Source organism: Anopheles arabiensis, chromosome 2 (assembly GCF_016920715.1).
Source record: "Anopheles arabiensis isolate DONGOLA chromosome 2, AaraD3, whole genome shotgun sequence".
Taxonomy (NCBI): domain Eukaryota; kingdom Metazoa; phylum Arthropoda; class Insecta; order Diptera; family Culicidae; genus Anopheles; species Anopheles arabiensis.
In genome coordinates, this window is record NC_053517.1 from 111,154,344 (window position 1) to 111,211,102 (window position 56,759).

The window sequence follows — 56,759 nt, forward strand, 5'->3', positions numbered from 1 at the left end:
AGTTTTCACTACTTTATGCGACAAATCTGTAGAATCGTATGACTAATTTTATCGGTTTCTGGTTTGTTCGTAGAGAGATAGATAGAGAGAAAGAGACAGAGTACACGAAAGAAGTAGGTTTCTTTAAAAGAGGAAGGATGCTGCGGCTCGAATGCGGGCATAAGGACGAAGTAGTAACTGCTACTAGAGTAGTGTTTGTAGTAGTAGTTGTAGTAGTTGTAGCAGTTAGTTTGTTTCCTATCTACTAAGAAGGACTTCCTTCCGTATTTGGCTATCAAAAAACGCGAACAACCGCTAGTTCTAGAAGTTGGATATCCACACAAACGTAACGATCCCAAACTTTTATTTAAAAATCGTCCGTGTTTTAACTCCAAAATGAGTGAAAGAGACGCTGACACGATTCTAATAAGATTCCAACAGTCTCCTCATCTATTCCAAAATCCATTTTCACTGAAGATGGGATCTCCAAGTGGCTTCAAAATCTAACTCCTCTGACGACTCCAAGAACACGATTCGTCCGATTTATGTATGGTTGAATGAATTAATTTAACTAATTATGAATTGGTAACGTGTTTCACTAACATCGCCTTCGGGACATGCGGCCCCCACGGACACACACTTGAGTAGTGTCAAGAGCGCAGAAAACGGGAATGAAGATCACTTCCGACGCATACTTTTTGTCTTTTTACGGGACATGCCACATAGGAAATATGGTAGTGGTGGAGGTTTCAAGCAAATTTCTCAAACTCTAGCTTGTTGTGACTATACTCTGCAGCTTTCGCGTGTACGTGTTCACTCCGAGATTGTTTTCCCCCTTACGCTCTCCCTCTCATGATCCTTTTCTTCCTGTGTGCCCCTTTCCTTCCCAAAGCTACTACTGAACCGGAACCGGATGATGGGGGAAAGTGTCCCACTCCTCCCTTTAATAGCAACACACAGTGTGCATTTTCCGTCCACCGGAGACGAACAGCTTCAACCTTCAAAGCTTCCCCCCCCCCACTCTATTCCCATCAGACCCAAACACACACACAATACACAGCCGGGACGTATACGGGAAAGCTGCTTCGCATCCATTATTATTTCATGGTTTTTACAACTGGGTTTGCGTTTATTCACTTCACGAATAGAGCAAAAACAAAGGTAACCATGCTTTGTCACGGAAACAACACACGCTGCTGCTTACTTGCTTGCTTGCTTGTAGTAGTAGTAGTTGTTGTAATAGTAATAGTGTACTGACTTTAGTTCCTTGTTGGGGACATACATTGCAGTTGGCTTTGATTTTCCCTAGCGCGGATCTCTTTCTTTCAGTGTGTCAAGAGTGGTGGACAACGTAATGTGTGTATGTTTGTGTTTTTGTATGTGTGTGTGTAAAGTGTTTGTGGGCGGGAAATGTTCCCACCCATTCTTCTCCTTTTCCTGTTTTCCGGTTTCACATCAACAACGGTGGTGGTGTGGGGTGTTGTTGTTGGTAATTTCTTTTGGTAAACTTGTTCAATTTTGACATGTTTGTTTTACTGCTCTTTTATTTGATTAAACGACGGCGACGACGACGACACGACTTGCTTGTTTTTGTTTTGTTTTGTTCTGTTTGATGTTGTTTTACAAGAGTAATAATTTCCATTTGATGTTCGTTTTCAACATGATTTTGCTTCTTTTTTTCCCTTCCAGGAAGGACTTCCTGCTTGAGTGGCAGAGTAGGAAGGACCTCCTCCGGTGCTCGAAATGGTCCGCAGCATATGTGCGATGGTGATGGTAATGTGTATGTGCGGACCATTTTGGCAATAGATGGTAATACTGACACACACACACATATTGCTGGAATTTTGTTTTTAAACGGCCCAATTTGGGACGTGGAAAATGTGTGTGTGTGTGTGGCGGAGGCTTCCCTTCCCTTTGCTACGTGCTAGCTTTTCTCGGTTTTTTTGCTGATGGTGCTTTGTAATGATGTAAGACGACAGGTTTTTGCTGCATTATTACATTCAACTTGATTAGATCTGCCTCGCTCTCTCTCTCTCTCTTTCCCTCCCCTCGGTATTCGCACTAATCCACAACGTACCCAGGGAAGGGGACTGAGCGGCCACAAACGTGTTTAGCTTGCAACAGCATAAAACAAAAACGATATACATCTATCTTGCCTGCTCTCTCTCTCTCTGTTTGTTTTAATTTGCAATTTGTAGCCCCAAATCACCTCGTTTTTCTTTACACGAAACAACACTGTCACTTGGCCACATTCGTACACAGTTTTAAAAAGTTTGTTAGCTACCTTTTTCCTCCTCAAACCCCTTCCTTCTTCTTCACCGCGTTTTAAACATTTGTGTTATATCTGGTTTCTCTTTTGCTCTTCGTCTTAAAAAGAGAGGAAATGGATGAGGGGGGGATTGGTATTGGTACACGAAAACACGAAAACACACAGCCACACTCTGCCAGCACAACACACCCAGTGGACATCATCCCTTACGATCCCATGCGATCTCTAGTCCTCCGTCCCATGGGTCCCATTGGTGTGCGAGCGTGTGGGGTGCAATCGTTACTGGAAGAAAGGACGACGATTCGGGGCCAACACGTGATTTGTGATTTGTGGACATTCATTGGCTTGGTTTTGTGTAGAGTGTGTAGACATTTATAGAAGAGCTTTGTGTTTGATCCATATATCGAGTGGGGAAGAAAGAGAAGGGAGAAGGGTTATATCCATCTCACACAAAATTCGGGAAACAGCAACAGCAACACAAGGGACACATTTGCTGTGAAGACACATTTAGATAAATATGTTTTGCATATTTGACCCCTCCCCCCAATCGCTTCTTTTCGGAGGGTGGGAGGAAGGGGGGGAATCATTCAACGGAACACACATACACAAACTTCCATCCAAAAAAGCGCCCCCGAGGACGCTCCGCAATGGTGCCTCCTTGTGCCTTAACCTTAAGAGTATTCAATGCGCAAATTGGCACGCAAGTGTGCCGCAACAGAGACAAACAGACATGATCGTACGCGATCGTTTCAGAATAATCCAAGTGCTACTTCCTTTCCCTCGCCCCCAATCCTTTGGTTGTATTCGAGGTTCCTCCCCCTCCTCCCATCGCTCATACACACACACACCGCACGCACGCACGCACATTCATTAATCGATAAAAGTTACCAAAGTAGTGAGTGGGGGGATTTGGAAAAAAACATCTCCACACACGCACACGCACACACATATACATCCACTTCAATGAGACTTAATCGTGGATAGGGGAGGGGAGGGGGGAGGGCGGGGAGAGATTGCTTGTTTGCTTCTTTTCTCAGGACCCAGGGAGGAAAACAGGGACTATAGCAATAGAACATACATTATAAACATGTAGTTTTTGAGTTGTTTGTTTTGTTTGTTTGCCACTCATCGTTTAGACTTTTACCTTCCTTTCGTCTGTACGTTAATGCCTCTTTTCTCTCTTCTTTCCTTTGTTCTGTTTAGCCTTCGATTGGTTTGCTTGGCATATTATTCGTCATCATTGGCCCCCGTTATGCTTTTGATAGAGATGTTGTTTTCTTTTCTCTCTCTCTCTCTCTTACCAGATTTCAGAAAAGCATCCAATTTCTGATAATATGCATGTGTGTGTGTGAGTGTGTGAGTGCGTGTATATTTTTGCCCACTTCCTGTTGCACTACGGAGGTAGTACAGTGCTTTTTAAAAAAAGACTCTAATCATTTCTTTCTCGCTGCCGTTTCGAGTGTGTGTGTGGGTTGTTAATAAGCACATAATGCGTTCGAGCAGAATGAGCGCTAAGGCAACAGCTCTGCTTTCTTCATTTCGTGCCCTTTTTCTCACCTTGTTACTTGCTATGGTTTGTTGTTATTGTTACACCAATCCTTTATTTCGTGCTCGTTAAAAAGCAACAAAATTATGCCAGTTCCTCGGGCGTTCCTTCTTCTTTGACATAACACACACATCCACACACGCACACACACACCCACATAGTTCCTGCGCGATGACACAAGGATGACGACGTACACATCACAAGCGACGAGAGTATCCGCGCGGCCGTCTGTCTGGCTGGCTGGTCTACTTTATGCCTACTACTTCTTCCGTTTCCGGACCTGCTGACGCTGAGTGCTGTGCTAACCCAAGAGTGAATTCACTCTCGTTCGCAAGAAACCGAACTAATGTACGTCTCCGTTCGGCCACGGAGCACAAACGGGAAAAGGCTTGCCTGCTTTCGTTACTCTCTATCTCTGCCTCGATCGATGACTGATGTGTTGTGTTGTGTGTTCTTTGCTACTTTCCAGTCCAACATTCATACCATCATCGTTTGGCTGTTGCTGCTGCTGCTGCTGACCTGCTGACTTGCTGTTACTGAGACACTGACGCGGTGGTGCCTGCTGCTCTTCTTGCACGATATTTTGCTATGTTTTGCGGAAGCTACTCTTTTTTTATCTGCGCTCGCTTCATCTTCTTCGCACAACACCAACTGTGGTGATGGTGGCGGTTCCCTTCCGCTGTCTCGTATTAATCAATAGTCAAAAGGAATTTCTATTATGCTTTAAGTGTGTGTGTTTGTGTCGGTAGTGTAATGTGTACCGTGTAATGTGTGTGTGTGTGGCGTGTTTCGTGTCTGCGTGTCTATGTTGGTTGTTTTGTTGTTGTTGTTGGTAGTGTGTATGCGTGTGTGTGGTTTTTTGTTTCGCTTTAATTTTAGTTTGGTTAATTATCGCCACCCTCCTGTGGTTCGTCACCGTCACCCTGGGTATCGGACGTCCACAGCGTCAGGTTGTCTCGCAGCAGCTGCATGATGAGTGTCGAGTCTTTATAGGAGTCCTCGTTCAGCGTGTCCAGCTCAGCAATCGCGTCATCGAATGCCTGTCGGTGGATGGGGTGTTGGGGACAGAGCATTCACAATCCACATCGAGGTCCACAGGTCCAGCGGCAAACAAGTGACAAAGCCATCCGTCCCGTCCAACCGTTTGGATATGCCGAGGAAGTTCCACCGAAAGAGATCCAGAGAGGCCGCGAGGGGATTTCGTGAAATGAAGATAAAGTTTACATTATTTTCCACACTCTAAATGGTTTCCTCCTTCTAGCAGGTTGACTGTTCCTCAAAGCAAGAACCATGATTCCGCTTTGCTGACTGTCAATCTGCTCGAAACCGGACACAGCAACCGGCTTCCGTTCTGAGCCACGTACGTTTCAATCGATCAAAATATATAAAATACACAACAATCACAGAGCTGCGCGCGCATACATGCGTGAGATGCGTAAATTGGTCGTGTCCCGCTATCGAATCTGTGGGTCTTTCCGGTAGGTTTGCGTATGATGAATTGCACAACAACGGTTATGATATTAACTGCATTAAGGGCACAGGCACAGGCAACAGAGAGTTAATTGGGGAGTTAGGGGATTACACGTTAGGATGGCTAAATTGTTTTCATCTGGGCCAGGAATAGTTTCTGGGATCTTGATGGATTGTACAAATCTTGCAAGCGCATTCGGTTAGTAGTTAGTGGGCAGCATCAGGCAGCCGATAGTTCCTATGTTAGTAACACATGTGACACCTCAGTAACTCGATTAGACCAAACAAATAGATTTTGTCAACCAAAAACTTAATCATTGAAGTTTCTGCACGATTTAAACTATGTTTAATTGGTTGAATGGCAGACAAAAAACAAGAGATAAAAGCGAGCTATGCAAAGTAAGTACTAAACAGTGAAATAAGTGTGTTAAATGGAAAGAACTTATAATAAAACACATAGAGGCACCTAACCCTAACACATATCCGATCATAAAACGAAGTGAAAAAAAAAGAACACACGACAAAATTATGATTAAAGTAAAAGGAAAATCCAATCATTAACCTGCTTCGCCAGATGGCAAGCCCGTGCTGGAGAGTTTATGATTTCATAGTAAAAGACGGAAAAGTTCAGCGCTAGACCTAACCGAATCGGGTGCGTGGGTTGCATTTTCGACTTTGCAATATCGAACGCTTCCTGATACGATTTCTGCGAATCCTCAACCACAGCTAAAGGAAAAAGAAGAAGAAGAAAAAAGGGAAAGAGAGACTGGAGGAGTCAGAATGGTGCAGACTGTTTTTTTTTTTGCGCCGAACAGGCGTACATGTGACCTGTGACCACTTTGCATACGTTCTCTTCTTTGCAAGGATTAGTTTTTCTTTGGGTTAATAATGTAGAGGAGTGTACACCACAGAGCACAGCTTGCACAGGGATGTAACGAAGAAATTGTGAAAAAAACGTTGAGCGCAAGGAGATCATGTAAAACTGGGAAACGGCACAGATAGATACTCTAAGCAACGATCACACACACACTCGGATTGCTATCGTCCTTTGTGTGTGCTTCAACATAAATGTTGTCAATAAACTACACGTTGTTAAAGATACATAAAGTCATAAAGGTAGAGCGTCTCGAAACGAGTGCCATTCTCGCTCGAGCGTGCATTTTCTTGGCAATTAAGACAAACAAAAGTTCAAACAACGGCATACCCCGATATCACCGCAAACAGACAGAAAGAGAGGGGAGGGACACGCAAACCATATCACCACAACATTACTGCGCAGCCACACAGACACACACACGCAACCACTAGCAGTAGAGTTTGCCAAAAGCGTGCATTTGCCTGTGTGTGTGAGTGAATGAGAGAGATTGTGTGTATATTATAATTATTTCGATTGAGCTGAAACAGTTGAAGACAACATGGCCCGAGAGTAACGTAAGCAGCCGCCGTCGCCCGGGGAGAGCGAGGAAACAACATTAATAATCGCAGCGTTCGGAATTGGAAGCATCATAATTGACCTGTTTAGCCAGCTGGCAGGCTTTGTCGGGCGAGTTTAGGATCTCGTAATAGAAGACGGAGAAATTGAGCGCAAGACCCAATCGGATAGGATGTGTTGGCTGCATTTTGCCTTTACTAATTTCAAAGGCATCCTGGTACGCGGCTTGGGAATCGTCAACTACGGCTGTTTGTGGCGATTGGTTTTGATAGTGCGCGACCACAGAGAGCAGCGCATCGCATTACCACGCGCAGGGCATTACGTAAACGTAACACGGCGGCGTACGTTGGAATGCGAGCGAAGGAAAACGATGCATTATGGAGAAGAGATAAAGATGTGCGAATATAATTAGTACGTGTTTCCACTGTGTATGATAACGCAAGGGTAGATAAAGAGAGAGAGAGGTTGGAGATTGGAAGGGTGATGCATTGTAAATATGGAAATGGAGGACTGGGAGAACGGGAGTTCTGGAGCTTGTGACTGTGAAACGTCGGAAGGCAATGCGGCAGAGCATGGGTACGTTTGTTGGTACACCACAGACGTCACAATACTGTAAGCACAGTGCCTCCCGCGTCGCACGTTCACGCACGAATTGGGCAAAACAGGATGGACTTACTGTGGCGGGTTTCGCCGGTGGCTACTTCAGCTAGGTATCTGTAGTAGTCTCCCTTCATTTTGAGGTAAAACACCTTGCTCTCTGGATTACTGGCTTTGGGAATTAAGAATTTGTCCAGCAGACCCTGTGTATGTGTAGAGAGAGAGAGAGAGAGATAGAGCGAGAGATGGAAAATTGAGTAAAATTAGCATTTCAGTATGATTACAGCATCACAGGACCGCCTCTTTTACGTACCAGCACTTCGTAGCAGATTTCCCTCAGTTCCTTCTCAACTCGTTCCCGGTACTCTCGTGCCAGTTGCTGTTTGCGGGCAGAGGATTCCGTTTTCTGTTCAATCGACGATATCACTCGCCATGATGATCTGTCGTGGGGACGAAAGAACAATAGAGCAGAAAACACATACCGTCAGTCAATTAAACTAGATCACACACGTGCCGTTGTGGTCGTTCCCAGTTTTTGCACACACACACACACACATACCTTCGGGCACCGACGACGTTCTTGTAAGCGACGGACAGTAGGTTCCTTTCCTCGTTTGACAGTTCCACTCCGGTTTCTGTTACTGATTTCATTGCCTGTGCCATATCATCGTATCTGGAAGAGTATTTGAAAGCAGACAGAAAGCAAATGTAGGACACATGGACACAGCAATGAGCGAGTTCCGTTTTGGTGGTGGAGTGATTATACACCCCCACCCCCCTCCACACACTTACCGTTCAGATTGTTCGGCTAGTTTTGCCTTCTGCACTAGCTCTTCCTTGTCGACGGTAGACATTTTGAGTGTTCTGGATTAGCTTTTCTTTCACTAGCTTAAAACGAGAGAAACTTCCTGCGAGGAGAAGGGGAAGAGATAAAAGGAAACGGAAGCCATTATTAGCGAGATTATGGACCATTAAAAGAGCTGAGGTAAGGAATATGGAGAAAAAAATATATAGCAACACACTCCTGCTGATCAACGTAAACACCACAAGGGCTCATAAAACTTTATACGGTCCTGGGGGGAAGTTGCTGTTTGTGCAACAAACACAATTAACCGCTTTTACGAGGGACACAACTTTTAGTTCATTATTAACCACAGCAGCAGAATAGATTCACTGATTTCGGCCTCCATCTGACTGGGAAATGACAAACAGCAGTAGCAAAGCCTGCTAGATCCCGATCCTTCGACGATTAGTTGTTCTATCGAACGCAATCAAACCCGGTGACTTTGCCACTGCCGAATGACACGCCACACCGCATAGCAACGCAAACACACACACAGACACACACTGTTCACACGCTGACCCACACACACACACACACACACACACTCTGTGTTAGGAGGACAAACAACCGTGTAGTACTGTGTGTACGGTGCGCTGCGGTGTGTTGCTGCAAGATGAATATTGTGCCGCAGTGGATTCAGGACACTGACCACACCAAGGCTGCCGCTCTGCCAACACAGACTGGGGAAAGTCGATCTGGGGGTGACGAGCGGCGAACGGGTGTATCGATTGGAAGAGCGCAGCGCAAAAAATCTCGCCTGCGCTCTCTTTCAACACGACCGAACCGTGCCAAGAGCTAAGTAGTCCACCACGACCACTAAGAGGGCTGGAGGTCCGTAGTGGTGATGGAGTGATGCAGTTGCGACGCACAGTTCGTGCTCTGTTGATCGATATTCTGCCACCACGCGTTCTCGAGTGTGCGAGTGTGTGTGTAAAAAAGGATTTGCCGTCCAGTTGGAAATAGTAGACCGGCGGCTCCAGAAAAGGGAACACATTTCAACCCAACACTCTCGCACACTCATGCAGACAGCTCGTACTTTTGCTGCAAAAATCGTTCGATACAGCTGCATTGGCAAGAGATATTTTTAAATAAATCGTCGAGTCGAGCAGCAATACGGGGAAGAGATGATTTACGAGCTGTCGGATGGTGCGGAAGAGCGAGAGGAGATGAGGTTTGGTTTTATCCGATTACTCAGCGCGTGGCCAGAAGCATCCGTAGGACCGTATTTGCATCAACACCAACCATATTTTCCAACGGCTCATGCGGAACAATTTGCGGTCCTCGATGACTAACACGCCAACACACAACCGGGGGGCGCCAACATTCCCGGGCCGACACTCTCATTTGCCCAAATCCAAGGTCCCTTGCACCACTACTAACACACACTCAGAGAGAAGAACGTATAAAACCCCAGTCGCACTGGCTGTTCGTACACACACACACAGATAGGGTCAGGCGTAGTACAGCCGCATTTGCAGTTTGGCGGCGACGGCCAGCGCATAAGTAAGAAACGTGATTCCTCTTCTCGGCGGCGGCGCTTCTTTGGTGATGATGACGTAATCCGACACGGGACAGATGCGTCAAACCCCGGAGGTCACGCAGGCCGGTGGTGAAGAAGAAGAACGGGAGAAAGAGAGAGAGAGAGAGACAGAGAAAGCACAAAAGGATCGTAATCGCACCAACACACACACAGAATATGAGAATTTGGCAAATTTCTGTTTGTGTGCGGACACACAGGAACCGCAAAATTGAATGTTTGATTAGGCGACCGGGGAAGATTAAAAACGTTGAAAATCTGCCTCTACCAACACATACACCATCATTTACAACACACACGCACACACACATACACTCTCGCTTGCACGCACTCGGAAGACGCACATACACTCGACGGAAGAAATCGACGTTGGCGTTGGACTATTTTGAAGAAAGCATCATCGGTGGTAATAGGACACACGTACGCACGCACACCCTCTGGGGAGTAGTGGACTGGATCGGATCGAATCGTACCCCTCGGCAGAGATTGCGTCATGCCCGACAATATGAGGAAAATGAAAATATCTAAAATAACTATTTTCCTCTTCCTTCTTGTGAAACACAAGAGCCAAAAGGAGTGGGGTAAGGGGGATGGCAATGTTGGACGTAAGCGCAAACATTCATCCAGCACAAACAGTGTTATTCACCTCACCTCCTCTTGGGAACGGATGAGTGTGTGTTGAACCCAAATCGGTACAGACCTTCTCTCTGTCCTCTCTCTCCGGTAAGTTCTGCCGACACTGGTAAGGGCCCCTTCTGAACCGTCTTCCGGTCGTTGCGACGTTCCTAATCTAACTAATCGAAAAAAAGACGGCGGTCGATTGCCTATCCCCACTAACACGCTCTTTTCAATCGGCCTGTTTCTTTCTTGCTCGCTCTCACTCTCTCTCTTTATCTCTCCAGTTGCCCTTTCTCGTGCATGACTCCCTTCTGGTGACACTGTTCCAAAACGGCATCGCGTCAGTCGCCACCATACAACAGTGAGTCATCCGTGCGTGTTTGCATGAGGCGTGTGTATGTGTGGTGGTGGTGGTGCTGCTGTGGTACACATTTGTGTAAGTGCGAGGTAGTGATGGTAGGTTGCCATTAACAACCATGCTGCTCCATCGCCTTACAGAGCGGGCGCGCGCGCGACTATCGTCAATTACGGGCCACCCCACCCTTCCAATTCGCTCCAGCCAGTGGATAATGCGAGAAACCGGCCCGAAAGGAGGTCCATGTTAAGCGCGCTTTATGCGCACACCCCAAAAGGCGTCACACCATTCAATGCCACACTCTGACTACTGACTCAACGGCACCCCGGGAATGATGGGGAGTGGAGGGCAGTTGATTCTCCATTTACCAATGCAACCCCTTCGTCGCTCGACAAATGAGGCCCTCGAGAAGCAGTTAAAAGTTTTAATGAGATCTCGATAACAACACCGTCGTCGCGCTTTTAGAAATCAACCACCCGACCCGGTTGGTGGCGGTCCGACCTCTGCCCACGCGCGCCCAGCTAGGCAAGGCGTTAGCATGCGGAAGCGGAACAGTAGCGTCCCCCTTCCCTGCCTCCCCTGGTATTGCCATTCGTTGTCGTCGCGTGCGGAACCGATTGGGAAAATCAATAAAAAATAATTTCATAAATACATAGCACCAGTGCCGCTGCGCGCAAACGGTGGCAACCGCTCGCCCATCCCACTCACTACTCCCACAATTATCATATATGTGCTGGACTTTTCGAGTTTGTGTGTGTGTGTGTGTGTGTGTGTGTGTGATATGAGATGGCCCTGAAAAAGGCACTAAAGGGCAGCCAGCTGCGCGTGAAAAACAATCCGGATCGGAAATCCGATTGCACCGGACCCAACCATTGGTTTGTGAGCGATGCACTAGACAGAGACGAGGCGAGATAGAGATAGAGAGAGAAAAGCCCAGCCAGTCTCGCTGGACGGGAATGCTGTGTGTCTGGAAAGATGAGATGCAATTATCATCATCATCATCATCGTGCCAGCGGATGTTTCACTTCATCCAGAGCGTTAGCGCAACAACACACGCGCCAACAGAATTTCTCGAAAGCCTCGGCCACAGCAATATGACTCCCGGGCAGCAGATATTGCATCCGAGCAGATATTGGTGAGTGTGCCTCCGGTCTTCTCTACACACCAATCGGTGGGGTCTCTCGCGAGATCCACCAGCATAGCTCCAGTTTGATGATTCGGCTGATGACGACGAGTGCTGCTTTTGTCTGCTCTTGTCTGCCGTTGCCGGTGTCGACGCATGCAACCCCATCCACACACACAATTTTTGTCTATGCTGCCGTTTCCTTTTCTCCCATCATCCTCCCTGTGTTTGGAGAGTTTCCGTTTCATCATTCCATTCCTTCTTCGCGCTTCGAATGGAATTGTCCCGTTAACGTGGTGGTATCTTCATCCGTAACCGCTTTCCGTGTGTGTGCGTTTGTTGCATTCCGTTCACATTCCGCAATTCGTTTTTTCGAAGCGAAGCTACTTTCCTTCAATCTGGGGAACGTTTGAGAAAAAAAAATGCACATATACACACACCATCGACCATGTGGCGGCTACCCCGAAAATAACGAAAATCGGATCATTGGAAATGAAAATTGCACCTCCCCAATGAAGCTGGTCCGGGTCCAACTCACACACACACAGAGATGCATTGTGTGGCGTTACTTTTATCGGGCATATAATAAAAAAAGAAAAGTTTTACCGGCGTCACCGACCAACGTCGTCAGGCCCTCTGAGGTGTGCCTCTACTAAAATCGCGTCTTCAATTTCTCCTACAGCTTGTCCCGCGGCCGAATGCGCCATCGTTTGATATCGCCATGATGGTGCGTGTATGCCGTTGGCACTGTTGGATGACATCCAGTGTGGAGCCCGGTTGGAGACTTTCTTCTTCTTCTTCCACTGTCTGATTCGAGTCGCCCTGCTCTTTGTCATTTTCGATCAACGCTTCTCTGCGCGCACCCACCGCTTTTCCATTAGACGTCGTTCGTTTTCCATCTGCAACAGCAACTAACGGCTACACTTCGGTCGCGTTCTGCTGCTTTCGTAGATTTCCCGGCAAAGGGAGCACGTAAAGAATGGCGCGTGATGGAAATAGATTGCTGCCTGTGTATTGATTCTACCGATTCCGCAGCCCAACAATGTTCGAGAAAACAACGGCATCTTCTGATGATTGATTCTGGCCAATGTTCTCCTCTCTCTTGCTCTCCCAGAGAGAGTTTTCTTTCTCTCTCTCTCTCTCACGCCCTTTCTCTTTCTCTTCCAAATGGATATTTTATGTTTTCTGCTGGGAATCATCTCCTCTTCAACTCAGCTGAGCCAGCAGCTCGATAAACCCCCAAACCATGTGTGTGTGTGAGTACTTGCGTGTGCTCTACAGCTCCAGATCTTATCTAGACCACAAAGCAGGCGCAGGCAGAGAGGTAGAGATGTCGATGTCGATGATGATGATGATGTTGGAAAAACGAGGTGAAAAATCGATACCGGGCGCAAGCTCACAGAATCGATTATACGCCCATAAACCGATCATGAGGACATCGCGCTAACGGGTCAAATTGACTGGTATGAAGCAACTTTTGTTAACAGATCAGGTAGATTCTTCTTCTAATTGTAATATGAGTTGCTAAAAGTATTGCAAATAGTATTTAGATCCAGGTATTAAGGCAGAGGCACACATTTGATTGTCTTTTCATCTGGACACATGGTGAAGTCTGATAAATGACGTATGACACAATTCTGAGCCTGGCAAACCTCTTGGTTCCACACAGTCTGCATACTCTCTCCCTCTCGCTCACTCTCATTCTCTCTCACATACACACACACCTCAGCACATCCACCAAATGCTTTATCTTCACCGAATTTCCCCAAATCGATTTTCTCCGATCTGAATTTAGCTTTCAAATTCATTTGCTTCCGTGTGACGTACTCGTCTTCTTTAATGCATACTATTCCCTAACCCAGCACACACACACACACACGCCACAGGCATAACTCTGTCCGTCCGTCCAAGCTTCTTGGAGCCGCCGAGACTATTTTGCACACGCGCACACACACAAACGCACACACACACATACAAACGTAGAGGTTTGTCCTCAGAACGTACGCAATTTCTAGCCCGAAAGGAATGGTTTGGCCTATTGCCCGGAGGAAGCTCCCGCGTAGAGCAGAAGGAGCACACCCGACTCACACACACACTGATAAAACGGAAAAGAGAGATCCACACGCACGCACGCACGCACGCACGGTGGTGAGAGTTTTCCACCGCTTTCTTCCTGCAGGTTCAAAGTCAATCAAAGTGGTGCTCTTGTTGCTAAGGAAGTGTTGCGCGGTAGTCAGTGTCGGAATTTTATTCCCTTTTTCCCAGAACACGCCGCCATCTTCGATCCGTTGCATCGCCGTTTTGCACGGCCCCAAGGCGCAGAAAAAGAAGACCATCTTCCGTCTATAAAAAAGTATGAACCAGGCAGCCAGGCAGACGTTTTTCCTCGCATGAAATTTATCACACCAACGGGGGAGGATGCGGCGACGGCGGCGGCGATCGTCACTGACGCCACTGATGGAGGATGGGCGGGGCAGAGGGGTAGGCGAAAATGCGAAACTCGTGTGTCTTTCGCTTGTTGGTGGAAGGGTGGTTGGAAAACAATAAGATGGGTAGAAGAGCGACGGGGCGGGGACAGCCGTCGAGCAAATTCTTTCCCGACGAGACATGGGGCTGTGTCTGCAGCGGGCAAATTGCACACGCAGAAAGCCTCTGCGTTCACGCCCTTCTCACAGACCGCCGTCTCTACCTCCTCCCCCCCCACACTGCTTTCTCCCTTTTCCCTGCACACCTTTCGGGACGGATGGGACACCCCGGGGGAAGGAAAACCTACACGTTTCTGCACGGGCGAGCCGCTGTTCTTCCACCAAAAACCGACACGGGGACACGGCGACGCGAGTACCAGCCTACTCTCCAACTACACACTATAGATACACACACCGCACACACAGTGGGCAGAAGGCAGCAGCAGAACGCACGCAGCGAGAAAACCGAACGCGTCGTGAAAAGCTCGCACGAACTCCGGGACTGACACACTGGCCCTGGGTTGCCGAGTTGGTTGGTCCCGAACCGGCCCCGCGTTCGTGCGTTCAAAAATACCGACACTGGGACGGTGTCGCTCTGGCCTCGCTCTCTCTCTTGCTTTCCCATATATTTTCATTATCTTGCTCTCTCTCTATCTATTTTATGTCTCTCTCTCTCTTTCTGGGGGGATGTTGAACATCATCAGCGCCTGCTGTTATGCTGCTACGCGATTCCGTTTGCTGATCCCTCTTGGACTTGGACTGGCTCTGTCTCTCCCTCTCGCACGCTACAATCACACACGCATTAGAAACAAAAAAACACGGTCATCCCCCCAATTGCTCCCGGCCGACGAGAGCTGCTGGCGAGAGAAACACCAATGCTTCGAGCGCATGGTTTGCAGTAAGGAGTGGTGGTGGTGGTGGTTGTTCGGTGGGGAACCGAGCGCGAGAATATGATTTTATTGGATGCGCGTGCGCACGGTAGACCGAGAAAAGGTTTGGCCTCACGGAGGTGGACGGGAACTGGCAAGGAATCTTCAAGTCAGGTGGAGGAAATGGTGGACCCCCCCCCCCTACATTACAATACATCCTTTTCTGTGGGAATGGTTTCCGGTTAGCTGAAGATTGGGCCGTAGAAAAGGATGGCCAGGATCGTTTCGGTTTGTGTGCGGCGGTCGGTCATCCGACATCCGGCCTTTCCACTTACATTCGGCGTACGGTAGTAAGGATGCTTGACCAAAGGTCTCGTTGATTGCGACTTTAGAGCATCTCCATAGCAAGCCTCCTTGACAACGAGCTAGCCCCAGCCTGCTCGGAACGATGGATTCGGGCGAGCGCTAGGAGGACGCCTCAACGCCTCTTGAAACATCCAAACGACCCCCATCGTCTCGATTTTAATGATCAAAGGCAACGTGGTTTTATTTTTGCTAACCCGATCGATCGATTCACCACACACACACCACACGGGGTACGGTACAATCTCTGGCACATTCTTTCAATATGGTCGTGAACACGAGCAAATGGGGGGGAAGAAAGACCTAGCCCGGTCCTGCTCTGGTTTGCTACCAGGCTGGAGCTGGAGCTGCAACCGTACAACGGAGAGAAAGAGAGAGAGCGAGCTAGGATAACGCATTGGTCAAACTGCGACGGCGCAGCCTTTCCTTCCATGCTCCGGTGTTACGTGTTCCGGGCTCCACATCCAGGATCACACCAACCTGTATATCTCTTTCCTTTTTCGTGTGGTTTTTTGCCAACTTTTCTGTTAGAAGGATCTGCTCTCGGAGCAACGCAACCGACGAAGCGTTGCGTTGTGGAAGGAGAAAATGATATTACGCTACACTTTTCCTTTTTTGGTCTTGTTTCTTGCACAAAGAGGTTTCACGATGGACCAGTTTTCCTGTGTTTTTTCTCCAGAGAACGGACTTCAATATCCCTTGAGGTGAGAACCAACACACCAAACACCCACAAACACACGTACAGAAGCCAGAAATCGCATATTGTTTTTGTTGGATGAAGGATCCAGCATGATTAGGACCTAAGTCAACAAGGTTCGCATTTGCAGCATGATGATGGCGCGATGCTCCACCATAAGGCTCTCTTCTTTTTCTTCTTCTTCTTTTCCTTCTTGTGCTATTGCTATGCAGCAGTCGAGATGTTTCTTCAGCAGTCTGCACACACAAGCATGCAAGCGGTCCTTATGCCTTAAAGCACCGGAGGCTTTTCCTCTTCATCTGTGTCATCTTCATTATTTCGCTGCATTGGAGAGCCTTGCGCATTTAGCACGACACACACACACACCTAAATGACGGAAGACGCATCTTCTTGAGCAGTCCAGTGCTGCAGCACTGGGCAGGACTCCATTGGCCACAAGCACACCGCGCGCACGGCCAGTGTAGTTGTCCGTTGTGCAACGTTATACAATATGTTGCTTCATTGCTTTCTCTCTCCCTTTTTCCCTCCCTCCCTCCTCTCGCCAACACCCCCTGGGAGACTGGGCGGGCTATCCTTTTCTATCGGAGCCGGCGTTTGCGGTCAGGTCTTTCTTACCAGCGCAATAAAAAAACGACCCTCCCACGAGAGGGACATTCTTACGCTATTTATAGGGCGCACCGAAAGCTTCATTAAAATTCAATGGCCATTCAGGGTTTGCAATAACTTGTGCGATAAAATTGGCCACACAGAGACCGCGCAAATGACTGCCACAAGCACAAGCACACACAGATACTTTCTCTTCGACATTAAAAAAAAAAAAACAACAATGATGGAACCTCTTTTCCAGCAACAATAATGGAACAAAAAATCCAAATAAGCAACGTCAAATGCACTCGAGGAAAGTGGGAGTTGCTTTTTCCTTTTCTTCTTGTGCTCTTTCCACCCCTTGCTGGGATGCTGGAAGAAGGGGAAGAAGGGCTCCTTTATATTTAGCCCCTTTTTTAGCTCGCTCTAAGATAATGTGCGCTAGAGAGCGCCTCAACAACAACAAGCGACACCAAGCCAAGAACAAGAACAAAAGCACTGGAAGCGAGAACCAGCGAGCCGAAAGGAAAGGAAAAGCCCCTCCCCCCCTTTCTGCACTTCTTGCGCAAATGATAAGCATCCTTTAGGAAAGTTTTCATCACAACACAAGCGTCACTCGCGCTTTTCGCCGGCACAAAGCAGCAAAAAACAACACGGCAAAGCAATTTAAAATTTCATCCCTAATGAAGTGCCGGAGGTTATAATGGAGTGTGCGCGCGCCCCGTGTCCTTTTCCGTCTTCCTTTCCGTGGGTGTGTTTGTGAGTCTCTGTGTTTGTTCGTTGTTTCGTCACAAGCACAAGAAGCTCATCTCGACGAGGAATTGTGTCACTACTGCGAGGAAAAATTCATCATTCTTTGCTCGTGTGCTCGTGGAGCGGATTTCGTTCACGTGCCTTCGCGCCGCCGAGTCGAGTCACCGCGGCGCAATTCGACACAGTTGTGTCGCACTGTCTCCCCTCCCCACACTGCCCTCCCCAATTGGTTCATTACTTATCTGTGATAATGCTTTTGTCGTCAGCGAGCGAGCGACCGAGCGACCGGGCGAGTTATGCAATATCGCCACGTACAGAAAAACAATTTGCTACAGGCGAGCAATCAGTAGGGTAAATAAGGTGACGCGCGTTAGAGTTTGGGGCTGCTGGCTCACCCTTCCGCTCTAAACGACGCCCGAAAAGTGCCCGAAAGGCGACCCGAGAAGAGATCGCACAGGGATCTCCCTTTTCGGCACGCTAGACCAACAAACAACCTATCCTCCACTACACAACCCGCCACATCGACCGCAACGACACCGTTAATAGTTGGAAGCAATTTAGATACGCAATCGGACAGCTTTCGGACGGGCTGCCCTGCCCGGAAGGGGTGTCCCAGGGGCGAGAAGTGAAAAAAATATCAGTTTAGGCACATATATACACTCGTGAGTACACACAGCCCCCGAACAACAGCTTCTTTCCCCTCTAGTTTCGTCGCCATTTGTCCACCAAGGATTGTGTGTTTTTTTTAACTCCGGACGGCTCCAGTTTCCCGCAACCAATCCGCCACTTGTTCTTGCCTATTGCGACGGTGGTGGGGAAGAGATTCGTACGTCTTATCGGTGGTGTACCGGAGTTTGGGGTGGCAATTCCAGGTAGATGGCAAGTTCCGTTGGTGGTTCCGTGGACTGTTTCTTATCTTGAGTATACAAGCTTCTTCACTATAAAGCACTGGACGGAACACCCTCCAACAAGACCTTCTCCTCCGATTCACCTGCCACAGGGGCACGTTGAGTTATTCCCTCTCCTAGGACGGCTATCGATAGCGATGACCTCCTCGCTGACCGTCTTCTGCTGTCATCAAGCTTCTTTTGATGTGTGTGTGTGTTGGCATTGGACCCGTGGCCAATGTGTTTCCTTCCCACACACACACGCAAACCGAAGGAGGAGCGCTGCTGTTGGGGGTGATGGTGAAGGTTTATTAATATATATGGCCGAAAAACGTCAACCAAACCGTCCACGCCGTTCCATTCTCTTGAAGCCGTTAAGCGTGCGCTCGCGCAATTGAATGCGCGCGCGCCAGCGACTGGGGGGGGGCTCCTGCGTGCGCCGTTTGACTTGTTTGATGTGTGCTTCTCCTTAAATCATTGTCACCATCACTCTTACACTGAATGATGCCGCGAAGCCCTCTTTTCCAGCACGCATCGAAGGAATTGACGAAACTGGGCTGCAAGGCCAGGCTATTCCAACGCAATATTGTTCAGCCAACGCAAGTGAGGCGGTTTGGGGACACACGGCGTGCCGTGACGGGACGAGAAGCTGTCAATCTCATTTCCATACAGACCACACACTCCATAGTCTCTCCTCCACCAACGCCTTTTGGGGTCGGCGTCATCATGTGGTTTGGCGCGTCGCGTCGCCTACACTTCCTACACGCATTTATGTTTTTCGTTTGTGTGCGTGTGTGTGTGCGTTGTTTGCGTTTCCATCAGCATGTTTTGCGCAGCATGCGCTGGCGGCGATTGGCCGTTTACTTTCTCCACCAAACCACACCCAACGCGGGCGGCGGGTGTGGGAAGGCTTTCGAGAAACCGTTGGAATATGGTAAGTGAAGATCGGTTCAAACATTCCTTCGCCTTTGATGGAGATGATGCCGTCAGTGAGCCGGGGGCGGCGGGGAGAAGAAGGAGAAGGTGGAGAAACTGCACTTTTTACGGCGTCCAACGGTCGGGGCTTAACGGCGTCGGCGGGCCACTAGTTCTTCTTCTCCAGGCAAGTCTGCACACGTGTGTGTGTGTCTCGCTCGCTCCCGCCAATGTACTGAAGGGTGCTGCTGGTGCTGGTGCTGCTGTCGCAACTGCTCAAGGCCATTCGCGTGTAAGCAGCTTCGCGCAACCGGCTGGAGCAACCGATTCCGGCGATCGTGTCGTAATGGAGACCCGGTGCCTTCTCCACTGCCCCTTCCGCCCCGGCTCCAGAACCCAGCTCGACCAGAATGCCGCTTTGCAATGTCCTTCCAAATGGCGGCGCGCGGGGGTTCCAATTAGCCGACCGCCTCTCTATTCCTTCGTGCCTTCCACCAAGCAGAATATGTGTATGTGTTTGTGTGCATCTCCCTTTCAGCCATCTAGTTCAAATTGCTGCCCTCAATTGGGAATGTTACCCGTCTCGCGTCCCTCGCCATCGTCGTTGTCGCGTAAATGTACACAGCGTGCGCGTCGCAGTAGTATGCATGCGCCCGTGTGTTTGACACTTTTTGTTCCTTTTTTTGCACGCACACACACACCCTCGTCCACCTTCGGAATCGAATTAGCCTTGAAAACGTTCTAACCCCCCCCCCCCCTCATTACTCATATACATATGCAACATGGCAACGAACACAGCTCCACCGACGTGCACATAGACACATACGTTTTTCTCTCTCACTCTCTCTCTTTCGCTCTCTTTCATTCCTGTGCTGTCGCCGTCCCCGTTTGTACAGCACAGTGCTCCACCATCTCAACCCCTTTGGACGCATGTCGTCGCCGCCGCCGCTGCCACCAATGCTGCTAACTAATCAGCCATTATACTGCTCCACCGTCCCCAGAACGCACCCCTCAACCCCATCCCACAGCGAAGACTTGGATCCCCTTGTTGAGGGATGGAGGGAGACACAGAACAGGGGGGGGGTGGACAGATATATATCGGCGAGTGCGCATGCGACCGAATGGGAAGAGCACGTACAGGAGCCGCGCAAAAGGGAAATAGAGCTATTAAAAAAAGATCTGACGACGGCGAAAACAGCGAGAACTGAAGGAAGGAAAAGCTTCAGCACATACACACACACACACACACATGCGCGCACACCTACTGAGATCAGGTTGCTCTTGGTCGGCGGCGCCCACCACCATCTCCACCCTCTTACACTGTGTGGGGCGAGGTGGAGCAGATAACTGTGTGATTGGGGAATGTGTGTTTGTGTGCGAGCGACAGTGCGAGCAAGACGCAACATCGCCAATCGTTCGCCAGCCAGCCACACCAGACCAGCAGCCAATAGGGGTGTGAGCGAGCATTACTCACACACACACGCGCGCACATTCCATTCCATTCTGGTCGCACGGGCCCCGGTGGAGACGCGCGAAACGTGTGCATATGGGCGCGTGCCAAAAAGGTGCGAAGGGAGTGCTGGGAGCGTTTCCGGCGCGCTCCCCATACTCCGCATCCCCTTCTCGGCCGCTTGAAGGGGGACAGGTGTGGCCCGAGGCCGGAAACTGCAAAATCGAACACAAACGCGAGCGACTGATAGCAGCAAAAAGGTCGGCCCGACCGAGGAGATGGAGCTGCTGTCCGGTACGCAATCATCGTGCTCTTGCTTTTTTCGCTTCTCTTCTCGAGCAGAAGCAGCAGCAGCAAACGGGACTCGAACCTGCACACAATCTAGCGTGCGTCTTACGTGCTTCTGCGTTCGCGTTTCCATGGCACACACAGGTGTACCAACATGATGATGGCGATGATGGCGATGATGATCCGTTGCTGCTCGGTTTCTCTTTTCGAGCAGTGTGGCACCTCCTTTCACTCTGTCGTTTTACCGTTCGTGCTCTCCGGTGCGCGCGCTCTCTTTCGCTGTCTCTCTTTCCTCATACACCGGTCCAAAGCGGCGGCATGCGGCGGGGTGAGAAAATTCTAGAAAATCCTCATCGCCCCAGCTCGCGCGCGCATATCCGTCGGAGCGGCCACACGCTGAAGCGGGACGGCAGCAGCAGCACCACCGCCCGGAGGATGAGGAGGGTTGTTCCGAGAAACATGCGTACTTCTCTACTTATGCTGCTGTGCCGGATGTGGTGGCCCGTGACAGAAATGGACGGGAAAATGGAACCTCCGCGGTTCACGCGCGGAGGCGAAGAAGATGAACGACCTCCACCCAACCTCTCATATAGCGGGGAACGGGGGACGGAATGGGGTCTGCCAGCGGCCTCAACATGACCGTGTCTCTCTCTCTATCCGGCCGGCCTACTGCGGTGTCGTCGTGTGTGGATTTCGGTTGCACGTCCAACTTTTTTTTCTCTCGCTCTCTCTTGCTTGGCTCTGGCTCCCTATTCTTTCTCTCTCGCTCTCTTTCGCGGCATGCTTCATCATCTATCGATAATCAAATCAAGTTCTGTTTCAGCTATTTTTTGTCAGCTCACCAGCCGGGCCATAAATTGCGTAGAGCTTTTCCGAAAGCCCCATTCTCGCTCCCGTTCCACCCTTCGCCCAATTATGCGCGTGTGTTGGTGATCGTACGGGAATTTTGCTTCCCCGCTGCTCCCGGCGGTAAGGGTAAGTTGGGTGCACACACACACACACCGCCCCAGTCGCGCTTCTTCAATTTCTTCTACCGTCACGCGCGTGTCACCAACCGCCGCCTGCCACCGTTCGATCGTATGACGTCGTTTTTTCTTCCACAGTCTCTCCCATCACACCTCTAACACACAAACTCTCGCATACACCAACCTACACACACACACACACACACGAATGTACGAGCACACATGTACAGACACGCGCACACTTGGTTTCTAACACGCACGAATCGCACGACGGAGGAAAGGTCGGCGTAGGGACACTGAAATGCGGGGCCCCGCACCACACGCACACACTGTCACGAAGATCACGCGAATTCCTTGACTGAACACACTAGAGCAGGCAGAACACCGACAGCCACACACACAGAGCCGTACATGTGGAAGTCAAGGGGATGAAAAAAAAACACACACACACACATACACAGATACACCAACAGAGTGGCGGAAAAGGAAACCATGAAGAGGGTTGGCAGAATTACATTTAAATCATTTAATGCGCTTCCCCATCGCTCCCCTCCCTCGTGGCACGTTAAACTCACGCGAGATCGAATCGGGCCACTTCCGTTCCGAGGCGTGCGTGTGCGCTGCGTTTTCTTACTTTTTCACCGCTCACACCGTACCAGAGTTATGTTGGGCCACCAGCACCACCTTTTGACCCAGCGATGTCGCCGCCGCCTCCGTCACCGCTTGGCAACTCTGGACAAACACAGCAACGTGCCACCCATCCCAACCCCTCCAAAAAGTGCACCAACCTGAGACCGGTGGCTCTGCGGCGTTCGGAAAAACCTACCCCTAAAGGACCGGGAATCAGACGGGAAATTGCTGCTGCAACCGGCGTTCGAACGCACTTCCAATGACCGTACCGAACTGATGTTCTTCGCTGTCGTCGCCCAAAGACTCTCTCTCTCAAAATGGCTGCCCTGACATACACAGGCGCGCGCGCACACACACAGACACGCACACCGTCACACGGACACACGGGGTGTGTGTCGGATGCGTCACACCGGGGTGAGAGATGGAAGAAGAAAAAATCCCACCCCAAATTGCGGTTCAAACTTCCGTTCCAGAAAATGGCCACACAGTGCGCGCCGGGAGGGAAAACTTCAGGTGTCCCCGGTGGGTGGGGACAAGCGGTCGCAGTTTTACTTACTTTTGGTAAGAAGAGGCGGTAGTTAAACGTACAAAATTACGATGGCACACACGACTTTTTTACACGGCTCGTAGCAAAATTTAGCAGCGCAGATGGGAAAGTTGACAGACGGAGCGAAACGCTTGAGCCGAAACGCTTCAGCTCGTTTTCAAATTGCGCCTCGCGAAACGGGCGTCCGGGTGGAGCTGTCCTGAGCGCAATCGAAAATGTTCAGTTTTGAGAACATTTAGAGGAGTGTTTGATAGTTTGCATGACAATTTGTACGAAAACAGGCTTATGAATCTCGTTAATGTGAAATTTATCAACAAACTGTCACGTCAGCAATCTTGAAAAGTTATTGCGACACTTTTGTTAAAAGTACATTAGCTCCCTCACACTGTTTCGTAATGTATTGTTGTATGAATGGATCACTAAAGTGATTTTTTATCATTTTTAAAGAGTTAAACAAGTAAATAATTTGAATTTTTAACAGTCGCCTCAACGAAAAGGTGTAAATTCTGACCAGCAAGAAAAATGTAACCATCCAGTGTGCCAAACAAGGTATGTAGGGAGGAGTACACCAACAGCCGTTTGGAAAATTTAGTACTCACAAGAATTCATGATGAATTAATGTGCGAAACAATGAACTTTCCCTTTCCACGCGTTTTCCCGGAACTGCAAAAATAGGATTCTTTCAAAACAAAAATGAATTTGTAATTTACGTTTCGAAAACCATTTCGATATGCAGTTTCGAAAACAACCACCTTCTGTCTGCTAACCTTGGTCAGCTTGTGCGAAGCTGTCAAAGCTCACATGTTTTCAAACGCATCGTAAACATCTCGCAGCCGGGACACCACGTTTTTGAGTAAAGTTTTGTGTTAAAGTGTTTGCTATTTATTCACGATGCCGAAATCAAAGCGAGATAAGAAAGGTAATGGTGTTGGAGGGATTGAGATCGGAGTAGAAGCTAACTCGTTTCTCCTTTTGCGTCCCGCGCAGTGTCCCTAACAAAGACCGACCGGAAAGGTCTGTCCAACAAACAACAGATCATCGAGGACATACAGCAATGCCGGGAGAAGTACGACAACATATTCCTGTTCTCGGTGCAAAACATGCGCAACAGCAAGCTGAAGGATGTGCGGGCAGAGTGGAAAAACTCGCGCTTCTTCTTCGGCAAGAATCGGGTGATGCAGCTGGGCCTGAAGCTGATCAGCGACGATGAGAACAGTGAGCCGACCAAGCTGGAGCAGGGTATGGAGCAGCTGCGCGAACAGATGATCGGCCAGTGCGGGCTGCTGTTCACGTCGGAAAGCAAGAAGACGGTGCTGGAGTGGTTCGACACGTATCAGGCGGAAGAGTTCGCCCGCGGTGGGTTCCGGGCGACCAAAACGGTCAAGCTGAAGCCGGGCCCGCTGGAGGAATTCTCGCACGCGATAGAGCCTCACCTACGGTCGCTGGGCATGCCGACAAAGCTGGACCGTGGTATCGTGACGCTGTACAAAGAGTTCACCGTGTGCGAGAAGGGCAAGGTGTTGACGCCGGAGCAGGCCCGCATCTTGAAGCTGCTCAACAAACCGATGGCAACGTTTAAGCTGATCATTAACTGTTGCTACACGACGAAGGACGGGTTTGAGGAGATCACCAAGCGGGAAATTGCGGCGACGAAGAAGACGAGCAAGACGGCGAAACAGCCGACCAAGCCGGCCACGGTGGCCAAGAAGGGCAAGAAAACGGACGATGCGATGAGTGAGGATGAGGAGGAGGAGGAAGACGATGATGACGACGATGAGGATGATGAGGATGATGATGATGAAGCAATGGAACAGGATGATTCCGGAGATGATGATGAGTAAATATACATAAATAAGGCCGTACAAATAAAGTAAATTGTTGAATAATTTACAAACAACTAACTTGCGCTGTTTGATAATCTTTCCAGTGGGTTTAAGTCATTCCCAGGATAACACTTCGTTTCATTCCAGGTGATAGAGGACAAAGCAAGAAGCACAGGGGTTGAGTTTTGGAAACAGATGCCAACATTACCGAATGTTGGAGGATTTCGGTTCGATCATTCTTTATTGAGCTAAGCACTAAAATAAATAAGACTCTACACTTATTACAGACTATCGACACACGCACACATACACTCCTCGCACTGTCCTCGCTTTGGGGGTGGCGCCCTGCTTTTTTTCGTGCACCACCCCTTTCCAGTGCCCGTGTTTTTCTTACCGCTTAGTTTAATTTGAACTTCCGCTTCCGCTTGTCGTCCTCCGTCTTTATGCAGCGTCCTCGGTAGCAGATCTCCGTCTCGTGCGTGATGCCGTTCGATACGGACGTCGGAATGACGAGCGAACCCATCGGGTTGACGAACGCGGGCGGTTCCGCCGTCACCGGTACGAACTGCGTTTCGCTCGGACTGATGTCGGTCGTCGAAGCGGTTGGATCAGCCAGCGAATCTTCCGTCGGTCGGAACTCTTCATCCTCTACCTCGTCATCATCATCACCGACCGGATCACCGCCGTCCACCATCTCCTCCGTTTCCGTGTCATGTTCGGCCATTTCGTACAGATCGGAGATCGTTTTCTTCACATCGGCAAAGATCCCATCGGACACTTTTCGTTTCGCCTCCTCCTCGTCCGAACCGTTCAGCGGATCGTCCTCGGCGATGGGCTCGAAAGTGGCCGATGGCTCGGTAGCCTCTTCGGCCCGATCCTGCTGCTGCTGCGGAAGATTGGTAGAAGTTTGTTCCAAACTGGCCAGCGTGGGCACTTCTTCCGTTGGCTTCGTGGTGGTGGTTGTTGGCGTTGCTTGCGTACTGCTTGCCACCTCCGCCACCCCCGTTATAACTTCGACGGATGCATCGTCCCTTTCCGTTTCCTTCGGTTCGTCCTCCGGTGCAACGGTCGCCTGTTCTTGTGCGGTGTTTTCCTGATCATCATACTGTTCTTCGTCGGCGTGATACTTAGCGGCAACCTCTTTCGGCACGTTTTTGCCCGAAAGGCCAACGTGATCGATGCTCTTGAGCGATTCGCCAAAGTGCGACGGTCCGTTGTACACCTGGGCCGCCTGGTTGATGTGCTGCGACTCGGCCGTTTCGAACGAATCCACCACCTTCGAGCGACCACGCTTGCGCAGGAAGTTGTTGCGGAAGTTGGCCACCGGTCGTCGCGGTTCCTCCACGCTAACTTGATCCTTTTCGTCGCTTTCGCGCTCCGGCTTCTTCTGGCTGTTATCGTCAATGAAATCCTTCATCACATCGTTCAGCAGGTCGGCAAATGAGGGAACACTGCGGAAAAGTCGATCGAAAATCGATTAAAATATTCCGCTCGTAAGTTGTCTTGCCTTTCGTTTGTGTGGCAGCACTGTGCTTACCTATTTTCTGTGCTGTCCTCAGCATTCGCTGCCTGGCTATTGCTGCTGCTGCTGCTGCTGCCACCCTTCTGACCATAATTGGACGACACGTTCACAAAGTACATCTCAGTGTCGCGGGCCGCCGTTACGATTTCCGGTTCCGGTTCGGTCGAAACGTTCTCCTGCTCGAAATCATTGGCACGCGATTCGCTCTTCAGCACCGGCTGGAAAGAGTTCTGGTTCAGCTTGGTCGACCACTGCGATTCCTGTGGCTGCAGGTTGAACCGGGTGCGCTCGCGGATCCGGAATCGGGGTCCGCTGCTGGATGCCGGTGCCGCTGGTGCCGTGCTCGGTTGCTGCGTCGTTGCTGCGGCAGTTTGCTACAAGATCGGAAAGAAAACAAAACACACGCACACACACACAGACGTTATAGTAGGCGGCGTTTACCATCGATGGTTGAGTGTTTACCTCCTGTCTGGAGCGTAGCGTGGGGGAAATGCGGCGCAGATTGCTGCCTCTTCCGAACGCTCGCGTCACCGGAGCCTCGGGAGAGGCGGTCGTAGCTGCTGCCGCCGGTTCGGTCGTGGTTGTCGGTCGGCGTGTACGTCCGCGCAGGATATCTTGACGATTCTTCGTACGCACCTGTGTGGGTGAAACAAAAGAACAACAAAGTGTCAGTGCAGTGTACAATAGAGCGTAATGGCGGACGTGGTGCGTGTTTCGGTAGTACGTACGGTGTTAGATCCTTGCGTGGGCTGTTGCTGCTCGTTGCTATATCCTGCGGCCTGTGTCGTCGTCGGGCTGACGGTCGTGGTCGCGTACAATCTCGAGGGGCGTCGCACGAACGCCGGTCGGCGTCCGGATGCCGTGCGTGATCCCGCTCCCGATGTCGCCGTAGGTTCGGGTGTAGTAGTGCGTACGGATGTCGTTCGTTCCGTGGTAGTGCGTGACGCGTACGTCTGCTGGGAGTCGCGTTGGCGTGACACAAGTCCCGGTCGGCGTGGCCTTGGAGTGATCTCAACCTTCTTGATTTCCATCGCCTCCTCCAGCGGTTGACCGTAGGCGGTGGTCAGTTTTTCCTCACTCTCCGTCACCGGCTGGTACTGGATGGGGGCTGGTGGTGGGGCCGTCTGGGGAGTTGCTTCCGTGGCGGGTGTTTGCGATCGGAGCGGAATCACCGATTGACTCAGCTCGGGATCACGGCTCAGTGGAATCACTTCCTGAGGACGCACGTACTCCTCCTCCTCGGCACGATCGCCACCTCCCAGCTGAGCTCGGGTGCTGTACGAGGGGACGAAGTAGCTGGACGTTTGCGGTGGAATGACCGTCGTGGGGGTCGTTTCCTGTTCGTAGGTCGGTTCACTGTAGTACGTGGAGTACTTGCGCGTTACCTGCTGCTGCTGCTGCGGATCTACGGAGTCCAGTGGGACCTCATTGGCCAGCGTCGTGGAGATGAGTCGCTCGGAAGGATCCTCGTACGTTTCCTGGTAGCTCAGCGTGGTCGAAGGCGTAGTAGCGATCGTCGTCGAAGGAGGCGTGGTAGTTGGGGCGGGAGCACCACCCTGCGGTCGAATGACCGGATAGTTCTGCTTCAGTACGTCTCGCTGGTAGTCCAGGTTCTCTTCCTCCTTGCGTGGTCCACGCGGAGTGGTAGTACGGCTGCGGCTACGTCCACGAGAGGCCGGACGTTCGTCGTTGTTGGGCACGTAGCGGGAGCGGGAACGCGAGATCGGTGCCCGTGTGCTGGGGCTTGACTGTTCGCTCGTCTCTGGGGCTGGTGTGGTACGGGATGGATGAGGACGGCGCTGTCGCTGGACGGGTCTTCTGGTGGTAGTGGTGACCGGTTCCGCCGCGTACGAATCTGCTCCAACGGACGATTGTGTCGTCGTGCGGTGCAGCTGCTTGCGGAAGTGAGGTCCACGTGTGTTGGCACTGGTCGAAGCAGAGTCCGGTGTCTTGGGCGACCACTGATCGTCCATCAGGGCATTCACGAGTCCGGGCAGATTGGCACTGATCGGAGGCAGCTCCGAGGGAATGCTGTAGTGCTGTTGGTCCGTAGTTCCCTGCGTTGGTTCAACCGTTACCGTAGTCGGTTCGCTAGTGGTGATGACCTCGACCGAGTAGCGTGGCGCATCGTTGTACGAATCCGTCTCGTACTTGTACTTGTTGATGTAGCTCGTACCAGTGGTACCGACCGTGGTCGGGAAGCTCGTTTCGTACTTCGGTTCACGCTCGTAGAACTTGCTGCGATGGTCGAAATCGCGGAAGAAAACGTCCTGCGTAGTAGGCGGTGCCGGTGTCGTCGTTCCAGCCGTTGTGCCGGCAGCAGTTGAGGATGGGTTGTAGTACGTGCTCACGTACTTGCTGTGTCTGTTGGCGCCGCTGTCTTCGTTGATGGCAGCCGCGGCCGTGAAGTAGTTGTTGCGGATGATTTGTCGCTCAGCACCGTCCCTGCCCGGCAGGCTGGTCGTGATGGTCGTCTTGATCATTTCGTCCGTGTGTTGCTGGGAGGATGGTGGGTTGAAGAAATCCAAGAAGCCGTGGTCTACCACCGACGACTTGACGTTGTTTGGACGGACGGAGTCAACGAGCTTGAACTTGTGGACAAATTGTTGCTGCTCCTGCTGCTTGCTTTCACCCAACGTGGCCGGTGTGGTCGGCTGGTGCTGGTGCTGCTGCTGATGATGAACCGGACGACGACTGCGGAAGTTCTCCTCGCGGAAGTGCGTTCTCATGCGTTCCGCTTCGTACTGCAGCTGAGCCGTGGTGGGACGCTCGGTCGTGGTCGGTGTCGTCAGCAGGGTCGTGGTGGAGTCATCTTCATCCGCCGGATAGAACGATGGTGGAATCTTCTGGTCTGGCATTGGTTTGAAATCGAACTGGCGCGTACTGCCGTACGAGCGGAACGGATAGTTCGGGGTCGTCGGAGCCGGAGCCGGGCTCGTCGTGGGCTTCTTCGTTTTGGCAAGGTTGAAGTACTCCTCGTTCACGCTCGGGTGGCGGCTCGGTGGGTTGGGATTGTTGAACGTACCGTACTGTCCAGCGGAGTTACGTTCGCCCGATGACGACAACGACGACGAAGACGTTGACACGGGTTTTCCCGTGGGCGAGGTGTAGTGATCATCGTCGTAGATGGGCTTGCGGGAAGCACCCAACGTGAGCGGGGCTTTCGTCGGAGCTGAGTCTTCGGCAAAGTTTAGGGTCGAAGGCGTATAATACTGCACGTTGCTCGGTGCCGTTGGGCGCGTGTAGAACGTGTTGTGCTCCAGGGAGTTTCCGCTGGAGGAGCTGCTCTGCCGCACGACGATCGAGCCTACGTGTGGCGGCGGCAGTGAAATCTTCGAATATCCGCTGGGAGTTTTGTAGCTCAAAGGCGCCACAAAGAAGGGCAGATCTTCGATCTTGCGGTTGGAGCGGCTGGACGACAGGTCTACGCTGGACAGGTAGGGCAGATCGAAGCGAGAGTAGCTCTTGGGCGGTGCCAAACCGGACGGTCCGATGAAAACTTTCGGCGTGTTCTTGCCGAACGCATCCAGCACGGCAATCTCGTTGACGTTCTTCAACCCTCCAAGCGCATCACCGGTGGACAGCTTACCCTGACGGCCATCGTTGTACAGGAACAGGGCTAGCGGCGGCTGGTTCGGCTTCGGTTTCGATGACGCAGTACTGCCGAATGTGGCCGACGATGAGCGGGATACTGCAGGGGCGGGCGTTTCCGGGGCGTTGGTGTAGCGCGGAGCAAAGGTGGCTGCACTGGAGCGCGCCGGCTTCGGCGTGGTGGTCGTCGTACCGGCAGTGTAGAAATCATTGATCAACGATGGGCTCACCGGTTGCGGAAGCGAATTGAAGCGATTGTTCTCGAGCGCAGGTTGCGACGGTTGCTTCTGGTTGTACAGCGTCTCGACCGGAACGTACAGCAGCTGGACCTCTTCTTGTGAAACGGCTCCACCGCTCGGGCCAGACTGGGGGCCGACCTGTTGCTGGCCGTCGAGTTCCGGCTGGCGGATGTGTTGGTACGAGAACGGTTGATCGAGAAGCGTGGGCTGTTGTTGCTGGGGCGGTGGAGACTGTTTGTCCTCCTGGATGAGCGCCTCGGAGAGCGGTGACTTGGAGAGGAACTGCTGCTCGAACGGATTGGTCGAGGAGGCCGGCTGCGGTGGCGGTGGTGGTGGAGGATGCTGTATGGTTTGACCTACAAACGGGCCGTTGCGCTGGAAGCTGGTCAGGTGGAACGGTTGCTCCAGCAGCTCCTGGGCCGGTTGCTGATGCTGATGCTGGGGCACGGGTTGCTGCAGCAAGAAGCGGTTCGATTGCGGAAACTGGTGGTTCAGGAAGGTGAAATGATGCTGCTGGGCCTGGGCCGCATTGTCCGGCCCGAGGAACGTCTGCTGCGGCGGGGCGGCAAAGTAGTTCAGCACGCGCGCACCGGCCTGACGCTCCGAACCGGGCCGGGACAGCGGAATCCAATCGTTACCCGTCGCTGGTCCCGTGAACTCCGTCAGCTGACGGGACCACCGTTCACCGGCAGAGGCTAGAGGACACAGCGTGATGGCGACGATCGCTGCTACCGATAGTGCGATCATCTTCGGGATGCCCAAGGTCAAACCTAGCGTTCGTCGTTTTTCTCTCATTGTTGTCGTTCGTTTCTATCCTGTGGTGAGTGTGAGATGAGAAGAAGGGAAATGCTCGCGTTAAATCAGTGCTATACTAATTGCTACAATGCTAATTAATGTTGATCCAGGTATGGCGTGCTCGAGCCGTCTGTTGCTGTTGTTGTTTTGCATGTTAATGCCACGCTTTAGTGCCGCTTTCTTGCCGCGCGCCGTGTGTTGTTACGTGTTTGGCGGAGCGTATCATAATCGTATTGTCTTTCAATAATCGGACGCGGTGTAGAAGAGGGGTAGCAGGAAGGGAGGGTGTAATTACAGTGACCGTGGCCGTGTGTGGGTGTGTTTTCGCTTTTCTTTTCGCGGTGATCAGCGCTGGCGCAAGCGTGGTGTGCCGGGTGTGTGTAAAAGTGCATTTTTCCGTGATTGTAGATTTTGCAAAACGGTGCAGCTGCTGCCGCCGCCAACGAGAGAGATGCACCGTAAGAAAGCGTGAGCCGAGCTGAGTGCAGAGGCAGAAAACATCTCTAAAGGTAAGTAGATCGTAAAACATCGCGCACACCTCTGTCCCTCTCGCGGGGGGAGGGGAGAAGGGTGTTGGTTATGCTCGAACGGTGGTAGCAAGAGCGCTTAACGCATTTGCTCGGAGGGAAAAGTAATTCCTTCCTTCAAGAGCAAGCGATCTCGAAAGTTTCACTTTTTTGTAGCATATTTTCACAAAATTTCCATCCCGCTGTTTCGTGTGCGCCACCGATAGTGGTAGTAAACACGTTGCCACGAAACAGCGAGATGGCAAGCGAATGCCAAAATGTCGATCGTTTTAATTAGCTGCTGGCGTAAACACACACACACTCAGACAATCTGTCCTACAGGATATGGCTTTTAAGCAATCTCTGGTGCAAAGTACTTAGCTTATCGAATGATTTATCCCTGGGCCAGTGGTTACGTCGCGTGTGGCAGCCATGCCGGAACTGGGACCGGTACTTGTGCACTAACTCATTGGACCTAGATTTGCGTATGGAATTGACGGTGACGGCGTAACACATCCTGCAGCGAGATGAGAAATTGTACTGCATCCACCCAAGCACAGCCGATGCGAGTACGTTTGTTTATCGATTCGCTCTCCAGAAGCAGCCGCCGGACATGGCATGAAACCACAGGCCGGGCGCGCAACTGGCAACTTCCAGATTGGATAAGTATTTATTTGCGCTTGCAAGGCGTAGATCCGGCCTGCCCAGCGTGTAGGGGGACGGGGGCACATGTATGATGAATTTCCCCGTGCCCAGTGGCAAAATCGGAGCGATCGTTTGGGGGGGAGGGTGGAAAGGAGAGCAAAACACTTGATTTTAATGTCGCCTTCAGTCCACTGAGCACACGGCCGATGAAATCCGGTTCCGTACAACAACAACAACAACAACAACAACAACAACAACAACAACAATCAGCTCCAAGGTGTACCCTTCACGGCCGGGAAGCATGTCGTCATCGTGGTGGTGCCTTGGTGTCCCGATCGTGTCCCATTGAAGGTGAAAGTGATTGGTAGCCGGGTCGGTGCGGGCTGTAATAATGGAATCGCCCCGTTCGGAAAGCCATTCGCGCGATCTCCAGAGCAGAGCAGAGCAGAGCGTAAGCGAAAAGGGACAGGTGATTGTGTGTTCTTGTGAGGGGAATAGGAACGCTGTACGAAATTCGATCGGATGAAAGGAAAAGTTTGTTCTTTGCCATTTCAAACCAGATTAACTCGTTACCGTACCCTTGAAGAACGGTTCTTATCAAAATTTCTGGATTCCCTTTCACTGCGAAAAAGACAAGGATAAGCTTGTGCTGCTCACCGTACAGGCGACCTCGAGCTGAACCAACCGATGCTTACAATTGCTACCTTTCAGCACAGGCGAAAGTGTAAATAAGTATGGAAAAAGCAGCACCTGTGCCATTTGCGCTTGCACCGGAGAGTAGCAAAAACACCGCGGACGGAATGCATCTATTTGCACCCAATTTTCCGGTCCCTGTCCCCTTAGCAGCGGGTTGGCATTGTTTACTCCACACCCTGTGCAAACATTTGCGTTTGCCAGATGAATGAAACATCGTAATCCTAGAAGCGTTTTAGACGGGTCGGTGCTCTTGGAAGACGAAAGAAAAAACGGTACGATGGCGTTGCAAGTGGGAAACTAGATGACGCTGCAAACGAAAGTAAAAGCCCCGGGGCAATTGCTTTGTTTTTACGCCAGCTCCTCTCACCACCCTTTACCACGTGGGGCGAGCAACAATCGTGCGCAATCGTGGGCAGCATGAGGGAGCAAAGGCCCCCGGTCACAGCAGGGCGTCGTCTTCACGGGGTCGTGATACGGAACGCGGGGCGTTGTGCTAAAGCAGCAGTGCAAGACGCGCTAGTGTCATAATCATCCGTGGGAAACAATCCGGCCGGCGGCTTTGCCACTGACACGCCGCAGTTCACACATTATGGCGTTCTCTTAGCGGATTTGGCTTCTTGGAATGCTTTGCGCTGTTGTAAAAGAGGGAAGGCTGGAAAGGCTAATTTCTTAACCCTCAAACAAACCCCCTCACTGGGGGGAGGGGAGGGGCTCTGTCGCTTTAATGTTCCCGCTGAGGATTTGTACTTTATTTTATCGACGCGCTCTGTAACGGTCGGTCCAATCTTCCTGCTAGTCGGGAGACGATCTTGGAGATCGTAGTTGCGTAAGTGCCACGTTAAGTACGAGAACGAATGATGACAATGTTTTGAGATCGTTTGTGTGCTATCCCTCCATTCCCATCCGTCGTGTACTGATTCTGATTGATGGAAACCACTTGGCTGGACAAATCACCACACAAGCAGGAAGAAAATGCCCCTGCAAAGAGCAATAGGTGATGATTAGAAGTCGTTAGGAAGGCTTCACGCTCCTGACCGATCGCCAGCCGGACCCGTTAATGGTTTCCTTGTTGAGCTCGACATTAAACGAGCTGGTGGTGGTGGTGGTGGTGGTGGTGAGAAAGATAAATGGGGAAGGGCTCCCACTGCTTAAGTGGTAGTCATCATCTCCCCGGCTGCGTCAGAATGCCGTCATGCGTTTATGTCATTGGAATGGGAGTTGAGCTTTCGCTTTCGGTTGCACGCGGAAGATGCCCTGTGGGGATTGGAAGTAAAAATAACACTGATCGTGCTACTCCGTTCGCCGTTCCCCGTTAATGCCTGTCGTTTGCTGCTGGGAGTTGTTGTTTGGATGCGTTTTTAAATGCTCACAGCATTGTTGTTGTTGTTTGAAAGCCACAGCTAGGTTCTTCCGTTCTTTTTAGGCGTCTTTCGCGTTTAAGCACCTATCGGTTTCCTTTGAAGTACTATAAATTTTGATTTTGTGAACTTGTGATCGTAAAATATCACACGAATCGCTATCGTCCGTTTTACTACGGTGGTGTGTCCGTGGTGTGTGTATAAAATGAGACGTTTTCTGCGCACTAAAACTCACACCAACGTTAATCATAATTTCCACGGACACACCAACACACACACACGTATCGATAGAAAGTGAACTTTCTTTCAGCGTCACATTCGCTGAGAGCGATCGATGATAATACGTCACCTCATCGTCAGTTTGCATCCCCCGCACGGCGCATCAAGTCGCTCATCAACGGAAGATTTAAATGCGCTTTAGAAAACGAACCTCAGCGCTCATGTTTGACTGAATCTAATTTCTGCTGGTTGATGGGTAGATGATCACCCGTTTAAGGCCCGGCATAATTCACTGGCGGTGCGGGGGGAAGATGATGAAATTTATTCCATCGATTATGGTCCGAGCTTTTTCGGCCGGGGGAGTGTGAAGTGTTTCCTTTTCTTTTTCCGGTTCCGTACGCTGCTGCCGCCGATGGAATGGAGCAGGAATAATTAATTCACCGTTTTGATCCAACCAACGGGGGCGGGATTGATGCTGGCCGGGTGGGGGGAGGACGGTGACTTAGCCGAAGCACGATTGGGGGTGTAAATGTTTAATATCCATTGCATCTGCGGCATGCTCAGCGTGTGTATGTGTGCGCGCGCGATTCAGAGCAAAGCCAACCAATTCCGTGTGCCTTTCCTTTGCGGCGATGACGATCGGTGGTTAATTTGGAGCTGCTTAAACCGCGATCGATGCAATCGATGCAATCGATCAAAGACCTTTCACGCCAGCGGGCGAAAATTGGAATGACTGAAGGCTGGAGCATGATATGAATAAATTTAAACCCTTATTACCAACGCAATCAAATTAAGAGGATGATTTTTGATAACTTGTGTGTTATGTTAATCAAGCCTCTTTACAACCGCATTGCTGTGATGATGGGTGTTAGGTAGCGAGTAAATAACCGGTCTACGATTGGGGCATGAGCAAGCATGATCGCATCGAAACCAACCAAATCCGATTTGATATCGCTTCTGAGCAATCTAACCACTGAAGGACTGGAAACCACACGTCCTTGACCGGATCGTGTGGAAAAAAGCAACGCTCCTCAAATGACTCATTTCAATCGATCTCTCTCATGCTCCTCGAATGCACTCGAATGCGGGTGAACTCGCAAAGGCAGCACAATGAGTCACCCGCAGGGACAGGAGACGTTGGGCTGGAAATAATTCAACGCTCATGCACCCATACAGATCACATTAATCTGACACCGCGTCACGAGAGCCAAGCGCCAGACAACCTTGGGTGCATGGAAGGGAAGCCTACCGCTCCAGCGGTACCGGAGGCTGGAATGTGCTGTGGATGAAAGTGAAACCCGACCGCTAGCAGTGAGTGGTGCGTTGTGCGTTGGTGTGTTTCGACGTGTTTGTTAGGTTTATTTATTCTTCGTTTGGAGCACTAAATTATTTGCCCACTTTAAAGTAAACACAATTGAACGGAGGGAGGGCGTTGGTTGTATGTGGCAACAATTGAGAAATTCATTCAAGTTGAAGTTAAAATATGCATCATTCCAATGCATGTGGTCGTCGTACCGTTTCGTGTTGGATGCTGACACAATGAATCACTAGTAGTATGGAATACTGTGCAGCTAGTTTTTAGTACGCCAAAGATGAGATCTATTTTTGAAATATTTATTACCCTTTTTCCACACTGATCTAGACACACAAAGGTTAAGTTTTATGCAGCATTAAGGGGCCCAATCAAGCTTCTTCTGCGCCTGTCACGATCGAGCTTAAACTTGACAAATGGGGCATCGCTGCTGTGGTTGGTCTAGTTAAACGGGGAAACAATCGAAATTGTCCAGGTCTCCCCCCAGAGCACATGGTTTATTTATTAGGCTTCCTTTTATTTAACCACAAGATATTCTGCTTTGAATCGCACTAGAAAGCTGACCAGCGCACGAACCACGGACCAGCGAAACAAATGAGGGAACACTGAGCTCAGCATTTCTTCCTGCTGCGGTTTACTGCGGCCTGTCCGGTAACGAAAAGGGGGAAGGTAGAGCCCAACCATTCCCTTCCTCGATGCCGTTCTGAGGTTGAGTGCCGTAAATACCTCGCTCGGCAAAGCGGCACTTTCACCTTCGGGTTATGAAATATGTTTACCACCCAAAGTTTGGCGCTGTTCGGAATTCGCATCTCTTTCGTTCTTGTCCGCTCGAGCCTGTAGCGCTGAGAGGAAGGAGGCTTAAATTCGATTTCGATTTTGTTGTGTCGATAAAAAAAAATCACATGCTGCCTCGGGGTGGGCGATTACACCCTTTCCTCTTGTGTGTCTTGTAACCGAGCGGAAGAAGAGTGGGTAAGCAAAATTGCACACATTCGCGAAAATAGATTGGCATGATCGGGTAAATTATAGGGAACTATGTACCCCATCCCCGATCTCCTGTTCCGTGAGGATCATTTCGGAAGTGTCAAAAAATATTTATGAACGAAAAAGGAATGAAAGATGCGAAAAGGGTAGCGTGTAATGTTGGGCTCTCACCGCATATTTCACGAGCTGCTGTGAGAAGGAGCGTGTTTTGTTAGAGTGATGTTTAAAATTTTACGCTTCACGGTGGTCTGCGTATGGAGCGCTTTTTCTGCGTATTGTTTTAAGGCTCTCTAAGACAAAAAACAGCGAACACAGGTGGCAATTTATGATTATTTGGTAAATGAAACGGTTCCGGTCGGCGCTTTACGGTAGCTAGCTTGACGAATGACGAAGATGAATTGTTTTAAGTGTGATTTGTTAAAGTGGACGGACGAGCGACTGTGTGTGTGTGTCGCTGTTAATGTGTGGCAGTAGCACGTGTTAGTTGGTGGTTTGGCTGGCAATTTGCTTGATCGAGGATTAATTAAATTTCAACAACTCGATACCGCTGCCGGGGAAGTCATAAAGCTTCCGGCATTCACCTACAACTGTGACAACTGTGGCTCACGGCGCCTTCCTCTTCAATTAAGCGAATCAAACACCGGACTGAATGTTTTTCTTTTGAAAAACAATCGGAAAACCTTCAATTTTTTTGTGAAGGTTGTAAAGAGCGTCCACAAAGGTGGCCAAGCTTGGCTTGGGTAGTAATGTAATTGAAGGCAATTTTCGTTGTAGGATTTCCGCGGCCGATGTTGGCCGTTGTAAATCAATCGATCGTGTACAGGTTCATCTCTCTCTCTCTGTGTTTGTGGTACAGTGTTCATATTGAAATCACGCATTTGGACAGGTTTGTTTTGAGCTGGCCCACCTATTTCCACAACACCAGTCATTCCCGTTGACTCTCTGATACGATCGAAATCATATTCATTTCGAAACAAACAATAGCGCGGTGCAATTGTACGCTCCCATAAACGGTGCCAGAGGATTTGCATAAGAGATGTTTGACGTGTTGTGTTGTGTCATGTGCTCCCAATTTTCCAAATGTGTGTCTCACCATAGAGACGCTCGGAGTTCGCCGGATTGCCAGAGGCTGTGTCAGGTTAAGTCATTGCATTTATTGTCACCGGGCAGCAAACAAACAATTGACGGCGCTCACCGAAGTTATTCAACGTCCCTCTAAGCTTCCGTACAATTTGGGTGCGTCCTTGAACGTCCTCAGGGGGGAGAGAATGTCGTCGCACTGGAATTGATTTGACAGTCGTTGCGCAACAGTCGTGAATTTGATGCGTGCGTATCTGCGCGACTGGCAATATGCACGACTTTGATCGGCGCGGTGTGAGGGAGGGGGAAAGCTGAAGCTGAAAGAGAAATCCGGTTCCGGTGGGAGAAAGTGTCGCATTCTCGTTTCTACGATCGGGGTACGATCGGGTTGTGCGTGGTCGCGTGATGTAACGGTGGCTGTGGTGGTATGGTGATCATGTGAAATCCCACGTTCGTCGATCGAGATCACCTCCGATGGGAATGAGGCAGAGAAATGTTGGCGGGAGAGATACGCAGATTGTCATCGGCCTTTTTTTGCTGGCGCTCGGTACGTGATATGTGTGGTGTAAAAATGTTAATGGTTCATTAATTTCGTGCTCTGAACTGTGTTTCAAAGAAAGAAAGATAAAACCCCCTTACTTTTCCTATCGAAATGATTTGATCTTGGGGTTTCAATCTGTCGTTTATTTTATGGTTCCAATGTTATGTCCCAGTGGTGGACAATGAGTGGTGGCGGACATCTTTGCATGATGCTCCAGATTACCATCGCGAGGTACGCGATCGAGCGATCGTTCCAAGCACGTTCGTTTGCCCTCGGACGCGGCTCGCGTGACATCGATCAACAGATCAACATAACCACATGGGAGGAGATTAAAAGATGAAGCAATTATTGCAAGAGCAGTCCGCAGTAAGCGCAGTACAAAGCAGAAACCCACCACCTGGAGGGCAATGTGGTGTGTGTAGTACAACCGTCGTCAACGGCATTAATGTTTCAATCGGAGTGCAGCGAAAGACCGCAATGCTTCGGTTTGGCCTTTTTTGTTGTTGTGCGCATGGTGATTCTTTCTTAGTTGTTTGAATCGCGCATTGTTTGTTGCGCCATGTCAGGCCGTTTGTTAACGTTTCATCAACGCGCGTTGATGTCGTCGCACGCGCTTTGGGCTACCTAGCCCCGTGCTACAGATTGCCCCCCGGGAGTGCTCTCGAGCGTGATTGATGCTGTGTTACTACCGAAGGCTTCGGTGGTAGAGTCGTCGTTGGAGTGTGTTTGGAGCTTTTTTTCTTATGCTGCGTTCTTCAGCTCCACTGGCTTTGGTAGCATGATTGTGGCAGCCCATGAGCAAAGTGAAGACAACGGAGCAGCAGGATTTGGGAAGGATGCTGTCATGTGGTGGTCGGTCTGGGGGGAGGGTGAGGAGTTTCACTAATAACAGACGGCAGTACACAATGTTATGCATGGGCATGCACGCGCTGTAGTACATCAACGTACGCACACGCATGGATGGCATGGTTGGAAGCGGATAAAAAAAGAATGTTACGGTAGAGCACATTACCGCAGTTGCCCTAGCCCGATGCGTGTTGTGGCTGTGAAAAGATGAAGTGTGGCATTTTTAGCAACATCTAATAGTGTGTATGTGCAGTAAAGGTACACTTAACTTCAACGCTCTCACCTTGGTGCAGATGGATAGTGATTGAAGAAAAAAAGCAGAAGCTGTTTATCGTCTTTATGATGATTTTTTTAATGAAGAGCGTATGGTTTAGCGTGTTGCGCAAGGTTGCTGTATGTTTCTTTTCAAGAATTAAACACCGGGTTCGATTCTTTTGCTGCCACTCAACAGCAATCACTTGCTTTTAGTCCTTTGTGTACATACAGGCATCTGAAACGGTGAGCTTGAAGGTGAAACTCTTCTTTTCCTGTCAATATCTCAACGATTATCATCATCTCTTAAACGATTTGCCCGTTTTTCAATAGCGAATGCAAATTGTCGAAGACATAAAACTGCACGAATTAGATACCCATTAGACACACACACATTAAAACAAATGCTTAAAACACTACCTCCGCTTACTCGTGATGATTATTTCACCTTCAATCGCGAATTGCGATTCGCGCTGCGCGTGTGCCTAATTTTGTGCAACCAAATGCAATACATTATGCCCTTACCGCACGAAAACCCATTTGCGCTGCATCCGAAACTGCTCGATGATGACCGCCTCTTCTTTGGCAGTTTGGTGAAAATTGCTCCTGCATATTGCAGTTTTTCCTTGCGTGCATCACTCAAACCCTGCTCAAGGGCAGCAGCAGTAGCCACACTGGAAAGCGCTTAGGGACGGTTTACGTGTGTGTGTGTGAGATCGTTTCGGTTGTGTCCATCTCAGCAGCTTGCACAGTTCTTTTAGAAAGCTAATCAATCATTAAATGCGTCCATAAGCGTTTTAACGATGGCGCCACAGCCGCCACAGCAGCAGCGAGAGTGTGAGCGAGTGAAGCAACATAAAAAAAGGTACGACGCATCCATAGTCCATCCAACCTAACTGCTGTGGCGGGATTTTACGCTGCACTGACCACTGGAATTTTCCACCTGCTGCTCCTCCTGCCAAAGGTGTTTAGCCCGTTGTCTAGTTTGCAAACGAAGGAGAAAATGGAAATGTTTTCACGCAAAAACAGACGGCAAATTTTTGCATCTCCACTGCATGCACAAGAGCGTTGCTAGTTTTTCATCTTTTCCATAAGACGTTTTGTCGTCAATTCGTTTAGCGATGGAAAGGAAAATAGTCCCCTAATCCCCGCGGAGTTGTGTCGTATTAGTGACGAAGCAGCTGGCCTCCACTTTTCGCTACCTGGCGGGCAATTTTTAAGGCAATCAGCAACCGAATCGGCAGGTGTATAACCATCATGGCTCTTCCACCGGTAAGAAATCATTAAAATGTCACACCACCGCTCGTAACAATGGCTTTGTGCAGCGTAAAAACTGAACGGAACTTTTCTACAGGAAAGGCAAGATTGTATGTTTTGGTCGGTTTCAGTTTTTGTTGCTTCTTATGCTTTTTTCGCGTCGTTTTTCGCCTTCTTCCGAAAAAAAAACTGTCAAACGAATGTCATGCTTTCTTGCACTTTCTCGCCCCGGTACTTTCGGAAAAGATTTTCCATCCGGTTCCGCTTACATTTTGGTCAATCTCTCGCGGGTTGCACGGGATAGATTGTTTGGTGAGGTAGCAATAACAAAAAACAGAAAAAAGAAACAGGAAAACTTGTTCGTGTCTAACCGCTACTTACCACTTTTATGATTCAATTTGGGAAGTTTGGTTGTTTCCCGTGTCTGCCTCAGGTTACAGAGAAATGTCGCTTTTTTTCGCTGGACACTAACTTGCACTGCACGCGATCTTTTACAAACACAAACAGTCGTTCAGTGGAGCATTGATTTGCCTTAGGAGTGATGTCAATGCTGATGCTCAGTAAAGAACAGCACGAACGTACGCACAGACCGTAACTTTTCTCGCAGCTACCCTAGCAGCTGCTGCCAAACACTTGCACTTTCATACGGGACCCCGAAGTTAACGTTTTCTCCAAACCGAACCAAAACAGAAAGGAGAACCAACTTTTCGCACTTCACTAGCCGGTTTTATTCATCTCGAGAGAGTGCCGGACCTTGAGAAGAGTGTGCGAAGATGACGAAGAGTGTGTCTGCACACTTTCGCTTTCGTTGCAATCTCCCGGGCAGCTGTTGTGCGCGCGCGCGCGTGAGGTTTGAGTCACTGAAAAGCACTGGCTGCCGTTATCACTTGTGGCAAAATTTCACACACATTAAACACTGGCACAAATTGTCTCAGGATAGTGGTTTTCGTAGTGCAGGGAAATATCTCCAGAAGGTCCAGAAATTAAAGGCAGAGCGTGATTGCAAGAGTATAGCGCTCGCCAAGATCCGTTGTGCCTTGTGATCGAGCGCAACAACGATCACCAACGGGTACGGTACGCCTCGCAATGCTGTCGAAGGCGTTGCGTGTGTTGCTTCCAGCGTGTCCAAGCGCAGACTGACTCCGATCGACGCCGGTAGATAGAAAGGCATTCGCGCAGCCTTCGCGCAGTGGCAGCAGCTTGCAGCTGGAGGCACCCTCCCGGACCTCGGGACCCCCGGAGTCGTTCGTGCTTGGCTGCTGGCAGTGGTGCAGCTCGAGTGGGGAAGCGCTTGGAATCTGTTTCGCTGAAGCACTAGGGGGGAGAGATAGTGTGGAGCGTGGACGACTTCTTGGGTGACTCCCCAGACACCCTCCAGGCGTTGCATGTTATGAGTGTCTTGATGCGGTGATTTTGCTTTTGGATCATATTGGAGCACCCAGCAAGAAGGGGGGCAATACATCCGAGGTGTCGTTGAAACGTATTTGTGTGGTCCTTGTGCATTGGGACTACTTTGGAGAATGAATTTATCTGGAAATTGTAATCTGCAACCAGGATCTTTATGAAAAAAGACATTTTTGGGTGCTGTGTAAGTTACTCTGCTCACATGCCTTACGGTGCTACACTCTCTGCTTTGGAGAGAAAGCAAAGAAACATCCATTATCCGGATCCCCGCGGGACAATACCCGCAAGGTAAAGGTGTCTGATTTCGCAGGTATAAATGAGGTTAGGCATGCGTCAGGATCAGTAGCACGGTGATTCAAATCGCAAACTCTATGGCCAAACGATGACATAACGAATGACACATGCCGGGATTTGCACCGAAAGGCTTAACGGACCTGGCATTAAGGGGGAAGGGAAAGGGAGATCGGTTAAGATCGGCGAACCACCGGGCGGTTTCTCAAGGCCGTCGACATTTTTTCCGCTCGATTTAAGGTCCGTTGGCTGGAATGTTGGGGTAAAATGGGCTGTGTACCCACCTCGGGGGGAGAGCTCCAAGGCATTAGGATTGGTACATACACACACACTCAAGCTGGTCTATTACTTAATGGATCATTAGGCAGAAAATTAGGGGTTATGTCCAAGAATGTCGTTTTAACTCACGCTTATCATGCGTCCATCGGGCAGTTACTTCGATACGCTTACTTCGTTTTAGCAGCGAACCAATGCGAGAGGCCACCATCAAGATAATTGGACTGTCAATGGCAAACACTTTCGGTCATGTCGATTGTCTTCTCGTATGATAAAGATTTAACTGCTCATATTTTACTGCTCGCCTAGTGATCGTCATCGCCAGGCAGGCAGGCCTTCAATTTGTTCATCGCCGCAGCAGTACACCGGGGATGATCGCACACATTGGAACTTTCTCCAGTCCCGGGCTATGTAACCGCGGGGTTGGCTTTTAAAGTTCGATTATGAGATTTTATTTAAACCTTCAAGGTGGGTGTCGTCATACGCAGCGTGCTGGAAGAGGAAATGATGATGAATGGATATTGAGGAGCGCGATGTAAAAAGAGAGATTTTAAAACACATAATTATAGTCACACATGTGTGTAGTAGGCTCGTCAGGAGAAGACGAGTACATCACAATCTACTTACCACCAAGAGGGGATATGTATTTTAGTTAGTTTAGGTATTGGATAACTTGCAATAATCGAAAATAGTTGTCCGGGCTGGGAAAAAATCAACATTGTGGCGTAAGCATGCGCGCTCGAACGACGTACACTCATCTCCAAATGCACTTTGAAGTTGATTGAAGCGACAAGTAAGAAAAGCTTCGATGACCCAGTGCTCCCTTTTTGGGATGTAAAATGATCGGTTGTCCAAAAACCAACGTGGATGAGGCGTGTTTTTTTATCACCAACCGAAGATGTGCGATCATTATCATTATCGAAGACATTATTGCAGATTTGTACCGAAGAAGGCATGCAGGCGGATTGCGAGATGATTTCTGTGCCGCTTGGTAAGGTCTTAGCGGTTCAGACGTCATATAAATCGTGTGCTCCTTCTTCTCTACTCTCGGCCCCACACAGAACTAGTTTATCAATGCAGCTCGTCTGCTGTTTCTTCTCTGTCTGTTTTTGCAATCTGGTCTGGTAACCGCAAGACAGATAACCGAAGCGATTGGGAGAGATGGTAAAACAAATGAAGCGATCAGATCGATCGGCAGATGATGATGATGATCGTGTTCGTAGGTATTGCGACACTTGGCAACGGCCGGTGTATGTATGCTCCGGTCCCAGATATTGAGATAATTTGAAAAAGGTAAACATGCAAATATCCATTCATTCATATACCCCGTGCGCGTACACAGCTAACATTTCGCAACGGCTGAAGAAGCAGCCGATCTCACACTGTGTGTCAGACGCTTTTCCACCTGTTTTTCTTCCACCCGAAACCGCATAATTCGATTGCATGTGGCGGGGCGTTTGGGGTGTGCCATCTGAGCTGGCCTGGCGGGAGGTAATTCGGGGGTGGCTCATTGTTGATGGGCTCTATCTTTCGGGTGGCGTGTGTTTTTCGATCTTTCGATCAACCGCAAAGCTAGGGGGAGCCACGGGGGTGCGTTTTGTTGTGGGAGGTCTTTTTTCGCGCGCTTGGAGGCGATGAGGCAATAATGATGGGGCGGGAATCATCCCTGGGGCGGGCACTGGAGAGGTGTTAAAAGCGGCTCAATTTCAATCCACCTTCGTCTCACACCATTACCCTCGCGGGGGATTCTACAGCGAGGTGCTACCGAGCGATGGAATGAATCGTGGTTTGTTGTACTAAGTCATGTGAAACTGAGTTCAATATTTTGAGGTTTCGGTGGGTGGGTGTGCTTTATTTTCGCCGTGTTTTGGTTTTGCTGAGTTATGCCATCGCAAAGCCAAAACACAATAGAATGCTCCGCGAACTCATCGCATGCCAAGAAGCAGAACATAAGGAAGAGGTTTTTTCCGTTGAAGGCGATGAAGTTTGGAGTGTGTTGGCGTGTGGTTGAGTTATCTTTAGAGTAGAAATTATTATTACATGAATGTTTGAACTTCGGTGGCTTCTTAGGGTGCACCAGTTGGGTTGAAGTGTGATGCGATAAGCAGCCTTATCGTTTATGCAGAAAGACTAGTCGCTCTTGTAATTACTTAGGCAATCAATGGGTGTTCAATGGTCTAGAGATTCTAGACTTCCTTCTCTATTTTGGTCGAACGTTTTACGTAAATTTGCTCCCCCTAGGAAATGTGTTCTATGTAACTTGTATCTTCTATTATGCGGCCACTTTTTTTTCAAATAAGACCACACGTCAGTCAGTCTACCCCTTTGGCGGGGCGCGCACGCTGTTAAAACTAGGAAAATCTAACCCATAATGTTGCGACGCAGACAAGTACGCAGACATTACACAAGGCGTTAAATAAAATGGTCGTAAGAAGTGGGGTGGAAGCATGAAAAAAAGCACACACCACACAACACATCTGTTCAACCGCGAAACTGCCGGACAGACATACGGAATGGTCTAATTGTCGGAAACGGAACGATGTACGCGCGATGGTGCAATGTTTTGGGGCTTGTTTTATGTCGCAGCGCGGGCAAACAAACCAGCTTCGTTCATACGTACGTACGGTACGGTACGGGTGGTGGTTGTTGCGGTAATCGGTCCATACCAGGCAAGGTGTTTCGTTTTATTAGGCGTGCCGCGATTGCTGGGGCGCGAGGGTTTTGGGTGGATTTTTATGTGCGACAGTCTTTAAATTTGCATGCTTTGGAAACATATATTGGATGAGTTTGGATGACAGGAAGGCAAAAAAGACATGACATTTACTGCGCGCTAACTGTGTAAGATCTACTTGTTTGTGGTTGTACTAATGTTGCGTCTCGTTTACCCGTAAGAAAACATGTTCCACTTACCCTCTGCCACCTGTATTGCACTGTAAGTGTCTTAAGGCATCCCACGCGGTACAAAATTCGAAAGCACCGTGCGCCCGCGTGCGCCAGCTCCGAGAGGATCCGGCAGGAAATTGGGAACCGCTCTCATAATCTTTGTAATCGACCGCGCTCGGTGGAAAACCTTACCCACGAACGAACTGACTGCGGGAGACTGAGACACCAACACACAGCAAAAAACGGAAAGACAAAAGAAAACCGGAACGAACTGTAACGAAACCGCGCAAAAGCCGCAAATTAACCTGGGCACTAGCTGCTGCCCAGAAAGCTTTCTTCCCGCGCACGCCTCGACCGCGGGATGGTTTTGTGAGAGAAAAATTACATATGATTTATGCTGCTGCTGCTATAGAGGGGGCCGCATTTCTATGCGGTGGTGATACAGGTGCTTGCTGGTGTGGCCCTACTGCAGTCAACAACAGGGTGGACAGCGCCCACTGTAGCGCCTTTGCGTGTGTGCCTGCGTTCGACGCAGTGAAGCCGAACCTTTGCTGATGATGATCGTGCAATCGTTTGCGATCTCTGTACTATTATCGTTCGCCCCTTTTCGGAACTTTGCGTCCACACGCTGGCTAGATCTGGATCGCCACCGCTGCTGGCCCTAAACGGAAAGGTAAAAGCACATTGCTGTCCATGCGGTCCATCGTGAACGTGGAGAGAAATGCGAGTAGCGCGCGATCCGGTGCGATTCAGGAGTCTCGGTGGCTGTGCATGTTTTGGCTTCTACTTTGGACTTCTTTTCCCCCTCGCGCTCTATTTCAGTAGGGTTAACTTTCTTTGTGTTTGCCCCTGCCTTGTTCGTTCGATTTTGTATTCGTTCTGTCTTGCTTTGCCCGTGGCTGAGCTTTGCTTCCTTCCTTCTCTCGCACGACATAAAGCGTAGTTCGAACGAAAGCCCTCCAGCCAGGCCAGGCCCATGCGGCGGGGGTTTTGCACTGACTGAACCTTCTCTTTCGACGGTTGCAGCGTGATAAAATACACTAATGACCGAGTGCGCAGCCTCCTGGTCTCTTCTCTTAGCCATCCTTACGACGGGCGACGAGAGGCAAGCACGAAGCAAAGAAGTCACCACGCAATACCCCAGGATGGGTTGGTATCTTGGCTAAACACTATCTTTTGCTGCTTGTTCGCTGTGCGCTTCGCCTCACTTCCGAAAAAAACCTGTTCTCGAGGGCGTTGTAGGAGGAGAGAAAGTTCCAATCCTTAACCGAGCCCCAAGTTGATGTGTGTGTGTGTGCCCTTTTGTGTTACCTGTGTAGGCTATTGGGCCACCACTCCCTTTTCGACAACGAAGAGGCGATATTACGAAATCATCACAACCCGAGGCGCGGGAGATGGCAGATGATTGAGGTTTTCCAGTTTTGCTTACACTCTTATTCTTCAATGCTCGAAGTAAACAGCCGCTGAATGTAATTCCAACTGCAACTGCAAAAGGATATTCTGACAGGGTGTTTTGCATTCGATTGCGCGTTGCAGAGATGCGCAATGTGATGAAACTATGTGCGCCCCGGCTGTTGTGAGATGGAGTGAACGACGATGACGCCGTCTTCACGATTGAGATTACGCGATCGAGCCAAACACGATCGAGTGGGAGAAGGCGTTTTGCTTCGTAAGGGAGTGCGTTTTGCGCACGCATTCCAGGAAGTTTGTTGTGGCACAGAAATCGCGCACGCACGCATACGCACACGTTGCATAAGCAGCCCGGGTGTGTAGCGTATGAGATCCTTTGCGCAAATAAAGGGCAGCGTAGTAGTAGTAGTAGTAGTAGGGGGAGTCTGTATCCCGAGGATAAAACGGTCGCCGGGGCAAAACACGACGCTTATCGCATCGGCGCGACGGAATGTGGACAAAACGCCGGGGAACCCGGTTTCTAAGACGCCATCTCGCGGAGGGCTAATCGATCTCTGGGGGGAGGAGGAGGAGGTATCAAACCGGATTGTGTCTCGCAGGTTGATGTGTGTGATACGTCTGGTGGGTACGTCTGTTGTCGTCTGCACGCGGATATTAAGCGGGCGGTCATGATGTAATATGGTCATTTTAAGTGTGACTTGCGAGCGCGAACACACACACACACACGCACTGTGCGGTCTAATGACGGGTCCTAATGCCGCCGGGTGCGTGTCAGCAGAGTCACCAATTATCACCATGCCTGATGCCTGCCTGGTATGTGCTTCCATTTGCAGTGCTGCTGACGCGGTACGTCGAAGGTTAGCCGCGGAGCGTTTTGCCGCCGAATGGGTTTGTTTCGACACTGTGACGCGTCGAGCTGAGAGCTGAGTGAGAAGTTCTTGACGGTTGGCGATGACAAATGAGAAATTTCCATTTTAAATTAATATCTTGCAACATGGTGCAGTTCGCTGTTGCATTGCAAACGGAAGAAGCCGGCCGCCGGTTGTGATATGCGGAGCTATCGAATGCGGTATTGAACGATGAGCGCGAATGTTGGGAAAGCTGTGGGGAATCCAATTTCAGCTAATATTGATTGATCAATACAATCACTTTTTCTCTTCAACAAGCTTTGTGTGGCTGTGCTGGAGTACTATATGGTGAAGGCAATCGAACTCCTCCTCTCCTGCATCGATGGTCAATCACAAACACGACAACACAAACGATGTTATTACGGTGTGATTGTGGAAAGCTTAGGACCGATTTTATCACTCAATTAGCAGTTCTATTATAAAATGCCAATAAAAGGCCCCCTCGCAGCAGCATGATTGTGCCAATAGCACCGGGGGACAATGTTTTGCCGCTTCTTGAACTTTCCTCCAACCGGATTCCCCGGGAGGCTGTGATGGAAGCTCATTTTTTCTTGGGCTCTCCCTCCCCTCTCGACCGTTGACGAAGTGTATTGCAAATCGCTTGCCATTAAGCTGTTATTAGGTTGAGTGAAAATTCACTTTCAATAACGATGGCAAATGCTAGCAGTCGGGGTGTGAGGGAAGAGAGGTAATATATTTTATAGTGACTTCCACCGGCAACCTACGGTGCGCTGTGTACAATTAAAGCCTCCTCTGAAGATGATGGATGGACCGAAATTACAAGGGTAACCGTGGCCGGAGGTTAAGGGTCAAGTTCAAATTGTTCACTAGTTTAGAAGGTTTTTTTTCGCTCTCGAAAATGTGCCACACAGGCGATCGAGTATCGAAGGCTTCCCAAAACGATAATGTATTTAGCCTTGCCCAGGGCAGAGGGAACGACTACCAGAGAGGAGGAGGATGCCATCGTTTTGGGGTTGGTGTGGTGTGGTACCGTTTAAAGATGAACGCGAGCTAACTGTTTCGATAGGTCTCGAGCGCTTGCGCGCGCGCCTCGACGAACGACAACGACGGTGGGAGGCTCGTCGCTTGATTGCAGCGATGCGCTTGACATTGAAGTCTTTTGTTCACGTTCGGTCGGTCGCTCGCGCTTTGATTTAGTTTCATAGGGGCGGTGTAAAAGTGGGGACGACTCGAAACGGTGCAGTCTTCCTTCCTTTCTTCCTGCCTGCTGTGTTTGGCCGTTTGAGAAGGGGGTTTGTCACGAGCCATTTATCTCGCTGTTTGCTTACGCTCAAGGTTCTGACGGTTACTGCAGACAACAACAAAACGGCACGCCGCGGTGCGCAAGGAGCGCCAAACGGGTCAATTGTTGTCTATTGGGCGCACTAAACAATACGCTTCAGTGTTTTGCATCGGCTTTGGAGGAAAAAGGGAGTGCAAATGGTGTAGAAAAGCAGTATATTTTGAATCGAAAACGTTCGTTATATTTATCGAAATAGCAATACTTATTTCTGGGTTTATTTTACGACGAACATAGCTGTAAAAATGTATCAAAATCGGATGTAATCTTTGCCCTTTAGCTACAAATTGCAATGTATCTCTTCTGCATGTTTTGCAGGCAGGAAAGAAGAAAAACTGCTTTCCGTACCATGTTTTATTGAACCATCTCGAGGTTGCCGTTGTCATCTAGCTTCCCCCTTTCCATCCCGTCTCCATCCATCCACCTGTGCCGCTCTTGAATGGTCGATTAGAAAACAATTGCTTCCGTTGGGCGGGCGGCGATGGGCGGCGATGAATGAAGCACGAGAAAAACGGAAATAGATATTGTTACCGCGGCTGTGCCGTTCAAGGCGGTGTTGGTGACACGGTCAAACAGTTAGCCGTGTGCAGCTACGAACCAACCATTCATTTTCCGGTGTGGCGTGCCAAGCCAAGGTTCAACCATTACTTTCTCCTTGCGATCGGTTAGCATCGGACGTTCGGGAAGGTTGGCTGTGACTGTAGCTTTTTTTTTTGCTTTCTGTGTCAAAATATGTTTCTCCCCGTTTTTTTCTGTTCGTTCGTTTTATTCCCCTTTGGTTTGAGGGTGAAAGAAGAAAGTAAAAGTAGTCGACAGTCGAAATGTCCTGACAAGCGGTGTTATGAATTGGGGTGCACCCCGATCGACCAGGTGTGGTGTGGTGGCGCTTTGAACTTCGGCAACGAGGCATTCCCCACGAGGACGGCGGGGACGGTTTGCCCCGTGCGTGAAACCTGATCCGATCACATGCCATCCGATCGCTGTCGTCGGATCGGTGTGTCTTGGAGTTGTCGTAAAGTGTTGCCTTAGTTACTCTCGTCGACCTGCTACTGCGCACTTCCTGTTGGTGTCCAATCGGTAGGAACCAGAGCGCTGAGTTTGCTACACATTACATCACCACCATACTGCGCTCATTGCCTTCGCCCAGGTCGCTCGCCGGTTGCATTGGAAGTTGATGGTAGATATTATATAGTTTACTCCCCTTTCGCTGCCGCCCAATTTGCTCGGTGCCGGCACGGAAGAAAAGCGTTTTTATTGGATCACAATGTCTAGAAGGGGTCACTCGAGAAGGATCGTTTGAATGATTCGATAGTGCTTCACAGAAGAAACTTCGCTTAATGCTTCCCAAATTGAGTGACAATATTGCAATATTATACATATTCATGTTCAGTGGGCAGTGATTGGCAATCATGCCGTTGGTTCCCACTGATAGAGCTCTTCAAATGTAATAAATGCGAAAACTTGAATCTATCAGTGGCACGATTTTAAGCGTAATTGTGCGATGCATCAAATGAAGCAAAAAAGCACGAAAAAACAGCCCGCCGCTTGGTGCATTGCACTTGAATGTTTTAATTTTGAAGCTGCATTAAAATTCTATCTTTGTAGTGGGATGCAACTCGTCCACTGGCCCGCCAACATGAAGCCATCAAATGAAACTGAAACCCAAAGCACAAAAACAACGGTCAATTGTCAACAAGAAATTTCGCCCATTTCACACCGACCACCTGACACGACACTCATGCGATAAGGAAAAAACGCGTTGTGGGAAAATGGTCTGGTTTTCTAAAGACGGCATCTCCCTGGCTGGCCCCCTACAACACAGCATACAATGTTACGCGAGTTTGGAAATAACTTTACGAGCTCAATTATGATAAGGTGGAAAATAAAATCAGCCGGATCAGCCATAAAATTGGATCCCACGTGAAACCCGTTTGCTGGCCGTTCCGACGAGCGGGTGCAGAGGCCAGCACTGCTGGGGTCAATTCATTAGCCATATTTCCTCATTCGTTGCGGTGCGAACCAGCCACCACCACGAACAGCATCATGTCTTATGTTGACAGATTTTATAGTAGCAAATTAAGTTTTGTGTGTCTTTTCTCTTTTCTCGTTTACTTCTCCTTCCTCAAACTAATCCGTGAGTGCTTGATGAAAAGTCAATGAACGTGTGCCGCCCCGGCTTAACTGCTGCTGCTGCTGCTGCTGCACGTTGGAGTGAAATAAATTTCCATTCGTTAGTTGGTACTGCGACTGGAAAAGCGGCGTTGTGTACACGCCGGGCGCCATCCGAGCACGTTGCAAGATCAATGATTTTGGCACGCTTTTACACGAACCTGGGCCCGGGATGGGTAAAGAGTGAAGTAATGAGAGGTCTCTCCATAAACCGTTTGCCGGTAATCCCACACGATGTTCGCCAAGATGATGCATAGCTGCAAAGCAAATGGCACACAATGTGCGCTGGCAAGAAAACAAATGAATGAGCGTTGCAGCTATTTGCAGCAATGTTGTTGCTCCAACGGGGGGGGGGATTTGTGGTGTGAATACACACGCATAGGGGAGTGATTAAATAATTAGTATGCAGATATTCTGAGCAGGTATGTGTATGTGGAGGAATTAAAATGCTGTTTTGAAGGAAAACTAATCTGAAACAAACGTCGTACAATGTGGATTTATTAACCCTGGATGGTGGTGAGTCAGCAGCGTGCACCAATTAATTGATTTTTCCTGTCGCACGTTAGCAGCATCGGCTCGCCATTATTTGCCCATCGACAGCAACACAAAGCCTTTGGGAGGGAAAGACAACAACAGCAAAAAATGCATTTTCCATCGCATCGCGTGCATGCGTGTGACGGCGGCGCCAAGCTTTAATTACGAGCGAAAGAAAGAAGCCTCAGACGCGAGGAAAGAAATTTCCAACCAGCTGAAAAGGGGAAAATGGTAAAGTGAATGAAACTATTTCATCAAATAGGTGAGAGTTAAATTTTTTGAAACCCTGTTTGGGAAACCGCGGCACGCAGTGTTTACCAGCCCATGCTGGACAGAGAAGGCATTTTAATCAACCGTTTACTCTCTTCCAATGGCGAAATGTGGGTGTATTATTCAATTCTTTCTTTAATGTTGTCATGACTTTCGTGTTTAAATAATAACGCAATCGCATTAAGAGATGACGGATGGTGCAATATTTGGACTACTCTGGGCGGCGGGAGTGTCCGGAAGCCCCCCGGGGGGAAGTTGTCTCTTTCGAAACACTTTCACTCTCCCTTCGTTTGGAGGGAACGTCTCCGAAACGCACGCGCGTTACCAATTTTGCGCACCACGGTCGTTGGTTGCTATGATCGAATACGATTAAAGGTAAACAGTTAAGATCGGGAGAGAGAGGTGTAGGTGATAAAGGTTGCGTAAAAGGGTGACCCCCAATCCCACTCACTTGCATCCTTTGAGGGCTGTGCGTTTTAGGACTCTCCCAGTTTAATTTCCTTTCTTCGTTGTGCTCGATACAGTCGATCGATTTGACGATCGGGCAAGAGGAATAGAGGTGATGTTTCCTGCATTCCGGACAGTGAATTAAGATGAGCGTTGTGTTAAAATGTGTTTGGCACCTCCTGTCTGCGCAAGAGTTGCCGCCGACCAGCAGTCGCACCGTCACAATACTTGAGATATTATTTTTGGAAAGTGCGCAACGCAATTTCCAGTTTGGCATTTACTGTGCTTCCCGTGTGACCTTTCTTCTCTTCCCGCCCCATGATGGCAGCCCCATGCTGAGAGGGGTAAGTAAATCATTTTTTGCGTGTACCTCTCATGTCAATATTCGATTTATTTATTTCAAGCAAACCGTTTTTCTTCAGCAACCACCCCCTAGGGCAGGTACGTCTGTGGTACCGGAAATGATGCGGCGATGAACTCTCGGTTGACATGCGACCGCGGTTGACCACGACCTCTCTTCGGTCGTTACGTAAAAGAGTCTGGCTGGGCGGGTTCACCTGCGGAGGGAAGTAACGAAAGTGCTCAGAGGCGAGGAGTGCGTAGAGTGTAGCGTTGTTGTATTGGATGAAAGGGAACGGAATTTCTCCGGCCAGCTTGGTCGACAAGAGCGACAGATATTGGTGTCATTTTTCATGATTGAATTTCTTCCAAATCATTCGCTGCGTGTAGCAAAAACAAAGCAAAGGAGTGAGGAGGGAAGTGGGGTGGGCAGAGATGGACAACATGTGGACACGGACGGCGATGGGCGCTGGTTTGATATGCAGAGCTGAAGGGTGATGTGTGTTTTGTGTGCTCCCGGCCACTTCCACCGGGGGCTTTGGTTGATGAATTTCTACAGCCGCTTGTGAGATGAGTGAGAGAAAGTGAGAGATTGCGGGCCGTGCGCGGCTGCAAAGGAACATGACGAAGTGGACAAACATAAATCATCATAATAATATTGCGTATTGGTTTTTGTTTGTTGAGAATGGGTCGACCTGTGCAGCGTTGCGATAATTGAATAATAGAGTTATGCACGTGAAAGTACTGCAGAAGAAGGAGACGATGGCTTAGCGATCGGAGAGAAGCTCATGTGTCTATCTTGGCTAAGGAAAATCACGTAACTTGTACTAAAATTAAATGTATGTAAAATTAGCGCTGAACTGTAACTTGTTCAACGTGTTTCTAGAAAAACGCTTAATTATTCGTAACGTTTTCCATTCAACTGCAAACAAAAAATCAAACAAAGCAAATAAATCGGTAACGATGCCAAACGGTCACTGGGCTTGCCTGCACACACATTGACCCACGAGGGGACGGACTGAGAGCGGGACGAGCGTTCCTTTATGTTACCGATGCCAATCCCGCGGGTGCATAAACCGGACCATTATATACCAATGCAGCTCGCTCGGAGCAGGGTGCAGTTTGCGGGTCATAATAATTCCGGATTCGATCGCCACGTTCGCGTGTGTCTGTACCGGTTTTGGGAGGCACACTTTGGATGCCCGCTAGCCGGCATGTTTGCTACACTGCAGCCCGACCGCGCGCGCGCACTGGTTTTTAGCCAGTGCGATCATGGATTTTACGCGCATCATTGCATCACGACAACGACGACAACTTGGGGATGAAAGTGGACCGCGATGCAGCTTCTCTATGCTCAAACTGCGCCGTTTGTTTTTTTTGCTGCTCGCTTACCACTGCAACAAACGTGCAAAGCGAAGCTCAAAGCGAAGCTGTGCATAAGCTGAGACCGCAGGCTTGCTGCGGTGGTGAAGAAATGCGAAACAAACCTCATCATCATCGTGTGGCCATAAATAAATCGATCGTTCCTGTTGAGTGGGCTAGTAGTTGGTCCCGCGCTCACCGTTTTGCTGTGAGAAAATATTCTCATTCTCACACCCCTGGCTGTTGCTGCTGCTATGACTCGTTGTGTAATCGAGATCGTATCGTCTTCCTGCATCTGCATACCAACACATCGAGCATGCAAAGGTTGTGGTGGATCGAATCGCAAAACAATTTGCAGTACATTTCACCGACCCCAATCGGCTTACATTTTGGCAATTTCGCAATGATTGCATCTTGAACTCATCTCTACCCAGATCGACTTAAAACAATTTGATTCAGATTATGTATATCTGTGTGTGTGTGATGTGGAAAACAAACGGCAAAGTCTCGTGATTTGCGCCGGGACTGCCTACCCGGTTACGAGAATGAATTGGGGAATTTTAAATTAAAAAAAACACGCTCACAAAACGTGTGAACAAACAAAACGGTGCAAATAAAATGCAACCCACGATGTGGTGACCCACAATGTTGTTTGTGGTGGCGAAATGTATGTGCCTCTGGTCAAGTGGACCAAATTGTGGCGATTGAGAAGAATTGGGAACAATTTCAAAATCATTATTATCATTATTGTTATCATTATAGAACGATGGGGGTGGGTGGGGTGGTGGTCTTATAATAATTTGTTTACATAGTGGTCGATGTAACACGTGCCACTGTTGAAAGACGATAATAGGATATGATTGTGCATGCTGGCTGGCACACGAACCGCATTGCAGGGTTTGTCGGTGTCGATGTTGTAAAACTTATTTCGTTTATAGAGTAGCTTCAACGTGTCTGGAGAGTCTGAACAGTGAAAAGTTTGTTTGATTCACTTGCACCTCGAAAACAATGCACAACATGGTTGAAAATGGTCTACCGTACGTTAGGCATGGAAGAAAACCCCTGCAAAAAGGCACCGAAGAGGAGCACGTTTGAATGCTTTTTCTTTCTTCTCACCATCGAAACGAGAGCGCTCTTCATTACAGTGCTTCTGCATATCGAATTGCTGTTCACTCGCTTCGATTGATTTTTGATTGGATTAAATTGTCTGCCCGCTCGAGAGAAACAAATTGGACGGGTCAGCATAATAGACCGCGCACACATGGCACACAAACAAACGGAGCTTTAATCATGCCGCTTGTTATCGCGATGTTTACCGATTCCCTCGCCGTCCTGGCCTGGTGCTGCATTGAAAGCGAAAACCATTTATTATTAGATCATCCATCCATCGCGCGGGGTGCAAAAGCATCACGCTGAGCGTATCCAGGCCAGGCCAGGCCCAGGTGCATCCAGAGAAGGAGGTGGTCTGGTCATTGGTTATTTGTTTTATTGCACGCGCCGATTTGAACCACCCATACAATGGCTGTCTTTGAAGGCAAACCCAGCTTCACTGAGTTGGTTTACGGTGTGAAAGGGCGTAGTGGTATCGAATTCGTTTGCTTCTCATATTACACTGATCGATCGATTAAGCGGAGGCACAGAATGTGGCTTTGCAAGTACGATGCGCACGATTTGAATGTTATTTACTGATTGATTGGTGTTGATTGAATTGGAAATCTGATCATCCGGGACGTTTGTAAGGGTGGCGTCGGCTCCGTAGAATTGCCCGATTTAATTACAACCCCTATCCATCGCAACAGATCATCCGCGAGGGATGAACCATCGCGCAAAACCCGAATTTGGGGATACGAAGAGGCGGCAGATTAATTAATCAATCACGAGCAGAAAGCAACCAATTGGTGGAAGCTTTGTTCACGTTCGGCTCAAATGGTAACAAAAAATGGAAAGGTTTGGTTGCTGCTAACTCCTGCGAACCCTCTCTCCCTACCGTCACCACCACATGCCGATCAATTAGGGCCAGGGCCGTTATGTCATCGGAGCTCGTTGCCATTTCCGTTTCATCGCCGGGTCGGTGTAATCGAGCCGGCGCCAGCGAGCGGAGATGCACACATGCGCCCCACAAGATGCTGGATGTTGTTGACGATGATGATGTGCCGATTTGTGTGCAATTCAATCTTCGAGTAACTTCAGCTTCTCCGCTCCAGCCAATGGGTGCGCGGGGTGTTTCGATGAACGCGGAGTCTTTTGTGCGAAACAAATGACAAATTGTGAAACAAGCGAAATGACACCATCTGGGGTGGGGTGTGTGTGCATGCC

General features: G+C 49.6%; 3 protein-coding genes across 9 annotated transcripts; 1 reads left to right on the forward strand and 2 right to left on the reverse strand.

Moving 5' to 3' along the window:
• Positions 1-1,505: 1,505 nt before the first annotated feature.
• On the reverse strand, positions 1,506-23,319 carry LOC120898201 (14-3-3 protein zeta). Of its 7 annotated transcripts, none has more exons than XM_040303732.1 (7): positions 23,194-23,319; positions 8,086-8,201; positions 7,853-7,966; positions 7,607-7,733; positions 7,373-7,496; positions 5,827-5,990; positions 1,506-4,834 (listed from the first exon to the last, which is right to left on the reverse strand). In XM_040303732.1, the coding sequence occupies exons 2-7, from the start codon at positions 8,145-8,147 to the stop codon at positions 4,679-4,681; spliced, it is 747 nt and encodes a 248-aa protein (XP_040159666.1). In that variant the 5' UTR covers positions 8,148-8,201; positions 23,194-23,319; the 3' UTR covers positions 1,506-4,678. The 7 variants fall into 7 exon arrangements, with proteins under 7 accessions (XP_040159666.1, XP_040159660.1, XP_040159661.1 ...); XM_040303726.1 differs by lacking the exon at positions 5,827-5,990 and adding an exon at positions 6,779-6,942; XM_040303727.1 differs by lacking the exons at positions 5,827-5,990; positions 23,194-23,319 and adding exons at positions 6,779-6,942; positions 22,834-22,961.
• Positions 23,320-23,969: 650 nt separating this feature from the next.
• LOC120897133 (mRNA turnover protein 4 homolog) lies at positions 23,970-25,085 on the forward strand. Its single transcript, XM_040301772.1, has 2 exons — positions 23,970-24,103; positions 24,172-25,085. The coding sequence occupies exons 1-2, from the start codon at positions 24,076-24,078 to the stop codon at positions 25,023-25,025; spliced, it is 882 nt and encodes a 293-aa protein (XP_040157706.1). The 5' UTR covers positions 23,970-24,075; the 3' UTR covers positions 25,026-25,085.
• A 100-nt stretch (positions 25,086-25,185) lies between these two features.
• Positions 25,186-41,705, reverse strand: LOC120897126 (mucin-5AC). Its single transcript, XM_040301748.1, has 5 exons — positions 41,232-41,705; positions 27,258-31,174; positions 26,992-27,165; positions 26,545-26,903; positions 25,186-26,458 (listed from the first exon to the last, which is right to left on the reverse strand). Exons 2-5 carry the CDS (start codon positions 31,152-31,154, stop codon positions 25,405-25,407), a joined length of 5,484 nt encoding a protein of 1,827 aa, XP_040157682.1. The 5' UTR covers positions 31,155-31,174; positions 41,232-41,705; the 3' UTR covers positions 25,186-25,404.
• Between the last annotated feature and the right edge of the window lie 15,054 nt (positions 41,706-56,759).

What these genes read in the sequence shown, in the direction of transcription:
- LOC120898201 (XM_040303732.1), bottom strand. Translation starts at nt 8,147, where the DNA reads ATGTCTACCGTCGACAAGGAAGAGCTAGTGCAGAAGGCAAAACTAGCC. An exon ending in AAATCTGCTACGAAGTGCTG is followed by an intron (nt 7,497 to 7,606) that starts GTACGTAAAAGA and finishes ACACATACACAG; the next exon opens with GGTCTGCTGGACAAATTCTT. An exon ending in CTTGCCATCTGGCGAAGCAG is followed by an intron (nt 4,835 to 5,826) that starts GTTAATGATTGG and finishes ATCCACCGACAG; the next exon opens with GCATTCGATGACGCGATTGC.
- LOC120897133 (XM_040301772.1), top strand. Translation starts at nt 24,076, where the DNA reads ATGCCGAAATCAAAGCGAGATAAGAAAG. An exon ending in ATCAAAGCGAGATAAGAAAG is followed by an intron (nt 24,104 to 24,171) that starts GTAATGGTGTTG and finishes CGTCCCGCGCAG; the next exon opens with TGTCCCTAACAAAGACCGAC.
- LOC120897126 (XM_040301748.1), bottom strand. Translation starts at nt 31,154, where the DNA reads ATGAGAGAAAAACGACGAACGCTAGGTTTGACCTTGGGCATCCCGAAG. An exon ending in CCACGCAAGGATCTAACACC is followed by an intron (nt 27,166 to 27,257) that starts GTACGTACTACC and finishes TCACCCACACAG; the next exon opens with GTGCGTACGAAGAATCGTCA. An exon ending in GAGGACAGCACAGAAAATAG is followed by an intron (nt 26,459 to 26,544) that starts GTAAGCACAGTG and finishes ACTTTTCCGCAG; the next exon opens with TGTTCCCTCATTTGCCGACC.